The sequence below is a fragment of the Arachis hypogaea genome, chromosome 4 (assembly GCF_003086295.3).
Source record: "Arachis hypogaea cultivar Tifrunner chromosome 4, arahy.Tifrunner.gnm2.J5K5, whole genome shotgun sequence".
Classification (NCBI taxonomy): domain Eukaryota; kingdom Viridiplantae; phylum Streptophyta; class Magnoliopsida; order Fabales; family Fabaceae; genus Arachis; species Arachis hypogaea.
Genome location: NC_092039.1, coordinates 46,865,569 through 46,926,516, shown reverse-complemented (window position 1 = coordinate 46,926,516; position 60,948 = coordinate 46,865,569). Strand labels below are relative to the sequence as shown.

Here is a 60,948-nt window from a genome sequence, read left to right as displayed (position 1 = left end):
GAATCCGGAAGGTCTAAACCTTTTCTGTTGTATTCTGAGTAGGATTCAAGGATTGAATGACTGTGACGAGCTTCAAACTCGCGATTGTGGGGCGTTAGTGACAGATGCAAAAGAATCACTGGATTCTATTCCAACATGATCAAGAACTGACAACTGAATAGCCGTGCTGTGACAGAGCGCGTTGAACATTTTCACTGAGAGGACGAGACTGTAGCCATTGACAACAGTGATGCCCAACATACAGCTTGCCATGGAAAGGAGTAAGAAGGATTGGATGAAGACAATAGGAAAGCAGAGAGACAGAAGGGAGAAAGCATCTCCATACGCTTATCTGAAATTCTCACCAATGAATTACATAAGTATCTCTATCTTTATTTTATGCTTTATTCTTAAATCCTCTATAACCATTTGAATTCGCCTGACTGAGATTTACAAGGTGACCATAGCTTGCTTCATACCAACAATCTCCGTGGGACCGACCCTTACTCGCGTAAGGTTTATTACTTGGACGACCCAGTGCACTTGCTGGTTAGTTGTGCGAAGTTGTGATAAAGAGTTGAGATTGCAATTGAGCGTACCATGTTTATGGCGACATTGATGATCACAATTTCGTGCAGCACGGACCGATCATTCATGTTTCCTCACAGAGTAGTAGAAGACTTGTTGATAAAGGTGAGAGACTTTATCTTTCTAGCAGACTTTGTAGTGTTGGATATGGAGGAAGGAGCCAAGACCTCTATCATCTTAGGAAGGCCATTCTTAGCCACTGCCAGAGCCATTATTGATGTCCAAAAGGGTGAACTTGTCCTTAGACTACATGAGGAGAAAATGATATTCAATGTGTTCAAGGCCATGAGTTACCCACAATACTTATTAGGAGAATGTATGAGGTTGGACTCGGTGGATGCTGTAGTGCAAGAAACTCTTGATCAAAAAAAACTTGAGGGGTTAACAGAAGAAGAGGAAGAAGCATCAAGTGAAGAGGCTACAACAGTTGAAATTCATGTTCAGGGCACACTAGAAGGGAAGGATGAAAGAAAAGAAGCACCCAAACTGGAACTAAAGGAACTGCCGCCCACTCTCAAGTATGCATACTTGGGAGAGAATGAAAGCTATCCATTAATCATAAATTTAGCCCTCAGCCAAGAACGAGAGGAAGAGTTACTTCAAGTCTAACAAAAGCATAAGGATGCCATTGGATGGACACTTGCTGACTTGAAGGGAATCAGTTCAGCCATATACATGCATAAGATACTATTGGAAGAGGATGCCAAACCTTCCATTCAACCCCAAAGGAGGCTGAATTTATAAAGGAAGTTATGAAGGAAGTGGTACAGAAGGAAGTCATGAAGCTGTGGCAGGGAGGAGTAATCTAACCAATCTCGGATAGCCCATGGGTCAGCCCTGTCCAAGTGGTCCCCAAGAAAGGAGGAATCACTGTGGTACCCAATGAAAGGAATGAGCTAATCCCTATAAGAACTGTCACATGATGGAGGATGTGTATTGATTACAGAAAACTCAATGAAGCCACAAGAAAATATCACTTCCCACTTCCCTTCATGGACTAGATGCTGGAAAGACTTGCAGGACACGCATATTATTGTTTTCTAGATGGTTATTCAGGATATAACCAAATAGTGGTTGATCCAAGAGACCAGGAGAAAACATCATTTACTTGCCCAAATGGAGTGTTTGCCTACAGGCATATGCCATTTGGGCTATGTAATGCACCTACAACTTTTCAACGCTGCATGCTTTCCATCTTCTCGGATATGATAGAAAATTTCATTGAAGTTTTCATGGATGACTTTTCAGTATTCAGAGATTCCTTTCCCAATTGCCTAAATCATCTTGCCTTGGCATTAAAAAGATGTCAAGAGACCAATCTAGTCTTGAATTGGGAAAAATGACACTTTATGGTAACAGACGGAATAGTCCTTGGCCATAAAGTTTCTAACCAAGGTATTGAGATAGACAGAGCTAAGGTAGAGCTAATTGAAAAATTACCTCCACCGAGTGATGTCAAGGCAATTAGGAGCTTTTTGGGGGCATGCTGGCTTCTGCATAAGGTTTATTAAAGATTTTTCAAAGATAGCCAAGCCCTTAAGCAATCTCCTTATGTCTGATACACCATTTATCTTTGATGAGAAGTGCATGCTCGCATTTGAAAACTTGAAAAAGAAGCTATCCTCAGCTCCTATCATCACCCCTTCTGATTGGAATTCGCCATTCGAACTGATGTGTGATGCATCTGATTTTGCAGTTGGGGCAATGTTAGGACAGAGAAAAGAAAATTTGGTGCATGTCATATACTATGCCAGCAAGGCCCTGAATTACACTCAACGAAATTATACCACTACCGAAAAGGAGTTGCTGGCAATAGTTTTTGCATTTGACAAATTTAGATCATACCTCATTGGTTCTAAAGTGATTGTTTTCACTGATCACACGGAACTTAAATATCTACTTGCCAAAAAAGAATCAAAACCAAGACTAATCAGATGGATCTTATTGTTGCAGGAATTTAATATTGAGATTAGAGACAAAAAGGGCGTAAAGAACAAGGTAGCAGATCATTTATCCAGAATCCCTTGTGAGAAAGGTGCTACACATGATACAAGTGTGAATGAGTTCTTTCCAGATGAGCAGCTAATGTTGGTTCACAAGGAACCCTAGTTTGCAGATATTGCCAATTTTAAGGCAGCTGGTGACTTGCCTCCTGGATTCAACAAACATCAAAGAAGAAAACTCATCAATGATGCTAAATATTTCATTTGGGATGAGCCTTATCTCTTCAAGAAATGCTCAGATGGAATCCTTAGGAGGTGCATTTCAGAAGAAGAGGGATGAGAGGTCTTGTGGAATTGTCATAGTGCTAGCTATGGAGGTCATTTTGGAGGAGAAAGAATCGCAGCAAAGGTGCTACAATGTGGATTCTTCTGGCCCACTATCTTCAAGGATGCTAAGGAACTGGTGAGGAGCTGCAATGAGTGCCAAAGGACTGGAAATCTGCCCAAGAGAAATGAGATGCCACAACAATATATCTTAGAACTTGAACTGTTCAATGTATGGGGGATCGACTTCATGAGACCATTCCCAACCTCATATTCAAACAAGTATATCTTGGTGGCAGTGGACTATGTATCTAAGTGGGTGGAGGCCGTGGCAACCCTAACAAATGACAACAAGGTGGTCATAAACTTTCTTAGAAAGAATATCTTCACCAGATTTGGAGTTCCACGAGCCCTCATCAGTGACGGAGGGAATCATTTTTGCAATAGACCATTGGAGACCCTACTCTTAAGGTATGGGGTGAAGCATAAGGTTGCCACACCTTATCATCTCCAAACAAGTGAACAAACCGAGATATCCGACAGAGAGTTAAAAAGGATATTGAAAAAGACTGTGGGGGCATCAAGGAAGGACTGGGCGAAAAAAGTGGATGATGCTCTTTGGGCGTACAGGACAACCTTCAAAACACCAATTGGGATGTCCCCATATCAACTGGTATATGGAAAAGCATGCCACCTACCATTAGAGCTGGAGCACAAAGCCTTTTGGGCTATCAAGATACTGAACCTCGACAGCACTACTGCTGGTGAAAAAATAGTCTTACAGCTGCAAGAACTGGAAGAGTTTAGGTCTCAAGCCTATGAAAACACTAAGATCTATAAGGAGAAAGCAAAAAGGAGACATGATCTCAACTTGGCACCAAGAAGTTTCGAAGAAGGACAACATGTACTCCTCTACAACTCCAAACTGAGACTCTTCCATGGAAAACTTAAATCAAGGTAGTCTGGACCCTTTTTGGTCACAAAGGTCTCACCTTATGGGCATATAGAAATCATGGAAGAAAGCTCAAAGAGGACATTTACTGTGAATGGGCAAAGACTCAAACACTACTTGGGCAGCATGGGGGAAGACCCCAAACAGAAGTATAATCTCAACTAGAGAAGCCACCGTCGAGCTAGCGACGCTAAAAAAGTGCTTTGTTGGGAGGCAACCCAACCTGAGGTAGTTTCTTTTCATTATTATCTCAATAAAGGATTCAAGAAGAATTCTCCATATTGTGAGGAGTGGTGCACGAAATTGTGATCACTATAACTGCGCACAACTAACCAGCAAGTGTACTGGGTCGTCCAAGTAATAAACCTTACGCGAGTAAGGGTCGATCCCACAGAGATTGTTGGTATGAAGCAAGCTATGGTCACCTTGTAAATCTTAGTCAGGCAAACTCAAATGGGTATGGTGATAAACGCATAAAACATAAAGATAAAGATAGAGATACTTATGTAATTCATTGGTAGGAATTTCAGATAAGCGTATGAAGATGCCTTCCCTTCCGTCTCTCTGCTTTCCTACTGTCTTCGTCCAATCCTTCTTCTTCCTTTCCATGGCAAGCTTAAGCAAGGGTTTCACCGTTGTCAGTGGCTACCTCCCATCCTCTCAGTGGAAATGTTCAACGCACCCTGTCACGGCACGGCTATCCATCTGTCGGTTCTCGATCAGGCCGGAATAGAATCCAGTGATTCTTTTGCGTCTGTCACTAATGCCCCGCCCTCAGGAGTTTGCACGTCACAGTCATTCAATCATTGAATCCTACTCAGAATACCACAGACAAGGTTAGACCTTCCGGATTCTCTTGAATGTCGCCATCAGTTCTAGCCTATACCACGAAGACTCTGATCTCACGGAATGGCTGGCTCGGTTGTCAGGCGAGCACTCGGTTGTCAGGCGATCAACCATGCATCGTGTATCAGGAATCCAAGAGATATTCACCCAATCGAAGGTAGAACGGAGGTGGTTGTCAGTCACACGTTCATAGGTGAGAATGATGATGAGTGTCACGGATCATCACATTCATCAAGTTGAAGAACAAGTGATATGTTAGAACAAGAACAAGCGGAATTGAATAGAAGAACAATAGTAATTGCATTAATACTCGAGGTACAGCAGAGCTCCACACCTTAATCTATGGTGTGTAGAAACTCCACCGTTGAAAATACATAAGAACAAGAGTGATCATTGGCTTCGGTCCCAGAGAGGGAACCAGAAGAACCAAGATTCCAAATACAATAGCAAAAGGTCCTACTTATAGAAAACTAGTAGCCTAAGGTTTACAGAGATGAGTAAATGACATAAAAATCCACTTCCGGGCCCACTTGGTGTGTGCTTGGGCTGAGCATTGAAGCATTTTCGTGTAGAGACTCTCCTTGGAGTTAAACGCCAGCTTTTATGCCAGTTTGGGCGTTTAACTCCCATTTTGGTGCCAGTTCCGGCGTTTAACGCTGGGATTTCTGAGGGTGACTTTGAATACCGGTTTGGGCCATCAAATCTTGGGCAAAGTATGGACTATCATATATTTCTGGAAAGCCCAGGATGTCTACTTTCCAACGCCGTTGAGAGCGCGCCAATTAAGCTTCTGTAGCTCCAGAAAATCCACTTCGAGTGCAGGGAGGTCAGAATCCAACAGCATCTGCAGTCCTTTTCAGTCTCTGAATCATATTTTTGCTCAGGTCCCTCAATTTCAGCCAGAAAATACCTGAAATCACAGAAAAACACACAAACTCATAGTAAAGTCCAGAAAAGTTAATTTTAACTAAAAACTAATAAAAATATACTAAAAACTAACTAGATCATACTAAAAACATACTAAAAACAATGCCAAAAAGCGTACAAATTATCCGCTCATCAAGGAGCTAAGTTTGGTGTTGCACACCAAAACCTTCCAAGGGTGAATTTGAAACTTTAAGTTTGGTGTTCCACCAAGGACTCCACCTGAAGAGTGCATTGCAACCCTTCATTGATAAAACATCTGCTCTAACAAACGGAGAAACTACTTGACAAAAATGTTTAATCTCTAATGCATAGTTGCTTTTCTAATTCATAATTGTCTCTTAATAAAAGTACATGAGGTTTCTGCATGTATTCAATTTGTTGCATTAGGCAAAGAACTAAGTTTGGTGTTCACACACCAAATTAAGTTCAAAAATTCACAGGCATACATGCATGCTAACCATTTTCCAAGTGCTTGGGGAAACAAGAAACTTCCAATAGTTTTATAGGAAGTCAATCAATCTCAGGAAGGAACCATACATCATCATCCAAGGAAGACATCAAGAGGTTGTATTGAACTATCTCTGAGTATAGTGCTTTAATTGAAAGTATGATTGAATATTATTCTCATGGATATCCATATTCTGCTTGTTCTCTCCTTAGTCACATATAAGTGTGTTGGTCTAAGTCCCTAGCTTTCCAATTTTATCTTTCTTATATGTATTCTTGTCATTTAAGTCAATTAAAAAGAAGATGTTATGAAAAACAAGAGTGGGTTTAGCTTGTGAAGTAATTTCTTAAGTTTATGGTATGGTAACTAATTAGCTAAGTTGGTTCACCAACAAGGTAATCAGGCAATTATATGCTCTAAATCACATGCTTAGAAAACATCCTATTGAGACTAACCAATTAACAAGATCCTAATAAGAAAAAGAGAAAGAATAATAAGAGTATGAAAAGGAAGGAAAAGTTATAAGAAATAAGGCTAGGCACCAAGGGTTTGAATATTGAGGCATGTGTCTGTGGTGTTCCTGTGCAAGGGATATGCTTGGATGAATAAGCTCTTAGGGGTGCCTTATCACTTGGTAACTTGGGTTAACTAATCCGGGATTATCAGCTGAAAGTCCATTATCAAGAGCAACCTTTGCTACAGAGCACTTAGTAACCCAAAGAGGTGCTGGACACCAAGGTCTCAAGAAAGAAAAAAAATAACAAACCATGTGCCTGTGGTGTGTATGTATGGGGGAAAGAGGCTTGAGGGAGTAAGTCCTTATGGGTGTCTTAACACCTAGCACCTTGAACCAACTGGTTCGGGAGTGTTGGCTGAAAGCTTATCTTAAAGAGTCGCCCTCTCACAGAGCACTTAGCCTAAAAAGAATGCAATAAACTCTGGAAAGGAAGGGAAGATCAATAAATAAGAAGTTTCAAAGGATGCAATGAAACAAGTGTTCAAGGGCATGATAAGGGCCTGAACACCAGTGAAGGAATGAACCTAAGTTGCTGTGCATGAAACCCCATAAACCAGAAATTTGACTTCTATAACAATAGATTGTTTATCTTGTTCTTTCATTCATTCTTCCTATGTTTTAGTACTTGCTTAGGGACAAGCAAGCTTTAAGTTTGGTGTTGTGATGCTAGGGCATCTTGGCCAGTTTCACTGACCTTTTCTTTACTGTTTTAGGGTAGTTTCATGAATTTTCTTAGTAAATAAGCAAGTTTTGGATGATAATACACTTACATCTTGATTCAAGCAAACATTGTGAACTTTACATGATTTCATGAGAATTAGGCAGGAATTGAATGATATAATTGATGATGCATGATCTCATGACTTGGAATAGAGCTTTGATGCTCTTTAATTTCTTGATTTCAGGACAAAGGAAGCAAGAAGGAGCCACGTTAATCTAATTAACGTGACCACTAACGTGGAATGGGGACAAGCTTATAGCGTTAATGGAAAAAGTGATTGCCAATAACGCCTTCGAAGCCATCATAGCCCACGTTATTTGCCATGTTAACTACATTAACTTGGTACCTAACGTAGAGGAGGAAGAGGAGCTCCAACGTTAGTGGTAAAAGTGAATGCTACTAACGTTCCACAAAGGCACAATTAAGCCACGATAAGAGTCATGTTAATCTAATTAACGTGACCTCTAATGTGGGAGGAGGAAGCAATCGCCAATGTTAGTGACACTCACCTTTGTCACTAACGTTGGACTATGCCAAGAGTGCCCACGTTAATGGTCACGTTAAGACCACTAACGTGAAGAGTAACGTGGAGCTAAGCATGATAAGCCAACGTTAGTGACACTCACCTTTGTCACTAATGTTGGAGATGGCGATCACCACCACGTTAGTGGCCACGTTAATCCAATTAACGTGAACTCTAACAAGGGAAGGAGGGGCGTTTGGAGCGTTAGTGACAAGGGTAAGCGTCACTAACACTCTCGAAGCTTAGGCATGCCCACGTTAAGGGTCACGTTAGTTATACTAACGTGAACTCTAACGTAGGGAAAGGGGGAAAAAAGCAACGTTATTGGAAAAGGTGAGTGCCAATAACATTTGTGAAGGACCAAGAGGCAACGTTAGTGGTCACGTTAGTGCCACTAACATTGAAGTTAACGTGGATCATTTTGGGTTGGAACATTAATGAAAAAGGTGATCGTCACTAATGTTCTCGGACCCATATTTTCACTTAACGTTAACACCACTAACGTCCTAACTAACGTCCATGCCTAACTCACACTTTTCTGCAAGCAAAGCTGAGCCCACTGAAGATTGTAACTGCTTCAACTCAAGATCAAAGGCCCATATCCAAGACCTGAAGAACTAACTAGAAGATCAAGAAGAGTAGTATATATAGGAGTGTTTTGAACTAGAAGGGGGCTTGGAATTTTTGGAGAACTACACTCTATATATTTACTTTTCTGCATTTTATAGTTTTGTGAAGAATGTACTCTTTTCTACCATTTTCCATTTCCAGAGCTATGAACAGCTAAACCCCCTGTCATTCGGATAGGGAGCTCTGTTGTAATTTGATGGATCAATTATAGTTTTCATTCTTCTTCCTCTTTCTTTTCTCTTGATTTATTAGAAAGCTTTCGATCTTAATTCAATTGGTTAGTTGTCTTGGAAAAGAAACTCTCCATAATTAGATCTCCTCTGAGCCTTGGAAAAGGGATAAGGAGATCATACTAGAAATGCTTTCTCATGTTGGACCAAATTGGGGTTTGGACGGATATAGTGACATGTAATCCTCCCAACACTTTGATTTGGAAATACATGTGGTATAATCAGTGACCATACTTCATCTCTTCCCATGAGCAATTAAATCAAGGAATTGGGCAATTGTTCAAGCTTAGAGAGATTGGGTTGTCAAGGATTTGGGATCCAATCACCTAAGATTGCCAAGGAGATCAATGAATGCATTGATTGAGGAAGAGATGTGAATGAACTTGATCTGGAGAATGCAACATCTCCTAAGCCCAATGAATCCCCCATTTCTGATCTTACCCATTCTCTTTACATTCTGCCATTTATCTTCATGCTTAATTTCCCAAATCCCCATTTAAGATTCTGCCCTATACTTTCTGCATTTTACTTTCCCGCCATTTAATTTTCTGCAACTCTCAACCAAATTTCTGTTTAGGTCAACTAGCACATCTTTCCAACTAAAGTTGCTTGACCAATCAATCCCTGTGGGATTCGACCTCATTCTATTGTCAGTTTTTACTTGACGACAATTTAGTATACTTGCCAAAGGGAAATTTGTTGAGAGACAAGTTTTTGTGCATCACATACACATGAGAAGGGGGCAATTATAGCACAAATTGGTAGTAATGCATGCTAAAGGGGTCAAAAACATAAAAAATCTCATGTAACACTCAACCTTAAGGATTTCTTTAACATCTCAATTCACTCAAACCATTATCGATGGACTCCTCATGAGCAATATGACACCAAAATCAAGCAAAATCAACCATAATATGAACAAATCATAAACCAAACAATCACAAAAGGCACAAAGATGCAAAAGAGCTATATGCAAGAAACTATACACAAAGGAAGATCCAACCTAGCACTTTTCTTTAACGTCCTTATGTTGGACGGTCATGATCTCAAATCTCATCGCCTTCGTGTGCGTCCTCAAGAAGGAACACCTCAACCTCTTTGTTGCTTTTCATTTTCTCTCTATGGTATAACTATAGATGATGACCATTAACTTTGAAGATGTTGGAGCTTAAAGGGTGTCTTAGGTGGAAGACCCCATTTGGCTCTGCTTTCTCCACTCTATAAGGACCTTCCCACCTTGACCTCAACTTTTTGGGCCCCAACCTCAACCTAGAGTTATAATGGAGAACTAACTCACCCGCTCTAAACTCTCTCCTTCTTATGTTTCTATCATGCACTGCTTTCATCTTCTCCTTGTAGAGCCTTGAATTCTCATAGGCATCCAATCGAAGGCACTCAAGCCCACTAACTATAACTTCCTTTCGAATTCAACCCCAAATCCTGTGTTGCATTCTTTTACGACCTAATACACTTTATGTTCTATCTTTACCGGGAGATGACAAGCCTTCCCATAGACCAACCGGAATGGGCTCATGCCAATTGGCGTCTTGTAAGCTGTCTGGTAGGCCCAAAGTGCATCTACGAGCTTAGTACTCTAATCCTTCCTATGAGGCTTCACAACCTTTTCCAATATGTGTTTGATTTCCCGGTTGGAGACATCGGCTTGGCCATTTGTTTGGGGGTGGTATGCCGTGGCCACTTTATGGATGATGCCATACTTCCTCATTACACCTGCTGATGGGGGAAAAACTATTCCACACAAACTCACCGGCAAGTATACCGGGTCGCATCAAGTAGTAAAACTCACAAGAGTGAGGTTGATCCCACGAGGATTGATTGGATTAAGCAACTTTAGTTAGGTGATTAATTTAGTTAAGCTAATATTGATGAATTGAGTGGAAATTGATTGGCAGAATGTTAAAGTGCTAGGAATTGTAACTTGCATAATGTAATTGACCAGAAAGCTAAATAACAAAAAGCAAAATTTATTGGATCCCAATTCCTTGGCAATCCAATCTCTCTAATCACAATCAATCTTGCCAAATCCTTGATCTAATTGTCATGAGAAGAGTTAGAGCACGTTTCTCTCATCCATAAGCCACACTAACTCTCAAGATCTCAATTCCTCCCGAATGGTGTTGATCAAGAGAGTAGTGAAGGATAGAACTTCAGTTCTAATGAAGGTGATTCCCCTTACGAGGCTCACACCCACATTTAATTGAGTTAAACCCCCTTCTTGAGTGAATACTTCACAATCAAAGTAGAAGATACCCAATAGCTACACAATTGAATTTAGAAGAAGAAGAAGTTCATTGATTCATTAGAATTACAATAGAGCTCCTCCCCCTAATGAAATTGGGGTTTAATTCATCATTGCTCTAGTACCAAATAAAAGAAAAGAAAAGTTGTAGAAAAATAAATGACAAAAAAAAGAACAGATCTAAAATTCTCAAGAAAACAGAAAAGAAAATGGTGAAGAAGAAGATATGCAGAAGAGATCAAAAGTCCCCAAAGAAATTAAATTTCCTTCTATTTATACACTTTCTAATTTGGTCATTCAAGTACTTGGAGTGGGCTTTTTGGCCTTTGATGAAACAGATCAGAATGGATCATCAGTTGGTGTGGTTGGGATCTTGCTTTAGGAGAACGCAGCGTTTTCAAAATGAACGCTGCGTTTATTCATCGACGCGTGCTGATGACAAGTCATCATATACCCATTTTTCAAGCTAATTTCACTTGTTTTATTAGTCTTTATGCACTTTCTTGCATCCTAAGTAAGTGATTTGGAATGAAAATGCATAACTTCTTTAAATCAAACAACTACCATTAAATTGATGCTAACTCATGAGGTTTAAGCTAAATTTAATTGATTTTTAATTGATTTATAAGCCTTGTGAATTTAGTGATACTTTGAGTGGTTGTTTTGATTATTTAAAGGTGAAGAAAAGAAGAAAAGAGGAAGCGTGGCTTAAGAAAGCGTGGCCCAAGAGAGAAAAGAGTGTGGCGCATGGAAGGGAGGAAGCAAACATTGCCCTCCACAAGGGCATGCTGCCCTCTAGGAGGGCAACATAAGGAAGCAAGCTTTGAGAGGCAACACTGCCCTGCCCTCCTCAAGGGCAGAGCACAAATTGGTGCCATGGATCAAGGAGAGCAAAAACTCTGCCCTGCCCTCCTCAAGGGCAATATCGGGCTCATCAAAGGAATAAATTCAAAGAAAAAGCTCACCAATGCTTGCCACAAGGATCGAACACGGCACCATGAGGAAGCAAGGAACTAGGCCTTATTTTGGTGCCAAGAAAACCAAGAAAAATAAGTAGCGTGCTGATGAGCGGATAATTTGTACGCTTTTTGGCATTGTTTTTAGTATGTTTTTAGTATGATCTAGTTAGTTTTTAGTATATTTTTATTAGTTTTTAGTTAAAATTCACTTTTCTGGACTTTACTATGAGTTTGTGTGTTTTTCTGTGATTTCAGGTATTTTCTGGCTGAAATTGAGGGACCTGAGCAAAAATCTGATTCAGAGACTGAAAAGGACTGCAGATGCTGTTGGATTCTGACCTCCCTGCACTCGAAGCGGATTTTCTGGAGCTACAGAGGCCCAATTGGCGCGCTCTCAACGGCGTTGGAAAGTAGACATCCTGGGCTTTCCAGCAATATATGATAGTCCATACTTTGCCCAAGATTTGATGGCCCAAACCGGCGTTCAAAGTCACCCTCAGAAATCCCAGCGTTAAACGCTGGAACTGGCACCAAAATGGGAGTTAAACGCCCAAACTGGCATAAAAGCTGGCGTTTAACTCCAAGAGAGGTCTCTGCACGAAAATGCTTCATTGCTCAGCCCAAGCACACACCAAGTGGGCCCGGAAGTGGATTTTTATGTCATTTACTCATTACTGTAAACCTTAGGCTACTAGTTTTCTATAAGTAGGACCTTTTACTGTTGTATTGAGACATCGAGGGGTAGCTATCTTCATTGTTATGCTATCTTAGATCATTGGGAGGCTGGCCTCATGGCCATGCCTAGACCTTGTTCTTATGTATCTTCAACGGTGGAGTTTCTACACACCATAGATTAAGGTGTGGAGCTCTGCTGTACCTCGAGTATTAATGCAATTACTATTGTTCTTCCATTCAATTCCGCTTGTTCTTGTTCTAAGATATCACTTGTTCTTCAACTTGATGAATGTGATGATCCGTGACACTCATCATCATTCTCACCTATGAACGTGTGACTGACAACCACCTCCGTTCTACCTTCGACTAGGTGAATATCTCTTGGATTCCTGATTGCACGATGCATGGTTGATCGCCTGACAACTGAGTGCTCGCCTGACAACCGAGCCAACCATTCCGTGAGATCAGAGTCTTCGTGGTATAGGCTAGAACTGATGGCGGCATTCAAGAGAATCTGGAAGGTCTAACCTTGTCTGTGGTATTCTGAGTAGGATTCGATGATTGAATGACTGTGACGTGCTTCAAACTCCTAGCAGGCGGGGCGTTAGTGACAGACGCAAAAGAATCGCTGGATTCTATTCTGGCCTAACCGAGAACCGACAGATGATTAGCCATGCTGTGACAGAGCATAGGAACATTTTCACTGAGAGGATGGGAGGTAGCCACTGACAACGGTGAAACCCTTGCATAAGCTTGCCATGGAAAGGAGTAAGAAGGATTGGATGAAGACAGTAGGAAAGCAGAGAGACGGAAGGGAAGGCATCTTCATGCGCTTATCTGAAGTTCCTACCAATGAATTACATAAGTACCTCTATCTTTATCTTTATGTTTTTATGCGTTCATCACCATATCCATTTGAGTTTGCCTGACTAAGATTTACAAGATGACCATAGCTTGCTTCATACCAACAATCTCTGTGGGATCGACCCTTACTCGCGTAAGGTTTATTACTTGGACGACCCAGTACACTTGCTGGTTAGTTGTGCGAAGTTGTGTTTATGCCATGGTATTGAACACCAAGTTTTTGGATTCATTACCGGGGATTATTTGAGTTGTGAAAAGTACTGATCACAATTTCGTGCACCAAGTTTTTGGCGCCGTTGCCGGGGATTGTTGAGTTTGGACAACTGACGGTTCATCTTGTTGCTTAGATTAGGTATTTTTTCTTCAGAGTTCTTAGGAATGAATTCTAGTGTTTCAAGGTGATGTTCTTATCATCACCAAAGCTGATTGATCTTCATCAATTTAGCTCTTGAATGCAATGTTCTGCTGAAGCTTGGCTGACCATGTCTAATTCCTTTAGACTGAAGCTTTAGACTAACATTGCATGATTCCTGGGATTCTCATTAAGAATTTTGATATCTTTTTCCACTTAATTTTCGAAAAACACAAAAAAAATCAAAAAAATCATAAAATCCAAAAATTTCTTGTTTGAGTCTAGTGTCTCATGTTAAGTTTGGTGTCAATTGCATGCATCCATTCATGTGTTCTTAAGGATCTTCAAATAATTCTTGATGATTTCTTACTCTGATCTTTGAATTCTCTTGACTTGAGTGTTTTATGTGTCTCATATGCATTCTCATTAGTGTCAGTAGTATACAAACTGCTAAGTTTGGTGTCTTGCATGCATAGTTATTTGATTCTTGTTGCATTTTGATTTTTCCTTATTATTAAAAATCCAAAAATATTTTCTTATTTGTGTCTTCTCAAGTCAATACTACAGAGAAATTAAAGATTCAGAACATACAGCAGAGGAATTACACAGAAAAGCTGGGCGTTCAAAACGCCCAGTGAAGAAGGACAGACTGGCGTTTAAACGCCAGCCAGGGTACCTGGTTGGGCGTTTAACGCCCAAAAGGGTATAATTTTGGGCGTTAAACGCCAGAATGTGCACCATTCTGGGCGTTTAACGCCAGGATGGCACAAGAGGGAAGATTCTGTTTTTCAATGCAATTTTTTTTCAGGTTTTCAAAGTTTTTCAAAATCAAATCTTTTTCAAATCATATCTTTTCAATCATGTGTTTTCAAAATCAATTTCTTTCCATTTTCAAAGATACTTACTATCAATTAATGATTTGATTCAACACTTCAAGCATGTTGCCTTTTCTGTTGAGGAAGGTTTAATGTTTGAATCATATCTTTTCTTGTTAGTTAAGTTTTTAATTTTCAAAATCAAATCTTTTTTTTTAAATGTTTTTCAAATCATATCTTCTCAATCACATGTTTTTAAAAAACTAATCATATTTTCTTAACCACATCTTTTTCAAAATAGTTTTCAATCAAATCTTTTTGATTTCTAATTTTAAAATCTTTTTCAAAAATCACTTGATTTCTTTTCCACTTTCATTTTCGAAAATCAAGTAGTGTTTTCAAAAATGTTTTCAAAATCTTTTACTTAATTTTCGAAAATTGCTTCCCTTCTTCTCACATCCTTCTATTTATGGACTAACACTATCCCTTAATGCAAAATTCGAACTCCATCTTCTTTGATAAGTTCGAATTTTCTACTTCTGTCTTCTACTCTTCTTTTCCTCTGACACTTTAAGGAATCTCTATACTGTGACATAGAGGATTCCACATTTTCTTGTTCTCTTCTCTTTCATATGAGCAGGAGCAAAGACAAAGGCATTCTTGTTGAGACTGATCCTGAACCTGAAAGGACCTTGAAGAGAAAGCTAAGAGAAGCCAAAGCACAACTCTCTTTAGAGGACCTGACCGAATTCTTCAAAGAAGAAGAACACATGGCAGCCGAAAACAACAATGCCAACAATGCAAGGAAGGTGCTGGGTGACTTTACTGCACCTACTCCCGATTTCTATGGGAGAAGCATCTCTATCCCTGCCATTGGAGCAAACAACTTTGAGCTTAAGCCTCAATTAGTTTCTATAATGCAACAGAATTGCAAGTTCCATGGACTTCCATTGGAAGATCTTCATCAGTTCTTAGCTAAGTTCTTGCAAATCTATGACACTGTCAAGACTAATGGGGTTGACCCTGAGGTCTACAGACTTATGCTATTCCCTTTTGCTGTAAGAGACAAAGCTAGAACATGGTTGGACTCTCAACCTAAAGAAAGCCTGGACTCTTGGGAAAAGCTAGTCAATGCCTTCTTGGCAAAGTTCTTTCCACCTCAAAAATTGAGTAAGCTTAGAGTGGAAGTCCAAACCTTCAGACAGAAGGAAGGAGAATCCCTCTATGAAGCTTGGGAAAGATACAAACAATTAATCAGAAAGTGTCCTTCTGATATGCTTTCTGAATGGAGCATCATAGGTATTTTCTATGATGATCTCTCTGAACTATCCAAGATGTCTTTGGATAGCTCTGCAGGAGGATCTCTTCATCTGAAGAAGACGCCTACTGAAGCTCAAGAACTGATTGAAATGGTTGCAAATAACCAATTCATGTACACTTCTGAAAGAAATCCTGTGAACAATGGGACTAGTCAGAAGAAAGGAATTCTTGAGATTGACACTCTAAATGCCATATTGGCTCAGAATAAAATATTGACTCAACAAGTCAATATGATTTCTCAAAGTCTGTCTGGAATGCAAAATGCACCAAGCAGTACTAAGGAGGCTTCATCTGAGGAAGAAGCTTATGATCCTGAGAACCCTTCAATGGAAGAGGTGAATTACATGGGAGAACCCTATGGAAACACCTATAATCCTTCATGGAGAAATCATCCAAATTTTTCATGGAAGGATCAACAGAGACCCCAACAAGGTTTCAACAACAATAATGGTGGAAGAAACATGTTTAGCAATAGTAAGCCTTTTCCATCATCTTCTCAGCAACAGACAGAGAGTTCTAAGCAGAATAACTCTGACTTAGCAACCATGGTCTCTGATCTGATCAAAACCACTCAAAGTTTCATGACTGAAACAAGATCCTCCATTAGAAATTTGGAGGCACAAGTGGGTCAGCTGAGCAAGAAAATTACTAAACTCCCTCCTAGTACTCTCCCAAGCAATACAGAAGAAAATTCAAAAGGAGAGTGCAAGGCCATCAACATGGCCGAATTTTGGGAGGAAGGAGAGGCAGTGAATGCCACTGAGGAAGGCCTCACTGGGCGTCCACTGGCCTCCAATGAGTTCCCCAATGAGGAACCATGGGAATCTGAGGCTCAAACTGAGACCATAGAGATTCCATTGGACTCACTTCTGCCATTCATGAGCTCTGATGAGTATTCTTCCTCTGAAGAGGATGAGTATGTCACTGAAGAGCAAGTTGCTAAATACCTTGGAGCAATCATGAAGCTAAATGACAAGTTATTTGGAAATGAGACTTGGGAGGATGAATTCCCTTTGCTCACCAAAGAACTGGATGACTTGTCTAGGCAGAAACGGCCTCAAAAGAGACAGGATCCTGGGAAGTTTTCAATACCTTGTACCATAGGCACCATGACCTTCAAGAAGGCCTTGTGTGACTTAGGGTCAAGTGTAAACCTCATGCCTCTCTCTGTAATGGAGAAGTTAGGGATCTCTGAGGTACAAGCTGTAAAAATCTCACTAGAGATGGCAGACAACTCAAGAAAACAAGCCCATGGACTTGTAGAGAATGTTCTGGTTAAAGTTGAAGACCATTACATCCCTACTGATTTCATAGTCCTAGAGACTGGGAAGTGCATGGATGAATCCATCATCCTTGGCAGACCCTTCCTAGCCACAGCAAGGGCTGTGATTGATGTTGATAGAGGAGAGTTGATCATTCAAGTGAATGAATAATCCTTGGTGTTTAAGGCCCAAGGATATCCCTCTGTCATCATGGAGAGGAAGCATGAAGAGCTTCTCTCAAAACAGAGCCAAACAGAGCCCCACAGTCAAACCCTAAGTTTGGAGTTGGGAGGCCACAACCAAACTCTAAGTTTGGTGTTGAACCCCCACATTCAAACTCTAAGTTTGGTGTTGGGAGGTTCCAGCATAGCTCTGAGCATTTCTGAGGCTCCATAAGAGTCCTCTGTCAAGCTAATGACATTAAAGAAGCGCTTGTTGGGAGGCAACCCAATGTTTTTAATTAACTATCTTCTTTTGTTATTTTATATTTTTTGTAGGTTGATGATCATAAGAAGTCACAAAATCAATGAAAAAAGCGAAAACAGAATGAAAAACAGGAAGAAAAACAGCACACCCTGGAGGACGCACCTACTGGCGTTTAAACGCCAGTGAGGTTAGCTGTTGGGCGTTTAACGCCCAGTCTGGCACCATTCTGGGCGTTTAACGCCAGAAAGGGGCACCAGACTGGCGTTAAACGCCAGAAAAGGGCAAGAAGCTGGCGTTAAACGCCAGAAATGGGCACCAGCCCGGCGTTTAACGCCAGAATTGGCACAAATCGAGATTTTGCTTGCCATTTGGTGCAGGGATGACTTTTCCTTGACACCTCAGGATCTGTGGACCCCACAGGACCCCCACCTACCCCACCACTCTCTCTCTTCTTCACCCATTCACCAATCACCTCCACACCTCTTCCCCAAAAACCCTTCACCTATCAAATCCCATCTTTCTCTTCACCACTCACATCCATCCTTTATAAAACCCCACCTACCTCACCATTCAAATTCAAACCACTTTCCCACCCAAACCAACCCTCAAATGACCGAACCCTACCCTTCCCCCTCTCCTATATAAACCCTCCTTCACTCCTTCCTTTCCACACAACCTAAACACCATTTCTCCCCCCTTTGGCCAAACACAAAGCCATTCCCTTTCTCCTCATTTCTTCTTTTTCTCCTCTCTTCTTTCTTCTTTTGCTCGAGGACGAGCAAACATTTTAAGTTTGGTGTGGTAAAAGCATTGCTTTTTGTTTTTCCATAACCATTTATGGCATCCAAGGCCGGAGAAACCTCTAGAAAGAGGAAAGGGAAGGCAAAAACTTCCACCTCCGAGTCATGGGAGATGGAGAGATTCATCTCAAGGGTGCATCAAGACCACTTCTATGAAGTTGTGGCCTTGAAGAAGGTGATCCCCGAGGTCCCTTTTTCACTCAAAAAGAGTGAATATCCGGAGATCCGACATGAGATCCGAAGAAGAGGTTGGGAAGTTCTTACCAACCCCATTCAACAAGTCGGAATCTTAATGGTTCAAGAGTTCTATGCCAATGCATGGATCACCAAGAACCATGACCAAAGTGTGAACCCGGATCCAAAGAATTATCTTACTATGGTTCGGGGGAAATACTTGGATTTTAGTCCGGAAAGTGTAAGGTTGGCATTCAATTTGCCCATGATGCAAGGAGATGAACACCCTTACACTAGAAGGGTCAACTTTGATCAAAGGTTGGACCAAGTCCTCACAATCATATGTGAAGAGGGCGCCCAATGGAAGAGAGATTCAAGAGGGAAGCCGGTTCAATTGAGAAGGCATGACCTCAAACCCGTGGCTAGAGGATGGTTGGAGTTTATCCAACGCTCAATCATTCCCACTAGCAACCGGTCCGAAGTTACCATAGACCGGGCTATCATGATTCATAGCATCATGATTGGAGAAGGAATAGAAGTTCATGAGGTTATAGCTCAAGAGCTCTATAAGGTGGTGGACAAGTCCTCTACCTTGGCAAGGTTAGCCTTCCCTCATCTCATTTGTCACCTCTGTTATTCAGTTGGAGTTGACATAGAGGGAGACATCCCTATTGATGAGGACAAGCCCATCACTAAGAAGAGGATGGAGCACACAAGAGACCCCACTCATCATGAGATCCCTGAGATACCTCAAGGGATGCACTTTCCTCTACAAAACTATTGGGAGCAACTAAACACCTCCCTAGGAGAATTGAGTTCCAACATGGGACAACTAAGGGTGGAGCACCAAGAACACTCCATCATCCTCCATGAAATTAGAGAAGATCAAAAAATCATGAAAGAGGAGCAAAAAAGACAAGGAAGAGACATTGAGGAGCTCAAGCACTCCATAGGGTCTTCAAGAGGAAGAAAGAGCCGCCATCACTAAGGTGGACCCGTTCCTTGATTTCCTTGTTCTTTATTCTTCTGTTTTTCGAATTTCATGCTTATGTTTATCTATGTTTGTGTCTTGTGATCATTAGTGTCTTAGTGTCTATGCCTTAAAGTTATGAGTGTCCTATGAATCCATCACCTCTCTTAAATAAAAACGTGCTTAATTGAATAAGAAAAAGAATTGCATGAATTTTGAATTTTATAACAGTTTAATTATTTTGATGTGGTGGCATTACTTTTGTCTTCTGAATGTATGCTTAAACAGTGCATATGTATCTTGAATTTGTGGTTCATGAATGTTGGCTCTTGAAAGAATGATGAAAAAGGAGACATGTTACTGAGGATCTGAAAAATCATAAAAATGATTCTTGAAGCAAGAAAAAGCAATGAAAAAAAAATCGAAAAAAAATAGAGAAAAGGGGAGAAAAAGAAAGAAAAAGAAATAAAGTTGTGATCCAAGGCAAAAAGAGTGTGCTTAAGAACCCTGGACACCTCTAATTGGGGACTCTAGTAAAGCTGAGTCACAATCTGAAAAGGTTCACCCAATTATGTGTCTGTGGCATGTATGTATCCGGTGGTAATACTGGAAGACAGAGTGCTTTGGGCCACAGCCAAGACTCAATAAGTAGCTTTGTTCAAGAATCATCATACTCTACTAGGAGAATCAATAACACTATCTGGATTCTAAGTTCCTAAAGAAGCCAATCATTCAAAGGATAGAGTGAGATGCCAAAACTATTCAGAGGCAAAAAGCTAAAAGCCCCGCTCATCTAATTAATACTGATCTTCATAGATGTTTTTGGAATTCATTGCATATTCTCTTCTTTTTATCTTAGTTGATTTTCAGTTGCTTGAGGACAAGCAACAATTTAAGTTTGGTGTTGTGATGAGCGGATAATTTGTACGCTTTTTGGCATTGTTTTTAGTATGTTTTTAGTATGATCTAGTTAGTTTTTAGTATATTTTTATTAGTTTTTAGTTAAAATTCACTTTTCTGGACTTTACTATGAGTTTGTGTGTTTTTCTGTGATTTCATGTATTTTCTGGCTGAAATTGAGGGACCTGAGCAAAAATCTGATTCAGAGACTGAAAAGGACTGCAGATGCTGTTGGATTCTGACCTCCCTGCACTCGAAGCAAATGTTCTGGAGCTACAGAAGCCCAATTGGCGCGCTCTCAACGGCGTTTGAAAGTAGACATCCTGGGCTTTCCAGCAATATATGATAGTCCATACTTTGCACAAGATTTGATGGCCCAAACCGGCGTTCAAAGTCACCCTCAGAAACCCCAGCGTTAAACGCTGGAACTGGCACCAAAATGGGAGTTAAACGCCCAAACTGGCATAAAAGCTGGCATTTAACTCCAAGAGAGGTCTCTGCACGAAAATGCTTCATTGCTCAGCCCAAGCACACACCAAGTGGGCCTGGAAGTGGATTTTTATGTCATTTACTCATTACTGTAAACCTTAGGCTACTAGTTTTCTATAAGTAGGACCTTTTACTGTTGTATTGAGACATCGAGGGGTAGCTATCTTCATTGTTATGCTATCTTAGATCATTGGGAGGCTGGCCTCATGGCCATGCCTAGACCTTGTTCTTATGTATTTTCAACGGTGGAGTTTCTACACACCATAGATTAAGGTGTGGAGCTCTGCTGTACCTCGAGTATTAATGCAATTACTATTGTTCTTCCATTCAATTCCGCTTGTTCTTGTTCTAAGATATCACTTGTTCTTCAACTTGATGAATGTGATGATCCGTGACACTCATCATCATTCTCACCTATGAACGTGTGACTGACAACCACCTCCGTTCTACCTTCGACTGGGTGAATATCTCTTGGATTCCTGATTGCACGATGCATGGTTGATCGCCTGACAACTGAGTGCTCGCCTGACAACCGAGCCAACCATTCCGTGAGATCAGAGTCTTCGTGGTATAGGCTAGAACTGATGGCAGCATTCAAGAGAATCCGGAAGGTCTAACCTTGTCTGTGGTATTCTGAGTAGGATTCGATGATTGAATGACTGTGACGTGCTTCAAACTCCTAGCAGGCGGGGCGTTAGTGACAGACGCAAAAGAATCGCTGGATTCTATTCCGGCCTGACCGAGAACCGACAGATGATTAGCCATGCTGTGACAGAGCGTAGGAACATTTTCACTGAGAGGATGGGAGGTAGCCACTGACAACGGTGAAACCCTTGCATAAGCTTGCCATGGAAAGGAGTAAGAAGGATTGGATGAAGACAGTAGGAAAGCAGAGAGACGGAAGGGAAGGCATCTTCATGCGCTTATCTGAAGTTCCTACCAATGAATTACATAAGTACCTCTATCTTTATCTTTATGTTTTTATGCGTTCATCACCATATCCATTTGAGTTTGCCTGACTAAGATTTACAAGATGACCATAGCTTGCTTCATACCAACAATCTCTGTGGGATCGACCCTTACTCGCGTAAGGTTTATTACTTGGACGACCCAGTACACTTGCTGGTTAGTTGTGCGAAGTTGTGTTTATGCCATGGTATTGAACACCAAGTTTTTGGATTCATTACCGGGGATTATTTGAGTTGTGAAAAGTACTGATCACAATTTTGTGCACCACGTGCGCACTGCCCAAGTTTCGAATGCGGGGCTTCACTTTTGGAAACACTGCCCTGCCCTCCGCGATGGCAGGGCAGCATTTTGTGGTGCACGGCCAGCGCACCAGATTGGCGCACCAAGGGAGCTTCGGCACCAACATCACGCACGCACGGGCAGAATCTGGCGCACCAAAAATTTCTGCCCTGCCCTCCACAAGGGCAGGGCAGCACCCTGCAGCACCAACACGCACCACACGCACGCACCAAGGACGCACGCACCATTTTCTGCCCTACCCTCCACAAGGGCAGGGCTGCCTCCTGGAAGCAAATTTTCTTGGGCTGAAAATTGGATTAAAAATCCAATTTAATTCAATTCTTCACCAAATCAAAAGCCCATCCAAATCCCAAGATCCAAGAATAGAAAGTGTATAAATAGGAGATAGTTTGATGTAAAAAAAAAACCTTTCTTTGGAGCTTTGAATCTTTACATTTAATTTTGAACTTTTGAACTTTCTCTGGGAGACTTCACTAAATTTCAGAGAATTGGGGAGGAGAATTGATCTCTCTTCTTCCTCGTTCTTGCTTGAGCATTTTTACTTTTCTTGTTTGAGTTTTGGGTGTGAAGAATTGAGAAAATTCTGTCTCAATCTCCATTTAAAATCTCTTTAATTCCTCTTCTGCCTAATTGAGTTCAATTTCATTTCCTTTAAATCCTGATAGCTACAAGCTACTGCTCTTTCCATTTTCTCTCAGAGATAAAGCTACCCAATGGTTGGAGTCTTTCCCAAGAGACAACATCAATAATTGGGATGATTTGGTAACCAAGTTTCTGGCCAAATTCTACCCACCTCAAAGGATCATTAGGTTGAAGACTGAGGTACAAACATTCACGCAAATGGAGGCTGAACCCATATATGAGGCATGGGAGAGATACAAAGCTCTAATCAGGAAGTGTCCTCCTGAAATGTTCACTGAGTGGGATAAGTTGCAGAATTTTTATGAAGGCTTAACATTGAAATCCCAGGAAGCATTGGATCACTCAGATGGAGGCTCTTTGCAACTCATGAAAACTGTAGAGAAAGCCCAGAATCTTATTGATATGGTGGCCAACAACCAATAGTTCTTTGCTCACCAAAGGCAACGCCAACCATCACAGAGGAAGGGAGTGTTAGAATTGGAAGGAGTGGATTCAATCCTAGCTCAGAACAAAATGATGCAGTAGCAAATTCAACAACAGTTTGAGCAAATGGCAAAAAGGATTGATAGCCTTCAAGTTGCAGCAGCTAATACAAGCCAACCATCAACCACATGGGGGTAAAATGAAGAAACTCAAGAGGAGCAACAGCAAGAGCAAGTCCAGTATATGCATAGCCAAAGTTCTGGGTCAAATGAGCTCTATGGTGACACTTACAACCCCTCTTGGAAGAATCACCCAAATCTCAGGTGGGGGGACAATCACAATCAAACCCAGCAGTCATGGCAAAGGAACTCCACTCAAAACAACTGGAAAAACACAAACCACAACAACCAAGCCTCTAACCAAAACACATACAGAAAACCACAAAACAACTACCCCAACTCCAACCATCACCCATCCAATACCCAATCCACTAACCAAAATACCTACCCTCAACCCTCAACATCCCATAATCAACCGATCTCACAAGACTCCCAGAGGATCACTAATCTGGAGATGCTCATGGAAAAGTGGATAAAGCAACAAGAGATGACAACAAGGAACTAGGAAGCCTCATTGAAGAACATGGAGAGGCAAATTGGACAAATCTCTAAACAGATCACCATTGAAAGACCATCAAGCTCTCTACCAAGTGACACCATTCCTAATCCAAGAGAGGAATGCAAAGCGATACAACTAAGGAGTGGAAAGATCCTGGTGAAAAATGAAGAAGCAACCAAAAAGCCAAGAGAAGGCGACGAGAAACAAGCTGAAGGAGAAAAAGCCAATGATGAAGATGCAACAGCAAGCAAGCAGCCTCAGAATCAACCTCAAGAAAAAGAAAACAGACCACAAAATCTGAAGAAAGAAAAGAAGACCATGGAAGAACCAAACCCAAGACAACATCAAGTGGAGAAGAGCTTGACACCTCCACTGCCTTATCCCCAAAGATTCCACAAAGAGACTAAGGACCAACACTTTTCTAAATTTCTTGAGACTTTCAAGAAGTTAGAGATCAACATTTCCTTGGCTGAGGCATTGGAACAAATGCCCTTGTATGCCAAATTCTTAAAAGAACTCATCAACAAGAAAAGGAGTTGGAATGAGAAAGAGACTGTGCTGCTCACTGAAGAATGCAGTGCACTAATCAGGAAGGGGCTCCCTCCCAAACTTGAAGATCCAGGAAGTTTCTTCCTACCTTGCACCATTGGAAATCTATTCATCGACAAGGGGATGTGTGACTTAGGAGCAAGCATAAATCTAATTCCATCCTCTTTAGTAAAGAAGCTTGGCATAGGAAAAATGAAGCCAACACAAATGTCCTTAGAACTGGTGGATCAATCAGTGGTACATCCCAAAGGAGTGATTAAAAACCTTTTAGTTAAGGTCGACAAGTTCATTTTTCCTACAGACTTTGTGATCCTGGATTCAGCAGAAAAAGAGAATGACTCCATAATACTTGGTCGACCATTTTTAGCCACTGCTAGAGCCATCATAGATGTAGGGGAGGGAGAACTAACCCTCAGGATGTATGAGGAAAGCATCACCCTGAAGGTGTTCCCAGAACCACAAACTGATGAAGAGACAAGCAAAACAAGTAGTGACTGTTTTCCAGGGCAAACAACCATCAACACAGTAGAACAGAAGGATGAGCAGGTGCAAGGAGGAGAAGGAATTCAAAAAGAAGCTGGGATAATAAACAATAAGGGAAATGTCACAACTAAAGCCACTGTTAAGGAAGAAAGACTGACAAGGAAAAGGAAGGAAAACAAGAAGAAAGTTTACAAAGGGTGGAAGAACAAAAAAATCCCAACTGAAGGATTTTCCAAAGGTGACAAGGTGCAATTAGTATATCAACAGTTGGGAGCAGAAGACCACTACACTGTTAACCAAGTACTCTCTCTCGAGCACATTGAAATAGAGCATCAAGGCACACAAAGGAGGCTGACAGTGAGAGGGGACAAGCTCCGACATTCCAACCATCAACCACCCTAAGGGTGGATCAATGTCAAGCTAATGACAATAAAGAAGCGCTTGTTGGGAGACAACCCAACCTGAGGTAGTTTTTTTTCTTCATAGCTTTTTCAATAAAAATGTTAAATAATTGTATGCATTGTAAGGAGCTAAGTTTGGTGTTGCACACCAAAATAATTTAAGGGAGAATGAAAGATTCTAAGTTTGGTGTTCCACCAAAAATCTCATTTAAAAACACATTCTCACCTCTTGCATAATGCTAGCTCCAAGCAATCAAACAAATTATCCAAATATTTAACTGCTTTCTAGCTTTAATTCCATAACCTTTAGCAAGGACACAAGGTTTCACATATGGTTAACTTGTTGCATTAGAGGCAGTGGCAAGCAATTAAGTTTGGTGTCTCCAACACCAAAATAAATCCAAGAGCCACACTCAATTTATGCATACTAACCATGCAATTAAGGGCTTGAGAAGCAAGCAACTTTGAGAATTATGCAGGACATGAGTCAACAATTGAAGAAATTGTGCATCTTAACTCAAAGAAAACACAACAGAAGGAAGAATCAAAGGACTGCAACTTCAAAGGTTGTATCTAAATTTAATCCTTGCTGCTGTGAATTGTTTTGAACATGGAAACCATTATATATCCTGCTAAAGTGTTTATCTAGTGCAAGTGAAGTTGTTTGATTAAGTATGATAAATCTGCATATTGCTTGGCATCCATCACCTAGCTGAATTTTGTTTCGTTTCCCATAAGCTTGAATAAAAGAGAATTGTTTGAATTGGAAAGTAAATATCCAATGTTGCATAAGTTGAGAATGGAAGTTAATGGTGGTATATGTGTTTGATTAAATGCATAACTCATGAAATAATTGCTGCATAGTATCATTTTCATTAAAGTGTAAGCTACTTGCTGTTATAAAGGTTCTTATCAATAAAGAAAAAGCCCTTGAAAACTAAAATAAAGAAAAGGAAAAAGAAAAAGCCAATGTGGCAAGAAAAACAAAGAATAAAGGCTGGACACCAATAGCTTGGACCCTAGGACACATGCCTGTGGTGTTCTTGTACTAGGATATGCTTGGATAAGTAAATTCTGAGGGGTATTTCAAAACCCGGTCACTTAGATCAATTGATTTGGGATGGCCAATTGAAAGTCCACAATAAAGAGCAACCTAGATACAGAACATCTAGTTATCCAAAGAGATGCTGGGCATCAATGATCCTAGGAGGAAATAGTGAGCCATGTGTCTGTGGTGGAAAGATGTTGAGTAAAAATAAAGCCAAAGGCTACTACTGCAACATTAGACACCAAGCCTCCAAAAGAATAATAAGCTTGTTAAGCAACATGAGAAAAGAAAAGCAAGGGAGCAAAGAAAGAATAGACCTTATAACAGCAAGTTTAGTAAGCCTTTGAGAAAAATGTATTTTATGTAACAGCAACAATAACTGAGTTATCATTGTCTGCATAAAAACTCCATGAATCAAGTTCTGCTATATGCCTAATAAGGATATGTTTGCTATTCTTGTTCATTTCAGTTTTTCTTAGTTTTGATGCTTGCTTGGGGACAAGCAAGATTTAAGTTTGGTGTTGTGATGACAAGTCATCATATACCCATTTTTCAAGCTAATTTCACTTGTTTTATTAGTCTTTATGCACTTTCTTGCATCCTAAGTAAGTGATTTGGAATGAAAATGCATAACTTCTTTAAATCAAACCACCACCATTAAATTGATGCTAACTCATGAGGTTTAAGCTAAATTTAATTGATTTTTAATTGATTTATAAGCCTTGTGAATTTAGTGATACTTTGAGTGGTTGTTTTGATTATTTAAAGGTGAAGAAAAGAAGAAAAGAGGAAGCGTGGCTTAAGAAAGCGTGGACCAAGAGAGAAAAAAGCGTGGCACATGGAAGGGAGGAAGCAAACATTGCCCTCCACAAGGGCACACTGCCCTCTAGGAGGGCAACATAAGGAAGCAAGCTTTGAGAGGCAACACTGCCCTGCCCTCCTCAAGGGCAGAGCACAAATTGGTGCCATGGATCAAGGAGAGCAAAAACTCTACCCTGCCCTCCTCAAGGGCAATATCGGGCTCATCAAAGGAATAAATTCAAAGAAAAAGCTCACCAATGCTTGCCACAAGGATCGAACACGACACCATGAGGAAGCAAGGAACTAGGCCTTATTTTGGTGCCAAGAAAACCAAGAAAAATAAGTAGCGTGTGCACTGCCCAAGTTTCGAACGCGGGGCTTCACTTTTGGAAAAACTGCCCTGCCCTCCGCGAGGGCAGGGCAGCATTTTGTGGTGCACGGCCAGCGCACCAGATTGGCGCACCAAGGGAGCTTCGGCAGCAACATCATGCACGCACGGGCAGAATCTGGCGCACCAAAAATTTTTGCCCTGCCTCCACAAGGGAAGGGCAGCACCCTGCAGCACCAACACGCACCACACGCACGCACCAAGGACGCACGCACCATTTTTTGCCCTGCCCTCCACAAGCGCAGGGCAGCCTCCTGGAAGCAAATTTTCTTGGGCTGAAAATTGGATTAAAAATCCAATTTAATTCAATTCTTCACCAAATCAAAAGCCCATCCAAATTCCAAGATTCAAGAATAGAAAGTGTATAAATAGGAGATAGTTTGATGTAAAAAAAATACCTTTCTTTGGAGCTTTGAATCTTTACTTTTATTTTTGAACTTTTGAAATTTCTCTGGGAGACTTCACTAAATTTCAGAGAACTGGGGAGGAGAATTGATCTCTCTTCTTCCTCGTTCTTTCTTGAGCATTTTTACTTTTCTTGTTTGAGTTTTGGGTGTGAAGAATTGAGGAAATTCTGTCTCAATCTCCATTCAAAATCTCTTTAATTCCTCTTCTGCCTAATTGAGTTCAATTTCATTTCCTTTACTGCTTCTTCTTTAAATTCTGGTTAATTGCTTTGTGAACTTGGATCTGGGAAGGCAATTGAGATCTAGACTTTGCTATCTAGTCTCTTGAGTCCTGAGATCCCATTTTCCTTTTGGTTCTTATGTGAACCCCTGCTGCAATTTAATTTCATTTCCTGTTTGAATTCTATTTACTCCCAATTCATCTTCTGCTTTATTAATTGTTGCAATTCGCTTTCCCTTGCTGAAATTCTGAATTCCCAATCCTCAACCCCCTTTTTCTATTCAAGCAATTTATATTTCTTGCACTTTAAGTTACTGCGATTTATATTTCTTGCACTTTAAGTTTCAGTCATTTAATTTCTTGTTCTTTAAGATTCAGCATCTTTTACTTTCAGTTCTCTTTAATTTCTGCAATCCATCCCTCTCCCTTTACATTTCCTGCTATTTACTTACTGTTGGCTACAAAATCACTCAACCAATACTTGATTCGCTTGACTAAATCAACCACTAAACTAAAATTGCCCAATCCTTCAATCCCTGTGGGATCGACCTCACTCCCGTGAGTATTACTACTTGATGCGACCCGGTGCACTTGCCGGTGAGTTTTGTGTTGGATCGTTTTCCACACATCACGTGCGCGTCCATTGTATTGTTGCACCATCGATGCGTACGCGTACTGCATGCATGTGCATCAATACGATCTTCAGCTTCAACCATGCTTGTGCGTACCATGCGTGTGTATGCGTCCTTTGTCAGCATTCATTGATTGAACGCTACGTTCGCGCCATGAACGCTCCTCACGCGTGCGCGTCCTTTGCGCGTGTGCGTGGTTGGTAAAATGTCACTTCTGCATTCCAGCGTCATGTACGCATTCGTGCCATCCACTACTTTTGTCTAATCGATGCATCCGCGGCAGGCACGCGTGCACGTTTGTGACCAATTCAACTTCCAACTCTGAAAGTATCGTAGGCGTTCATTTAAAGTGAAAGTAGCGTTCGTTGTTGGTGAACATTGATCCTCCATCCACGCGTGCGCGCCATGCACGCGTAAGCGTTGATTGCCAACATTGTCATCCCACGCCTAAGCGCCTTGTACGCATACGTGATGAGTGAATTCTTTGATGGTCTAGAATTTTCTCAAATGAATGAAATCTTCATTGCAAGTATAGTTCTAAACCAACAAATAATCCTCCCAATAAAAAATTTGGTTGTCACATGTACAAACCCCAAATAAGAATTAACCGGAGTATTTGGACTCTGGGTCATCTCACAAGGATTGCAATGAAGTGAATCATTATTGGCTATGAAGGGACAAAAGGGGTATGATTGATAAAGGGGCAAGAAATTAAATGACAAGAAGAGTAAATCAAGCAAGTAACTAAAGAAGGCAAGTTATAAAAAGAGACATTCATGGCAAAGATTGAGATCATTGGCCTTCTATCCTAGTCATACAATGATTAATTCATCTTATTTAGTCAACTCCGACATTGGAAGAAAGTCAAACGAGATTAATCAATCATATCACAATAATAAATGGTGCACGAAATTGTGATCATCAATGGCGCCATCAACATGGTACACTCAATTGCAATCTCAACTCTTTATCACAACTTCGCACAACTAACCAGCAAGTGCACTGGGTCGTCCAAGTAATAAACCTTACGCGAGTAAGGGTCGATCCCACGGAGATTGTTGGTATGAAGCAAGCTATGGTCATCTTGTAAATCTCAGTCAGGCATATTCAAATGGTTATGGAGGATTAATGATTAAAAGATAAATAAAACATAAAATAAAGAAAGAGATACTTATGTAATTCATTGGTGAGAATTTCAGATAAGCATATGGAGATGCTTTCTCCCTTCCATCTCTCTGCTTTCCTATTGTCTTCATCCAATCCTTCTTACTCCTTTCCATGGCAAGTTGTATGTTGGGCATCACCGTTGTCAATGGCTACAGTCCCGTCCTTTCAGTGAAAATATTCAACGCGCTCTGTCACAGCACGGCTATTCATCTGTCGGTTCTCGATCATGTCGGAATAGAATCCAGTGATTCTTTTGCGTCTGTCACTAACGCCCCACAATTGCGAGTTTGAAGCTCGTCACAGTCATTCAATCCTTGAATCCTACTCAGAATACCACAGACAAGGTTTAGACCTTCCGGATTCTCAAGAATGCCGCCATCAATTCTAGCTTATACCACTAAGATTCTGATTAAGGAACCCAAGAGATATCCACTCAATCTAAGGTAGAACGGAGGTGGTTGTCAGGCACACGTTTATAGGTGAGAATGATGATGAGTGTGACGGATCATCACATTCATCAAGTTGAGGAACAAGTGATATCTTAGAACAAGAATAAGCTGAATTGAATAGAAGAACAATAGTAATTACATTAATACTCGAGGTACAGCAGAACTCCACACCTTAATCTATGGTGTGTAGAAACTCCACCGTTGAAAATACGTAAGTGATAATGGTGATCATTGGCTTCGGCCCCAGAGAGCGAACCAGAAGAACCAAGATGAAAATACAATAGTAAAAGGTCCTATTTATAGAGAACTAGTAGCTTAGGGATTACAAAAATGAGCAAATGACGTAAAAATCCAATTCTGGGCCCACTTGGTGTGTGCTTGACTGAGCATTGAAGCATTTTTGTGTAGAGACTTTTCTTGGAGTTAAATGCCAGCTTTTGTGCCAGTTTGGGCGTTAACTCCCACTTCTGTGCCAGTTCCGGCGTTAAACGCTGGGCAGTCTTGAGCTGATTTGGAACGCCGGTTTGGGCCATTAAATCTCGGGTAAAGTATGAACTATTATATATTGCGGGAAAGAACAGGATGTCTACTTTCCAACGCAATTGAGAGCGCGCCAATTGGGCTTCTGTAGCTCCAGAAAATCCACTTCGAGTGCAAGGAGGTCAGAATCTAACAGCATCTACAGTCCTTTTTCAGCCTCTGAATCAGATTTTTGCTCAGGTCCCTCAATTTCAGCCAGAAAATACCTGAAATCACAGAAAAACACACAAACTCATAGTAAAGTCCAGAAAAGTGAATTTTAAATAAAAACTAATAAAAATATAATAAAAACTAACTAAAATATACTAAAAATATACTAAAAACAATGCCAAAAAGCGTATAAATTATCCGCTCATCAATAAACAAGAATTTATCTTATTACGTCATCTCCAACATTGGAAGAAGATATAGATTATATTCCATGAGAGAAAGTCTAACAAGACTAGTTAATCTCAAATCAAAAGTCCTAATCAACATACTAATTGGATTAGCAAAAGATTAGAGTCATTGAAAATGATATTAACAAATAACTCTAGTTCACTAACATAAGTTGGGTTTTCATGACTCAAGATTGCCTAATCACTCTTTCCAAGCCAAGAATGCTCAAAATCTACTCTAACATCCAACCAAACATTTTGTCAAACACTTGGAAGGCATAAAAGGAAAGCATAATAAATGACAAGAAATAGTAAAATCTATCAACTACAAATTGTAAGGAGACAAGATCAACAACTCAAATTAACAATTAAAAGAACATCAAACATAAATTTCATAAAAGAGATCCAAATCCATAAAGAGTTCAACATCACAAAAGAGAACAAAAAGGGAAATTAACAAGAAAACTAAGAGAGTCAAGTAGTAGGAACAAGAAATTATGAAGGAAACAAGATGAAAACATGAAAATTGACCTAGATCTAAGATGGAGATTAACCTAACCTAATTCTAGAGAGAAGAGGGAGCTTCTCTCTCTAGAAACTAACCTACATGATGCCAAAACTATAAACAATTGCTCCCCGTTTACTTGGCTTCAATTTTGCATGAAATACACTTAGAAACAAGTTGGAATTGGGCTTGGGCTGCTTAGAAATCACTGGGGCGATTTCACTTTAGTGGGCCACGAGCAGCATCGGCGCGCACGTGTACATGGCACATGCGCGCCCCTTAGAGCGAAGCAACAGATGGCAATTTTATATCATTTTGAAGCCCTGGATGTTAGCTTTCCGACTCAACTAAAACTGCCTCATTTGGACCTCTGTAGCTCAAGTTATGGTCGATTGAGTGCGAAGAGGTTAGGCTTGACAGCTTTATGGTTCCTTCATTTCTTCATGAGTTCTCCCACTTTGCATGCTTTTTCTTCATTCCTTCAATCCAATCTTTGCCTTCTAAACCTGAAACCACTTAACAAACATATCAAGGCATCCAATGGAATTGAAGTGAGTTAAAATTAGCTATTTTAAGGCCTAAAAAGCATATTTTCACACTTAAGTACAATTCAAGGGAGTAAATTACAAAACCATGCTATTTCATTGAATAAATATGGGAAAAGGTAGTAAAATCCCCTAAAATAAGCACAAGATAAACCACGAAATCGTGATTTATCAGTACGCATCACTTGTGAACGTAGCGTTCAGTCAAATGAATGTAGCGTTCTCCTGCACTTTGTTTCTTCTTTTCATTTTTTTCACCTGTCATCAACCAAACATGCCATCAAAGTCTCACAAAAAATCACAAGGTTTTTCATCATTTATAATAATCAAATAAATTGTGCATAAATCTCTTGATTTTGTATAAAGTTAACAATGTTTGGTTGAGTTAAGATAATCATGAAATTCTACTCCAATCACTTATTGTGCAAGAAAGTGCATAAAACCTAATAAAGGCAAGTAAAAATTCTAGTAAAACTAGCATAAGATGACTTGTCATCACAACACCAAACTTAAACCTTGCTTGTCCCCAAGCAAACATTAAAGTAAGAAAAAGGCATCAAAACAGATAAGTATATATGTGTCCTTATTAGTAAGTGAGTGAATGTGGATCATGGGGTTTTATGGAGATAGAATGCAGTCTAGTTATTTTCAACTTCTAGATATGAAATGTCTCGCTCAATGCTAACTAGAGTTACTGATGTGAACCTTATTTTTATTAATCCTCGTTAGAGTTTTCTTTTCTTCATTTTGCTTCAGAAACTTATTTTTCAATTGTTGCTCAGTGTCATGTGTTGTGGCAGCTTTTTAGCTTAATTTTCAATCAACAAATCTTCACTATAGACACTTAGCACACAATTCCTCTTAAGAACATTGATGCCTAACACCTCTTTGGGTTACTAAATGTCTTGCAATTAGGTTGCTCTTGATAATGGATTTTTGGTTGATAATCCCGGGTTGGTTAGCCTAAGTTACCAGTTGTTGAGACACCCCTTAGAACCTAATCACCCAAGCAGATCCTAATGCAAAGACACCATAGGCATATGTCTTAAGGTCCAAGCTATTGGTGTCTAGCCTCATTATTTGTTTCTTTCTTTTTTGTTGTCAATTCTAGCCTGTTCTTTCTTTCTTTCTTACTTTCTTCTCTTCCAAGGATAATTATTCATCAAAGATTCACAGCAGCACTTAAGTTAACACTAAAAAAAAGGCATTCTTTATCCTGCAGCTTTATTCTTGAACTTGCTAATCTAGTCAAGCACATACCACCACTGTTCCCTATTATAGTTCCTACCACATTGGACTTTTACTTTCTGTTTCAAACACTTCTCTTATTTATGCAGAAGGGGATACAAGTCATAAATTTAAGTAGGATGGGAATTAATCGGTCACCCAGACTAGCACATTCCAATTGAAAGACAGTAATCAAACAGAATGCAATCAAATTAAACTAGTATTAGTGAGAAGGATACATCTAGACTTCTAATTTTGAATACTTCAAATTAGTGGGAATTAAGTGACAATACAACCTCTTGGTGGCCTTTTCTGGCTCTCCCTTCGTCATCATCATTCACAGCCTTTGTATCTTTCTTAGTGTCATTGGATAATATTGCATAGTCCCTCCTAGAGATTGATTGAATTCCTGCAAAATTTTTGTAAGTTGCTTGTTCCCCAAGTACTTGAAAAATGGTTAATCATGCATGATTGTTTGTAGGCTTTTGAACTTACTTTGGTGTGTGAACACCAAACTTAGTTCCTTGCAACTGTCTGTGACGCATCAGATGAACCCTTGTGCTTTTATTAAAGAAAACAAATTATAACCAGAAAGTACTCAATGGTTAAGTAGTTTCCCTGAATGTTTAGAGCTAGTGACCATTTATGCAGAGGGTTGGAATGGGGTTTTAATGAACTATTTGGTGGGACACCAAACTTAGCTCTCGACATTCTCCCTCAAATTAATTTGGTGTGCAACACCAAACTTAGCTCCTTGTAATGCAGATAAACATACTTAACTCTTTTATTGAATTAGTAGGAAAAAAGAACTACCTTTGGTTGGGTTTCCTACCAACTCGTGAATGCTTTCTTCTTTGTTCCAAGATCCTCCCAGGTAGTGCTTGGCTCTGTGACCATTTGCTGTGAATGTGTCCTTTGTGGCTTCATTCAGAAGTTCAAGGCTCCCATAAGGAAGAACTTTTGTTACCAAGTAACGACCAGTCCATTTGGACTTGAGTTTGCCAGGAAACACCTTGAGCCTAGAATTATATAAGAGAACTTATTGTCCTGGTTTGAACTCCCTTTTTAAGATTTTTTGTCATGCCACTTTTTAGCTCTCTCCTTGTATATCTTTGCATTCTCATAAGCTTCCAACCTGAATTCATTCATCTCATTGAGTTGCAATAGCCTTTTCTCTCCTGCTGCTTGAGAATCAAGGTTGAGGAGCTTAGTGGCCCAGTAAGCTTTATGTTCTAGCTCCACAGGAAGGTGACATGCTTTCCCATAGATTAGTTGAAAGGGTGACTTCCCAATTGGAGTTTTGAAAGCAGTTCTATAGCTCCACAGGAAGGTGACATGCTTTTCTTGTGGATGCTCTTCCATAACTTATTTTTCCTTCCTTGAAGTTTGTAGCTCTTTCTCCTTTTTCTTGGATTCCTCTTGGTCCTTCTTGTCCTCTTCTACTTGCTTCTTGTCAGCACCTTTGTCATTCTCCAAAGTCTTTCCACTCCTTAATTGGATTACTTTGCATTTTTCTTTGGGATTGGGAATGGTATCACTTGGGAAAGCATTGGTTGGTCTCTCAGCTGTTTACTTTGACAATCGGCCAATTTGTCTTTCCAAGTTCCTCAATGAAGCTTCATGATTCTTATTAGCTAATTCTTGGTGTTTTATCATTTTCTCCATCATCATCTCCAAATTGGAGATTCTTTGAGATTCTTGGGGTGGTTGTGGTTGAATGTGGGATGTTGAGGGTGGACGAAAGTTATTTTGGTTAGCTGAGGGGCTATTGGGTGGATCGAAGTTGGATGCAGGGTGGTTATTTTGTGGTTTTCTGTATTGGTTTTGGTTAGTGTTTAGATGGTTTTGATGGTTTATGTTTCTGAAATTATTTTGGTTTGAGTTTCTCTGCCAAGATTGCTGGTTTTAGTTCTCTCCCCATCTTAAATTACGGTGGTTCCTCCAAGATGAGTTGTAGGTGTCTCCATGGAAATCATTTGGTCTAGCTCCCTGATTATGCATGTATTGCACTTGCTCAGGCTGCTGCTCCTCATAGCTCTCTTCTTGTTGTCTCCACACCACTGGTGGTTGATTTGTGGTGCTTACTGCTGCAAGTTGTAGCCCATCCACCCTCTTTGACATCATTTTAATTTGTTGTTAAAGTTGCTGATGCATAATCTTACTTTGAGCCAAGATTGTATCAACTCCTTCAAGCTCAAACACGCCTCTCTTTGGGGCAGCTTGCCTTCCAAAGGAGTAAAAGTACTCATTGTTGGCCACTATGTCTATAAAATCATGTGCCTCTTGAGCAATTTTCATCATTTGCAAGGATCCTCCTGAAGAATAATCCAATGCTTTCCTTGAACTTAAAGACAAGCCTTCATAGAAATTCTGGAGCTCAACCCGCTCACTGAACATTCCTTCTGGACATCTGCTAATCAAAGCTTTATACCTCTCCCAAGCTTCATATAATGATTCACCTTCTTGCTGTCTGAAGGTTTACACATTAGTTTTCAGCTTAATGACTCTTTGAGGTGGGTAGAATTTGGACAAAAATTTGCTAACCAAATCATCCCAATTGGTGATGCTTTCTATAGGGAAGGTTTCAAGCCAATGTGTGGATTTATCTCTCGGTGATAATGGGAATAAAAATATCTTGTAGATGTCAGGGTGGACTCCATTGGTTTTGACAGTGTCACAAATCCTTAAGAACACAGAGAGATGTTGGTTTGGATCTTCAGCAGCACTTCCTCCATAATGACAATAATTCTGGACCAGGGTGATCAATTGAGGTTTGAGTTCGAAGTTATTTGTGGACATTGGGGGTTAAGATACTGCTCCCACAATTCCTTGGGTTGGGGATAGTGTAGGAGGCTAAAACTCTTCTCTGAGGTTGGCCATTGTTGTTGGCCACATCCTCTGGTGGATTAGGAAGGTTACTGACGATCGAATTTTCTATCAGTAAAGAAATTGACAAATATAATCACGTTGTTAGTATAGCTTCTAAACCAACAGAAAATCCTTTTGTACAAACATTTGGTTGTCACAAGTAACAAACCCCTAAATAAATTCATAACCGAAGTATTTAAACCTCGGGTCGTCTTCTCAAGGAATTGCAGGGAGGTGTTCTTATTATTGGTTATGAGTTTGTGTAAATTGGGGTTTTGGATTAAGAAATAAGAAGAGTGAATTGCAGAGAAAATAAAATAATAACAATAAAAAGCCTTGACTAGGAGAAGATTAATCGAAAGTTCTATCCTTGTTGGAATTTTCTCAAGATTAATTAATAATTAGTAGTTGTTTCTACTTAGTTAATCCTCAACGAATGAAGGAAAGTCAAGTTAAAAGTCAACTTCTATTCACAAGTTCTAATCCTTTCCCTTGGGAAGAATTAGAGTTAGTTACTAACAAGCCAACCAACAACGAACCAATTACAATTGAACTCTTGAGTATCCCAACTCAAGGGTCTCCTAATATTAATCAACTACAAAGCCAAGTTGGGAACCTACTCTACTAACATGAATGCCATTACACCATATCATAACATAAATTGAAGAAAGCCATCATAAATATGAAATATCTCAAATTGCATTTAAATAGAGAATAAAATCTGATGACATGTCATCATATACCTATTTTTCTATGCTTTTTCATACAAGAAATTGATGATTAGTGCTTAAATATTGCATTCTTTTATACTTAATTGGAAGATTTCCTTGATCTTTTAATTTTATAAATCTTGTAGGAAATAAGAAGAAAAAGAAGCAAAGAAGCACAAAAAAAGGAGAAAAAAAGAGCTTTGGGGTACACTTTGGAGCTTTAGGCCACGCTTTTAAAAGCGTGGCCCATGACCAAATCAAAGGAGGAAGCAACCAGCACACACACTGCCCTGCTCTTGCCAAGGGCAGGGCAGAATCATGATGAAACAAAGTGAGGTTGGAGCAAATTTTCGCTAAGTTAAAATCTGGCCGCTCACAACATGACCATGCCTCCTTCAAAGGGCTATAACTTGAGCTACAGACGTCCAATTGATGTGCTTCCAGTTGCGTTGGAAAGCTGACATTTAGAGCTTTCCAATGATATATAGCAATCCATATTTGGCGTACAATTGTGGCAGGAACGGAAGGCATCTTTAAGGGCCACAAATAAGCAAAAATAAACCAAGGAAAAGAAGTAGCGTGTGCATCCACCGATTTTCGAACACGGAGCTTCACTTTTGGAAACATTGCCCTGCCCTCCGCAAGGGCAGGGCAGCATTTTGGTGATGCACACACGCGCACCATTCTGGCGCACCAAGGGAAGGCTCGGCAGCACCAGCAGCACGCACAGGCATCACTCGGCAGCACCAGCAGCACGCACAGGCATCATTCTGGCGCACCAAAAAGTTCTGCCCTGCCCTCCGCGAGGGCAGGGCAGCATCCTGCAGCACCAACACGCACCACACGCACGCACGAGGGCCACACACACCATTTTCTGCCCTGTCCTCCACAAGGGCAGGGCAGCCTCCTGGGAGCAACATGGGCCAAAATTCAACCAAAATTTCATTTAAATTAAATTCCTCTCCAAATTGAATCAAGGCCAACCAAACCCATTTCTCCTCAAATCCAAAGCAAGCAAAGCCCACATCATCACTCAAAGGCACATGGATCAATTAAATTAGGATTTTCATTTTTGTAATTTGTTTTAATTTCATTTTCATTTTTTATTTTGTAAAGCCTATATAAAGGCATCAATTAGAGCTCGGAAAGGAGGCTAGCTCCACTAGGGAGTATTAGGATTTGAGAGCTCTCTCTCTTAGTTTTCATTGCTGTTTTGAAATTTTGGATTGAGGTTGGAGGAATTCTGTTTCAATCTTTAATCTGAAATCCATCTTTGTTCATCTTCTGCATAATTTCTAAGAATTGAAAGTTGAATCTGCGTTCTCATTTACTGCTTCCATCTTTCTTTCTTCTTCAATCTACTTTCTACTTTGATCAAGGAAGGAATTGAGATCTAGACTTGTTTTCTAGTCTCATTGATTCCCTGAGATCTTGTCTCTTTAAATTTCACAATTGAGCTGAGTTACATTCTGTGTTGCTTCTTCAAGCAATTTTCCATTTCTGTTTAAATCTGCTGCACTTATTTCATCTTTTAATTCTCTGCTTGATTGCTCTTTACATTTTCTTGTTGAATTTTAAATTTCCTGCACCCAATCCCCTTTACATTTAATGCAATTTACTTTTCGTGCAATTTAAGTTTCAGCTCTTTTACTTTCTTATTCTTTAAGTTTCCTGCAATTTTATTTTCTGCATCTTTTAAATTCCTTGCAATTTACTTTCTGTTGATTAACTTCACACAATTCACTCAATGTTAGCTTGACTAAACTAATCACCCACTAAAGTTGCTTGATCCATCAATCCCTGTGGGATCAACCTCACTCTTGTGAGTTATTACTACTTGTTGCGACCCGGTATACTTGCCGGTTGGATCTATGTGTTTGGAAAATTCGTTTTCCATAAAATCACCATCAAAATCTAACATGAAGAGTATAAGAGAATTGAGTAAAGGAACTTTGAACCTGTGATGAAGAAGAAATAAATGCTAAATCTTTTAAGAGGAATCATAATCCTAAGAGAGCGGAGAGAGCCTCTCTCTCTAAATCTACATCTAAATTATGAAAAATGAATTATGAGTCATCTCTGGATTTTTTAATGAATAGATGGATTTTTCCACTTTATAGCCTCTAATCTGTGTTTTCTGGGCTTGGATTTGGACTGAAAAAGGTCCAGAAATCGCTGGGGGCGAAATCTGCCACGTTGATTTTTGTCACTGCGACGCGTCCGTGTGGAGCACGCGTTCGCGTCGCCTAGCTGTATGGCTACTATAGGAAATTATATATCAAATCGAAGCCCCAGATGTTAGCTTTCCAATGCAACTGGAACCACATCATTTGAACCTTTGTAGCTCATGTTATGACCATTTGAATGTGAAGAGGTCTGATTGGACAGCTTAGCAATTTCTTCAAGTTCTTGTATTCCTTCCACTTTTGCATGCTTCCTTTCCATCCCCTAAGTCATTCCTACCCTATAATCTCTGAAATCACATAACACACATATCACGGCATCGAATGATAATAAGAGAGGTTTAAACATAGCAAAATTAAGACCAAAGAAGCATGTTTTCAATCATAGCACAAAATCAAGAAGGAGAATGTAAACCCATACATTTTGTATGAACAAGTGTATGAAAGATTGATAAAATCCACTCAATTAAGCACAAGATAAACCATAAAATAGTGGTTTATCAGTTACCCTCCAACTCTTGATCTTCTTCTTCTGATTCTTCTCCAATAACTACCTTCCCTCTTGCTTCTCTTCTCAATCTCAAAAATGTTCTCTCTGGTTCAGAATCAAAAGAGGTGGTTTCACCCCTTCTCCCACCTAGTATACAAACACAAATAAACAAAAACACAAACGCAGGATACTATGTTGCTAGAGTAAGGTTATGGTTAATAGAAACAAAACTCAAATAGTTAGTGTGCTTCGCAAAAATAAAGGAAAATGCTTAATCTTGATTATCACTTTACTTAATCATTGTTAATCTAAATCAATCCCCGGCAACGGCACCAAAAACTTGATGGGAGAAAAATGATTCCACGCAAACTCACCGGCAAGTATACCGGGTGCATCAAGTAGTAAAACTTACAAGAGTGAGGTCGATCCCACGAGAATTGATTGGATTAAGAAACTTTAGTTAGGTAATGAATTTAGTTAAGCTAATATTGATGAATTGAGTGAAAATTGATTGGCTGAATGTTAAAGTGATAGGAAATGTAACTTGCAGAATGTAATTGACCGAAAAGTAAAAAGCAGAAAGCTAAATTGACTGAAACTTAAAGTGCAAGAAATTAAAGAGAACTGAATCTTAAGTTGCAAGAAATATAAATTGACTAAATCTTAAAGTGCAGGAATTAAAAGTTCCAAAATATTAAATAGAAAGGATACTTAAATTGCATGAATAATAAAGGGATTTGGGTTTTGGGAATCTAAACAGATCTAGACAATATAAATTGTAGCAAGTGCAGAGAAATCACAGTGAAAGAAATTCAAAGAAAATGATTCATCAGGGATTGGAGATACTATAATCCTTCATGAATCAATTGAGTGTCAACTCCTTCCTCAATCATGTTCATAGATCTACGGATGATTGAAATTGATTGGATCCTAATTCCTTGGCAATCCAATCTGTCTAATCATAATCAATCTTGCTAATTCCTTGATCTAATTGTCATGAGAAGAGTTAGAGCACATTTCTCTGGTCCATAAGCCACACTAACTCTCAAGATCTCAATTCCCCCCGAATGGTGTTGATCAAGAGAGTAGTGAAGGGTTGAACTTCAGTTCTAATGAAGGTGATTCCCCTTGCGAAGCTCACACCCACATTCAATTGAGTTAAACCCCTTCCGGAGTGAATAATTCACAATCAAAGTAGAAGATACCCAATAGCAACACAATTGAATTTAGAAGAAGAAGAAGTTCATTGATTCTTTGGAATTATAATAGAGCTCCTCTCCGTAATGAAATTGGGGTTTAGTTCATCATTGCTCTAGTAACAAAACAAAAAAAAAGAAAAGTTGCAGAAAAATAAATGACAAAAAAGAGAACAGATCTTAAATTCTCAAGAAAACTGAAAAGAAAAGGATGAAGAAGAAGATATATCGAAGAGATCAAAAGTCCCCATGAAATTAAATTTCCTTCTATTTACACACTTTCTAATTTGGTTATTCAAGTGCTTGGAGTGGGCTTTTTGGCCTTTGATGAAATAGATTAGAGTGGATCCTCAGTTGGTGTGGTTAGAAGTTTGCTTCAGGAGAACGCAGCATTTTCAAAGTGAACACTGCGTTCACTCACCGATGTGTGCGCGTCCTATGTACTTCGCGTCCCTTGCATTGTTGCTCCATCGACGGGTACGCGTACTGCATGCGTGCGTGTCGATACGATCTTCAGCTTCAACCATGCTTGCGCGTACCATTCGTGCATACGCGTCCTTTGGCAGCGTTCATTGATTGAACACTACGTTCGCACCATGAACGCTCCTCACGCGTGCGCGTCCTGTGCGCGTGTGCGTGGTTGGTAAAATGTCACTTCTGCATTCCAATGTCATGTACGCGTTTGCACCAACCACCACTTTTGTCAAATCGATGCATCCACGTCATGCACGCGTGCGCGTCGGTGACCAATTTTAACTTCCAACTCTGAAAGTATCGCAGGCGTTCATTCAAAGTGAATGTAGTGTTCGTTGCTAAGTGATTCTCGGGCATCTTGGCCAGTTTCACTAACCTTTTTTACATATTTTAGGTAGTTTCATGCATTTTCTTAGGTAATAAGCAAGTTTTTGGGTAAATATGCACTTACATCTTCATTCAACCGAATGTTGTGAACTTTACATGATTTCATTAGTATAATGCATGAATTGAATGGCAATTTAGATGATGCAAAATCTCATAATCTAGAACAAAGCTTTGATGCACTTTGTTTATTTGATTTCAGGCCAAATGAAGCAGAGAAGAGCCACGTTAGTAGCTACGTTAGAATCACTAACGTGGTCATTAACGTGGAAAGGGAGCAAGCTTGCAACGTTAGTGATAAAGTTAACACCACTAACGTCTTCGAAGGCCATCTTAACCTACGTTAGTTGCCACGTTAGTTGTACTAACGTGGGGACTAACACGGAAGAAAGAAGAAAATCCATCGTTAGTGGTTAAGTTAACACCACTAACGCCACAAAGGCCATAAACACCCACATTAAGTGTCATGTTAACGCCACTAACGTGAGCGTTAACGCGGAGCAAAAGGGATCGCCAACGTTAGTGACACTAACTTTGTCACTAACGTTGGATAAGGCCAAGTTTAGCCACGTTAGTGGCCATGTTAATGCCACTAATGTAGGTGGTAATGTGGAGCAAGAAGTATAAAGAGCCAACATTAGTGACACTAACTTTGTCACTAACGTTGGAAATGGCCAATATGCCCACGTTAGTGGCCATGTTAATGCCATTAACGTCAGCACTAACATAGAAGGGAAAGAGTCTTGTAACGTTAGTGACAAAGTTAGTGTCACTAACGTCTTCGTGTCATGGTATGCCCACGTTGATGGCCACGTTAGTACCACTAACGTGGACCATTAACGTGGGAGAAAACAAGATTGTAGTGTTATTGGCAAAGTTAGCACCAATAACACTATCAAAGGTTGGGAAAGCCTACGTTAGTGGTCACATTAGTGTCATTAACGTTTGAGTTAACGTAGCTCAAATGGGTTGGGACGTTAGTGACAAAGTTAGTGTCACTAACGTCTTCGAACTAGGATTTATACTTAACGTTAACACCACTAACGCCTTGACTAATGCGAACCATGTGATGACATGTCATCATATACCTATTTTTCTATGCTTTTTCATACAAGAAATTGATGAATTGTGCTTAAATATTGAATGCTTTTGTATTAAATGGTATATTTCCTTGATCTTTTAATTTTATAAATCTTGTAGGAAATAAGAAGAAAAAGAAGCAAAGAAGCACAAAAAAAGGAGAAAAAAAGAGCTTTGGGGCACACTTTGAAGTTGGAGCACACTTTGGAGCCTTAGGCCACGCTTTTAAAAGCGTGGCCCATGACAAAATTAAAAGAGAATAGGCAATCAGCACACACTGCCCTGCTCTTGCCAAGGGCAGGGCAGAATCGTGATGCAAAGTGAGGTTGGAAGCAAGAATTTTCGCTAAGTTAAAATCTGGCCGCTCATAGCATGACCATGCCTACTTCAAAGGGCTATAACTTGAGCTATAGACGTCCGATTGATGTGCTTCCAGTTGCATTGGAAAGCTGACATTCAGAGCTTTCCAACGACATATAGCAATCCATATTTGGCGTACAATTGAGGCATGAGTGAAAGGCATCTTTAAGAGCCAAAAATAAGCGAAAATAAACCAAAGTGCTTCAACCAAGGCTCGAAGCTGGAGCCTCACTCCAAAGCAAAGTAGCGCTTAATTTTCTGCGCTGCCCTCTTGGAGAGCAGGGCAATGTCGTCCTCTTCTTGAAGAAAATCCAAGAAAAATCAACTCCAAGTGCCACCCATGGATTTCGAACCAAGCACCTAAGGGGAAGTGGGGAGCGCTACACACAAGGGAGCTTGCGCGCATCACTTTGACACGGCCCAGGGAAGCATGGCACGCACCATGACAACATTGCCCTGCCCTCCACAAGGGCAGGGCAGCATCCTGAATGCCTATCCCACACTTGGCACGCACAATTTCCCTGCTCTGCCCTCCACAAGGGCAGGGCAGCCTCCTGGGAGCAACATGGGCCAAAATTCAACCAAAATTTCATTTAAATTCAATTCCTCTCCAAATTGAATCAAGGCCAACCAAACCCAAAATTTCATTTAAATTCAATTTTATTTTTGTAATTTGTTTTAATTTCATTTTCATTTTTCATTTTGTAAAGCGTATATAAAGGCATCAATAGGACCTGAATTAGGGAGGAAAGCTCCACTAGGGAGCATTAGGATTTGAGAGTTCTCTCCTTTAGTTTTTTTTTCTATCTTAAATATGGGATTGAGAGTGAAGGAATTCTGTTTCCCTTTTGGTCTAAGATTTCTCTTGTTATTCTTCTGCAAAATTTCAGTGAATTAAGGATTTGAACCAAAACTCTCTTTGTTGCTTTCATCTTCTTTCCTTCTGCAATTGTTCTTGGTTGGATCAAGGAAGGAATTGAGATCTAGACTTGTTTTCTAGTCTCTTTGATTTCCTGAGATCTTCAATCTCATTTGGCAATTAAACTGAATTTAATTTCTGTTTGCTTCTTCAAGCAATTCTGCTTTCTGTTTAAGATTTGTTGCAAGTTACTCTTCTGCTTGATTGCTCCTTACATTCTCTTGTTGAATTTTAATTCCCAGCACCCATGTCCTTTTACTTTTCATGCAATTTAATTCTTATGCAATTGTTCCAAGTTCTGCTTGCTGCTTGCTTTAATCTCCTTGTTCCCATTCCCCTTTATATTTATTGCAATTTACATTTCTTGTCATTTAAGTTTCTGCAATTTACATTGCTTGCTCTTTAAGCTTCCTGCCTATTTACATTCTGTAATTTAAGTTCACTGCTATTTACATTCTGCTGCAACAATTCTCACTCACCAATGTTAGCTTGACTAAACTAATCACCCACTAAAGTTGCTTGATCCATCAATCCCTGTGGGATCGACCTCACTCTTGTGAGTTATTACTACTTGATGCGACCCGGTACACTTGCCGGTGAGTTATGTGTGTTGGAAATTCGTTTTTCCGCAAAAACACCATCAAGTTTTTGGCGCCGTTGCCGGAGATTGATTAGATCAACAATGATTAAGTGGGTGAAAAGTCTAGATCAAGCATTTTTTTTTGTTTTTGTTCTCTGTTTTAAAGTGAAACTAAGGTGTTTGAGTTTTTGCCTCACTAAGAAATTCTCATCTCTGATATGAGTAATTTCAATTTTTCTTGGTGTTGTGTTTTCCAAAATTTAAATGGAGTTCAACTCATCTTATGATCAAACAATTTTATGGGATATTACCCACCATCACCAATCTCTAATGGTGGTTGGGAATATCACCAAGAAATCACAGATTCTGACCACTCCAATCCATGGAGATTTGCTTCACAGACACAAGATGAGCAAGAAAACCATATGGGATATTTTCTTCCACCACAAAATGATGCTAGTCATGATTCTAATGGTGGCTGGGAAGGAAATTCTAATGCTCCATATGATATTCATCCAAATATATCATCACTTGACCATGCTTCAACAGAAATCCTCTATCAAAATTCACCACCCACACAAACTTCCATGAACCAAAGCCTCTCAAAGCTTGAGACCATGTTTGAAAAATATGAGAGGGAGGCACAGATATCCTGGAACGAGCAAGAGAATTCATTCAAAAACATGAAAATAATGTTAGCTCAATTGGTGAGTGCAACAAAGAAAGAGGAAGGGCAAGATGAGGAAGCCTCTGTGTCAAGTAAAATTTCAATGAAAAAAGAGGTGGTGGAAATATTTGAACCTGAAACTGCACTTGAGATGACAAGAGAACCTGAACACTCACAACCTCCTCAAACTCCCCTGGACCAAAAAGTCTCAACAATTGAATATGAAATTAAAAGATATGAATAGGAGATGAAGAAATGTTGGGAAGATCAACAAACCTCCTCAATGAAAAAGCTATTAAGTCAAATGTTGAGTGCAAGAGAGGAAGTGGAAGAGCAAGAAAGTGAGGAAGACACTAAAGAGAAGTCAAACTCAAGTGAAGCAGAGAAGTACATAGAAGAAAAGCTCATGGAACCACCAATGCAAAAGGCCCTGGATGAATACAAAACTCCAATAATCACACAGCAACCAAGTCTTGAATTCAAAGAAGTGAAGGCAACTAACAAGAGCACCAATTCTGTCCCTAATCCAGCAAGAAAGATCAATCAAGCCATTTGCAAAAGGAAGCTTGATGAGGAAAGGCCAAGGCAAGGGACAGTAGCTAAATCTTCTCCCCCTTTGAGGTCATTCCTCTTAACAAATTGGAAGAAGAGGAAGAAAGTAAAGAACAGGTAGACAGTAGGTACATTTCTTCTCCATGCTTTGTTTAAATTTCAATAAATTGGCATATGATTACATTCTAAGTTTGGTGTTGCCTTGCAACAAATTATTTTTAATCTTTTTGGATGATTGCATCAAATCAAAAATGAAAGTGACACACCAAGATTCTAAGTTTGGTGTGCCACTTATTTTCTATGCAACTCATCCAGCAACATCACTTGTCTGCATAATCATATTGCCTTTACATTGTTATTTTTCTTTGTTTTGACAATTCGTTTGCATTCTCTTTGTTTTAGTCACCTCTTTATTTTTAAGTTTTCTTTTATCAACTGTTTTTGTTAATACAGCATCAAGAGATCCTCATTCATGACAAATTTTTGGCTTGGTGATTGTATTCAAATAACAGTTTCTTTTGTTTAGTTTTATTTCAAATAAAATTGACATATGGTTGCATTCTAAGTTTGGTGTTGCTATGCAACAAAATTTGGTTCAATGTTTACTAAATACTTGCATCAATTCCAAGTGAGAGTGTCACACTAAGTTTGGTGTGCCACTTATTTCTTTTATGCAATGTATCATGCACACCATCCTATGTTTGCAATCACAATGTTTCTGTTTCTCTGTGCCTTGATGGTTACTCTTAATCTTGCTTGCCTAAACACATATGCTACTGACATCCTTTTGTGTGAGACATTCATGATCCATTTTAGACCCCACCACCATTGTTCTAATTGTTGCTTGAGGAAGAGCAAGCATTCTGATTTGGTATGGGAAGGAGAAGAATGGGAGAAAAATGACAACAATAGAGAAGATGGACTACAAGGTTGTAAAGTTCCTTTTCCTCTCATTTATTTCCAGCATTTTAAATTGCATGATTGTCTTTATATTTTCTGTATACATGTGTGGTATGACTAAGCATAGCTTGAATTTGATTTGAAATATGTTGTTGTGACATTATGACTACCAACTTGAGTTTTGTGAATTCAAAAGCAAAAAAACCATCATGATCATAAAAAACAAGGAATTAAAGAAGAATTTAGCATGTGCATACAAGTATTGGAAAGCTAGTGTGATTGATTGTTGCTCAATTGCATTGGATTTTATTTAATTGAAGTTTTTCATCTAGTATATTTTGTGAAATCTTTTGAAATCATGAAAACCTTGAAGAAGCAAATACAATTAAAGCAAGAAAAGAAAAAGGGAAAGAATGAGAAAGCTGAAGGCTCTGAGTACCAATGGCAATTTATTTGCTAAGTGCTTGTGGTGTTTATGTATCAAGCCAAATGCTTGAAAACAAAACACTTAGAATTCAAGGCTAGGCTCAAGTGCAAAAGCACTCCCTCAAAGCTCAAGGCTCTGAGCATCAATGATTAGAGAGTTAAGAAAAGAAACAAATGAGCTTAATGAAGTCCTCTAATTAAATGCTTGTGGTGCTTATGTATCAAGTGGTAATACTTGAAAACAAAGCATTTAGAAGTCGTAGCTTTGTTATCAACTCATGGGGCAAAGCACCCAAAAGGAGAAGCTAAAAAAAAAAATCAAATGCTTGTTTCAAGGAAAAATTATAAAGAAAAGATTTCATAAATTGAGCTAGATAGAAGCATCAATCATGTACATTTCTTTTGTGATTGTAGCATGCTTAGAAAACTAGCTTACCATGAACATTGAGTTGCTATTCTTCTTACCTTGGATTGTCAATCTTTATTGCATGATTCTTTTCTTGCTTGGGGACAAGCAAGGTTTAAGTTTGGTGTTGTGATGACATGTCATCATATACCTATTTTTCTATGCTTTTTCATACAAGAAATTGATGAATTGTGCTTAAATATTGAATGCTTTTGTGATTAAATGGTATATTTTCTTGATCTTTTAATTTTATAAATCTTGTAGGAAATAAGAAGAAAAAGAAGCAAAGAAGCACAAAAAAAGGAGAAAAAAAGAGCTTTGGGGCACACTTTGAAGTTGGAGCACACTTTGGAGCCTTAGGCCACGCTTTTAAAAGCGTGGCCCATGACCAAATTAAAGGAGAATAGGCAATCAGCACACACTGCCCTGCTCTTGCCAAGGGCAGGGAAGAATCGTGACCATGCCTACTTCAAAGGGCTATAACTTGAGGTTGGAAGCAAGAATTTTCGCTAAGTTAAAATCTGGCCGCTCACAGCATGACCATGCCTACTTCAAAGGGCTATAACTTGAGCTACAGACGTCCGATTGATGTGCTTTCAGTTGTGTTGGAAAGCTGACATTCAGAGCTTTCCAACGATATATAGTAATCCATATTTGGCGTACAATTGAGGCATGAGTGAAAGGCATCTTTAAGGGCCAAAAATAAGCAAAAATAAACCAAAGTGCTTCAACCAAGGCTCGAAGCTGGAGCCTCACTCCAAAGCAAAGTAGCGCTTAATTTTCTGCTCTGCCCTCTTGGAGAGCAGGGCAATGTCGTGCTCTTCTTGAAGAAAATCCAAGAAAAATCAACTCCAAGTGCCACCCATGGGTTTCGAACCAAGCACCTAAGGGGAAGTGGGGGAGCGCTACACACAAGGGAGCTTGCGCGCATCACTTTGACACGGCCCAGGGAAGCATGGCACGCACCATGACAACATTGCCCTGCCCTCCACAAGGGCAGGGCAGCATCCTGAATGCCTATCCCACACTTGGCACGCACAATTTCCCTGCTCTGCCCTCCACAAGGGCAGGGCAGCCTCCTGGGAGCAACATGGGCCAAAATTCAACCAAAATTTCATTTAAATTCAATTCCTCTCCAAATTGAATCAAGGCCAACCAAACCCAAAATTTCATTTAAATTCAATTTTATTTTTGTAATTTGTTTTAATTTCATTTTCATTTTTCATTTTGTAAAGCGTATATAAAGGCATCAATAGGAGCTGAATTAGGGAGGAAAGCTCCACTAGGGAGCATTAGGATTTGAGAGTTCTCTCTTTTAGTTTTTTTTTTCTATCTTAAATCTGGAATTGAGAGTGAAGGAATTCTGTTTCCCTCTTGGTCTAAGATTTCTCTTGTTATTCTTCTGCAAAATTTCAGTGAATTAAGGATTTGAACCAAAACTCTCTTTGCTGCTTTCATCTTCTTTCCTTCTGCAATTGTTCTTGGTTGGATCAAGGAAGGAATTGAGATCTAGACTTGTTTTCTAGTCTCTTTGATTTCCTGAGATCTTCAATCTCATTTGGCAATTAAACTGAATTTAATTTCTGTTTGCTTCTTCAAGCAATTCTGCTTTCTGTTTAAGATTTGTTGCAAGTTACTCTTCTGCTTGATTGCTCCTTACATTCTCTTGTTGAATTTTAATTCCCAGCACCCATGTCCTTTTACTTTTCATGCAATTTAATTCTTATGCAATTGTTCCAAGTTCTGCTTGCTGCTTGCTTTAATCTCCTTGTTCCCATTCCCCTTTATATTTACTACAATTTACATTTCTTGTCATTTAAGTTTCTGCAATTTACATTGCTTGCTCTTTAAGCTTCCTGCCTATTTACATTCTGTAATTTAAGTTCACTGCTATTTACATTCTGTTGCAACAATTCTCACTCACCAATGTTAGCTTGACTAAACTAATCACCCACTAAAGTTGCTTGATCCATCAATCCCTGTGGGATCGACCTCACTCTTGTGAGTTATTACTACTTGATGTGACCCGGAACACTTGCCGGTGAGTTATGTGTGTTGGAAATTCGGTTTTCGACAAAAACACCATCACCATGCTTGACTCAACTTCTTTCTGCAAACAAAGCTAAGCCCACAGAAGACTGTAACTACTTCAACTAAAGATTAAAGGCCAAGATCCAAGACTTGCAGAGCTAATAGAAGATCATAGGAGTAGTATATATAATAGTAGTTTTGAACTAGAAAATGGGATGGGGATCTGGAGGATTCAAAAGTTGTAAACACTCTGTATATTTACTTTCTCTACAATTTAGTTTATTTTACAATGCACTTTTCATTTTTGCTTTCCATTTCCAGAGCTATGAACAACTAAACCCCTTTTCATTGGGTTAGGGAGCTCTGATGTAAGTTGATGGATCAATTGTAGTTTTCATTCTTCTTCTTCTTTCTTTTCTCTTGATTTTACTAGAAAGCTTTTGATCTTCATCCAATTGGGTAGTTGTCTTGGAAAAGAGGAATGAGGAGATCATGCTAGAAATGCTTTCTCATGCTAGACCGGATTGGGATTTGGATGGATATAGTGACATATAATCCTACCAACACTTTGATTCGGAAATGCATGTGGTCTAATCAGCGACCATATTTCATCTCTTTCCATGAGCAATTAAATCAAGGAATTGGGCAATTGTTCAAGCTTAGAGAGATTGGGTTGCCAAATAATTGGGATCCGATCACCTAAGATTGCCAAGGAGATCAATGAATGCATTGATTGAGGAAGAGATGAAAATGAACTTGATCTTACCACTTCTCTTTAAGTTCTACTATTTACTTTGATGTTTATCTCCCCAATCCTATTTTAAGATTCTACAATTTACTTTTCTGCAAATTTATATTCCACAATTTACTTTCAGCACTTACATTCCCAGTCATTTATCTTTCCCGCCATTTAATTTTCTGCAACTCTCAACTCAACTTTGCTTAGCTCAACTAGAACATTTCTCTAATTAAAGTTGCTCGACCAATCAATCTCTGTGGTATTCAACCTCACTTTATTGTGAGTTTTTACTTGACGACCATTCGGTATACTTGCCGGGGGAAATTTGTAGCGATACATGTTTTCGTGCATCAAGTTTATGGTGCTGTAGCCAGGAATTGATTTTGTGTTGACAATGATTAAATTAAAGGATAACTAGATTGAGCAATTTTCTTTTCTTTTGTTAGTTAGTTTTTGTTTCAGTTTGCTTAGTGCTATTTTCTGCAATTTAAGTGGTTTTTCCTTATCCGCTAACTATTTGTGATATTGCCTCACTAAGAATCCCTCATTTATTACAATGGAGATTCCAATTTATTTTGGTGATTATTGTTTGAGACAGAGCTTTTTGCAGGAAAGAAAGGAGCATCCATCACATTTTAGTCAATCAAATTTCATGGGAAACTCTCCACCACCACATAATGATTCACATTATTACGCTCATGGTGGGTGGGAGTATCAAGAACATGAAATGGGGTACTTTCCAGAGCCATAAAATGGTCCATATTTTGGTGAAACTGATCAATACTCAAGTGGTGGTTGGAAAGATCAAAATCAAAGAGATTTCACTCATTCATACACAATTCATCAAGAGCCATCACCTCTCAATTATCCAACCTCACCTCCAAGTTTTACATGCCTAAATTCTTCATCACTTGAGTATACCTCATGATGAGCGGATAATTTATACGCTTTTTGGCATTATTTTTAGGTAGTTTTTAGTAAGATCTAGCTACTTTTTGGGATGTTTTTATTAGTTTTTATGCAAAATTCACATCTCTGGACTTTACTATGAGTTTGTGTGTTTTTCTGTGATTTCAGGTATTTTCTGTCTGAAATTGAAGGACCTGAGCAAAAATCTGATTCAGAGGCTGACAAAGGACTGCTGATGCTGTTGGATTGTGACCTCCCTGCACTCGAAGTGGATTTTCTGGAACTACAAAACTTCAAATAGCTCTTTCTCAATTGCGTTGGAAAGTAGACATCCAGGGCTTTCCAGCAATATATAATAGTCCATACTTTCCCCGTGTTTTGACGATGCAAACTGGCGTTCAAACGCCCCTTATCTACCCTATATTCTGAAGTCAAAACGCCAGAGCTGGCATAAAAATTGGAGTTAAACGCCCAAACTGGCATAAAAGTTGGCATTTAACTCTAAGAGAAGTCTCTACACATGTAAAAGCTCAATGCTCAGCCCAAGCACACACCAAGTGGGTCCGGAAGTGGATTTCTGCACCATTTACCTATTTCTGTAAACCCTAGTAGCTAGTTTAATTATAAATAGGACATCTTACTATTGTATTTTCATCTTTGGAATTTGACATCTTTGGAATGTTTTCCTTAGACATTGAGGGCTGGCCTCACGGCCATGCCTACCTTCATCACTTATGTATTTTCAACGGTGGAGTTTCTACACACCATAGATTAAGGTGTGGAGCTCTGCTGTTCCTCGAGTATTAATGCAATTACTATTGTTCTTCTATTCAATTCATGCTTATTCTTGTTCTAAGATACTCACTCACACTTCAACATGATGAATGTGATGATCCGTGACACTCATCATCATTCTCACCTATGAACGCGTGACTGACAACCACTTTCGTTCTACTTAAGATTGAGCGTGTATCTTTTAGCCTCCATTCCGAAAGATCGGAGTCTTCGTGGTATAAGCTATAATTATTAGCAGCCATTCCTGAGATCCGGAAAGTCTAAACCTTGTCTGTGGTATTTCGAGTAGGATCTGGGAAGGGATGACTGTGATGAGCTTCAAACTCGCGAGTGTTGGGCGTAGTGACAGACACAAAAGGATCACGCGATTCTATTCCAACATGATCGAGAACCGACAGATGATTAGCCATGCGGTGACAGCGCATTTGGACCATTTTCACTGAGAGGACGGGAGGTAGCCATTGACGCCGGTGAAACCCAAACACACAGCTTGCCATGGAAAGGAGTATGAAGGATTGGATGAAGGCAGTAGGAAAGTAGAGATTCAAAAGGAGCAAAACATCTCCATACACTCATCTGAAATTTTCACCAATGAATTACATAAGTATCTCTATCTTTACTTTGTGTTTTATTTATCTTTTTAATTATTAAAACTCTATCACCCATTTGAATCCGCCTGACTGAGATTTACAAGGTGACCATAGCTTGCTTCAAGCTGACAATCTCTGTGGGATCGACCCTTACTCAGGTAAGGTATTACTTGGACGACCTAGTGCATTTGCTGGTTAGTTGTGCGAAGTTGTGAAAAAGAGTTAAGATTGCAATTGTGTGTACCAAGTTGTTGGCGCCATTGCGTATCACAATTTTGTGCACCACCTTAGCATAAACTTCCATCCCAAATCCATATAATTCATTTCACCATCCACAAAATTCAATGGATTACCCACAAGAGTCATACCACTTTCAGAACACACAACCACAAAACAACCAATTCCATTCACAAGCCAACCCCAACCAACCATCACAAACTACCCAACCTCCTTTAGATGGACTTTCTAGGATGGAACTCATCATTGAAGAACTCAAAAAAAGTAAAGAATATGATAGACTTGCTAGGATAGAACTTGTTCATACCCTGGGTCAAGCTGTCCGACCCGGGATGCTTAGCGACAAGCTGACCGACCTCTTCAGGCCAAATGCCCGACCTCTTCTCAAAGAGCTCGGCCAAAATGCCCGACCTCTTCTCAAAGAGCTCGGCCAAATGCCCGACCTCTTCTCAAAGAGCTCGGCCAACTCGCCAAAGGAGCCCAAAGCAGGCCCAAACGAAGGAACACAGCCCAACCTAAAGGCAGCTAAAGCCCAGAAAGATAATGGCGGTTCCCTTGAAGATAAGATGACCTCACTTAAAGATAAGGTAAAGATAAGATAAGATAACTAACTTATCTTATCCACAAGAGGCCACATCTCACCATTATAAATACACTAGAGCACCCAGGTATAACTCATATTCTAATTCTACTCAATATCTGCTTGGACCCATGCTAACTTAAGCATCGGAGTGTCATTGCAGGTACAACCACCAACCACTCCACATATCAAGCTCGGGTCCCTGACCCCCACCTCGGGCCTCACCAAGACGTCCGAGCTACTCGTTTCAGGTAACCCCTGGAACATTGGCGCCGTTGCCGGGGACCCTGGAAGTCATCCCCACACCATGGCGGACGACCATGACAACGACCATGATCCAGATCTAAAAGATAGAATGCCGCACAAGAATGCAGACACTACACCAAAAGATACTCCGCAACCTAACAAAAACAACGATTCACCAACTGTGGGATCCATGAAGGCACTTCAAGATCGCTTAAAGCAACTCGAAAAAGAGGCGGAGCATCAACAAGAAGCTGAGAGGATTTACAAAGAGAGGTAAGGCGACGTCGAGAGCTAGAGGACAAGCTCCTAAAGCTTGAGGCTGATCTCAAAGCCAAAACCATTCAACCCAGTCACGATGACGACTCCCACAAGGACAAAGATCCCTTCACCAAGGAGATCATGAAAGCTAAAAGTCCCAAAGGACTTCAAAGCTCCCGACATGATTCCGTACGACGGCACCTCTGATCCAAGCCATCATCTTAGCAATTTCAGAAGCAGGATGTATCTCACAGAGGCCTCAGATGCAATCTGTTATTCTCCATTCAGAAGGACAAAGCCAATCACGCCCCAAGTCTATTAGGAATCAAGCAAGGAGATCGGAAAAGTCTCCGCAGCTACATGGAAAGATTCAACAAAGCATGCCTTGACATACAAAGTCTTCCAACAGAAGCGGCCATCATAGGACTCATCAATGGCCTAAGAGAAGGACCTTTCAGCCACTCAATATCCAAGAAGCACCCAACATCTCTGAACGAGATACAGGAACGGGCAGAAAAGTACATCAACATGGAGGAAAACTCTCGACTAGGAGAGACCTCAAAAACCGAATTCTCCTAACCCACCACGGGAAAAGGATAAAAAGTCCAAGAAAAGAGAAGATCAACCCGGTAAGAAGCCTAAAAAATACCACAATTACACCATTCTTCGGGTGTCTCTCGTAGATGTTTACCGAGAAATATGCTACATAGAAAAGATCCCACCACCTCGCCCAATCAAAAGCAAAAAGGAGAAAGAGGTCGGACGAGTTGAAGGTCCACCTCACAACAAAGAGGTCGGACGAGTTGAAGGTCCACCTCACACCGAAGAGGTCGGATAAGTTGAAAGTCCACCTCACACCAAAGAGGTCGGGCGAGTTAAGGTCCACCTCACACCAAAGAGGTCGGACAAGTTTAAGGTCCACCTCACACCAAAGAGGTCGGACAAGTTGAAGGTCCACCTCAGACCAAAGAGGTCGGACGAATTAAAGGTCTACCTCAGACCAAAGAGGTCGGGCAAAGGTCCACCTCAGACCAAAGAGGTCGGGCAAAAGTCCACCTCACACCAAAGAGGTTGGACAAAGGTCCACCTCACGCCAAAGAGGTCGGACAAGTTGAAGGAAGAGGTTGGACGAGTTAAATGTCCACCTCACAACAAAGAAGTCGGACGAGTTAAAAGTCCACCTCACAACAAAGAGGTCGGACAAGTTGAAGGTCCACCTCACACCAAAGAGGTCGGACGAGTTGAAGGCCCACCTCAGACCGAAGAGGTCGGACAAAGGTCCACCTCACATCAAAGAGGCCGAACAAAGTTGAACGTCTACCTCACACAAAAGAAGTCGGACAACTTGAAGGAAGAGGTCGGACGAGTTAAACGTCCACCTCACACCGAAGAAGTCGGACGAGCTGAACTTCCGTCTCACACCCCTGAGAGACATGTTCATATGATAAATGGAGGATTCGCAGGAGGAAGGATCTCTAAATCATCTTGCAAAAGACACCTCAAAGAGGTATCTTAAGGAAGGAAGAGAGGTTTGGAAAGGACAATGGAATGCGAACAAGCCTTCCGAGATTTCAAAAATTCTTGGGACAACCACCCATTCTCACCAGACCTTGGGAAAGTGAAGAACTCATATTATACCTCACAGTGGGAAGTCGGGCAATAGCCTCAGCACTAGTCAGAGAAGACGAAAGTGGGAAACAACCAATTTACTTCATCAGCAAAGCTCTACAAGGGGCCGAACTAAACTATCAAAAGATAGAAAAAGTTCGCCTACTCCCTCGTACTCACCTCTCAACAAACTCCACCCATACTTTCAAGCTCACACTATCAGAGTTCGGACCAACCAGCCATAAAAGGCATCCTACAGAAAACAAACTTAGCTGGAAGAATCCTATAGAGGATAGCTCGGATAATTCGGGGGACCCTGGACAAAACCATAGAACATCTCGGACAATCCAGGGGACCCTGGACAAAAACAGAAAACGGCTCGGACAAATCGGGGAAAATGAAGTCCGATACATAGAATGCCCGAGCTGATCTACTTTCATAACCAGGTAGCACCAACAGCTCGGACAATTCGGGGACTATGAAGTCCGACACATACCTCGGGAGCAGAATGCCCGAGCTGATGCATTTTCAAAACTAGCCAACCAAGGGGCAATAACAAAAGCTTCATCCAGGCTACATTACAAGACCACAACAAATCGATCTCAAAGGCAGTATAAGGAATGTACTCAGGGTCAGCCACAGTAACACGCATTAAAACTATGAAATCCAGCTAATCAGACATGCTGTCCGAGATCTTAGTAGACATCTCAAAGACATAGGACGACTATGGGATTACTACCAAACACCTCAAGCAAATCAGGAAACAACTCGGACAATAACAGCAAAACATCAAGTGACAGACATGGTAGTAAAAGGGAAATCCCAGGACTCACACGAAAGTTCAGGGGCACCCTTGGGAGGCAATAATCCCAGTGGAGGTCGAAGAGGGATCGCCCAAAGTGATCCACTACAGTGAAGAGGCCAACTCCCAACTTCAAAAGGAAGAACTCGACCTACTTCCAGAAACCCGAGAAAGAGCTCGGATCAAGGAAGAGGCGTTAAAGCGTCAAATGGCCTCAAAGATACAATCGGAAGGTAATCTAGCAACAACAATCTCATCCTAATCCGAAATGACATCGGAACAAGTCGACCGGGAGAAGAGAAGCTAGCAGCCAAAAGACCATACCAAGTTGTTTAGAAGAATTGGGAAAGGTTGCTACAAAGTGTCCAACCTCGAAGGGCAAGAGCTACCAAGGTCATGGCATGCTTGCAATCTAAAAAGGGCGCCAGGCCGAGATCCAAAAAGATTTCCCGACCTAGAAAGGTAAGTACTAACATGTACACACTCTTATCTTCATTTTATTGTTTAAAAGATTGCAGATTCCCTAAAAAGTTTCCTACCAAGACGCCCGACTACGGCAGGTCGGCAAGGTGAACACCAAATTCACCGCCCGATCATGACAAAGTCGGCAAAGATGAAAACCAAATTCATCGTCCGATTACTTTAACTTAGAAGGGCCCGACATGACAGAGACGGCCCAAAATGAAAAGTTATAAAAGTAATCCCTGAAAGAGACCTGACAAAGGTCCAAGAAAGAGGGTTACGAAATAACTTAGAAGAGATCGACATAAAGAAGTCGGTCTCCTACAAACGGACAAGTTATAAAAGTAATCCCTGAAAGAGATCTGACAAAGGTCCAAGAAAGAGGATTACAAAAATAACTTGGAGAAGGGACTGACGTAAAGAAGTCGTCCCATAAACAAAAAAGTTATAAAAAGTAATCCCTGAAAGAGACCTGACAGAGGTCCAATAAAGAGGATTACTAGAAATAACTTAGAAGCGACCGACATGAAGAAGTCGGCCCAAAGCTACAGCTTGGAACAACAAGAAAAAGTCGGACCAACAAAAGCTACAGCTTGGACCGACAAGAAGAAGTCGGACCAACGAAAACCACAGCTTGGACCGACAAGAAGAAGTTGGACCAACGAAAGCTACAGCTCGTCGACACGATTGGACCAACGAAAAGCGTGCGCTAAAAGGGACATAGCTTTGCCCAAAAAGCCACGGCTCCATGACAAAGGCTATCAAAATTGTTCAGACCAACTAAAAAGGTTCTACCAAAGAACACTAAAAAGTCGTCGGACAAGTTAGCCCCAAGGACCACCTCAACCAAGCAGAAAGTGGACAAAACCGGCAGTGATCAAAAGAGGTCGGACAACAAAATACCGACACTCTACAAAGATCCACAAAGGGGACAAAGACATCTCGCAATGGCCAGAGGAATGCCAGGAATGCTTTGCTAAAAGGTACGAAGTCTTGAAAAAAGACACTACTTAAAAGGCAAAAGCACAAATCAAAACGGCGCTAAAAAGTCATCCAAACAGACTATAAAAAGTTTCCCATCAGGAACTATACCTAAAAAGTTGTTGGATTATGACTAAAAAGCCCGAACAGTGAAAGACAAAACAAGTCGGAAGAAGGCTGAAAAGACCTCTCAACAAAAACTAAAAAAGGCAATGCCAAACTCGCACAAGATAAAACTACTCAAGATCGACCAAAGTCAGGATGCTTGAGTACGACTTCCCCCAAAGAGAGCACGATCTCACGGAAAGATCGAACTCAAGCAGGGGCAAAGTTGTACAGGTCGACGTCAGCTAAAAAGAGGCGCAAGTACGATCTCAAAAGAGAACAAGCTAAAAAGTTAGGAAACAACTTAAGACTCAAATGTGCTTAGCCGAAAGGGATACAACCCCACTCAAAGAAGGCACAATCTCAAACAGGGCTACGAACATCATCCGAGACTAAAAAAGGTTCTACATAAAGAACACTAAAAAAAATCATTGGACAAATCACTAAAAGTCCGGATATCAAGCCGCAAGGACAACTTCGCCAAAACAGAGGGTTGTCAACACAAACTTAAAGCAAGGCGTGATCCAGAAGGCAAGGGTAGAAAACCCACGCTACCACTCAAAAGAGGTTGGACTGTGAAGCACCAAACCTCTAGAAAATCTACAAAGATTGCAAAGCAATGAAGAAACAAGCCAGACAGATGCTTGAGCACGACTTCCAAAGAGATCGACGCTCTGAAAAGCATGATCTCATGGAAAGATCGAACTCAAGCAGGGGCACTGTTCATACCCTGGGTCAAGCTGTCCGACCCGGGATGCTTAGCGACAAGCTGACCGACCTCTTCAGGCCAAATGCCCGACCTCTTCTCAAAGAGCTCGGCCAAAATGCCCGACCTCTTCTCAAAGAGCTCGGCCAAAATGCCCGACCTCTTCTCAAAGAGCTCGGCCAAATGCCCGACCTCTTCTCAAAGAGCTCGGCCAACTCGCCAAAGGAGCCCAAAGCAGGCCCAAACGAAGGAACACAGCCCAACCTAAAGGCAGCTAAAGCCCAGAAAGATAATGGCGGTTCCCTTGAAGATAAGATGACCTCACTTAAAGATAAGGTAAAGATAAGATAAGATAACTAACTTATCTTATCCACAAGAGGCCACATCTCACCATTATAAATACACTGGAGCACCCAGGTATAACTCATATTCTAATTCTACTCAATATCTGCTTGGACCCATGCTAACTTAAGCATCGGAGTGTCATTGCAGGTACAACCACCAACCACTCCACATATCAAGCTCGGGTCCCTGACCCCCACCTCGGGCCTCACCAAGACGTCCGAGCTACTCGTTTCAGGTAACCCCCGGAACAGAACTCATCCTTGAAGAAATGATAAAAACAAACAAAGAGGAGAAAAGAGTAAAAAGGGAGCATGAAGAAATATTAAGACAGATAGCACAATCCTATTCTGAAGAACAATTCATTGAAGAGCTGAGATCTCAAAGAGAGGCCACTTCACCCCCTCTAGGAATAGAGGAGTTCATTCTATGGTCAAGAAAAAGGGTGGAATCAGAAGAACAAGAAAAAGAGGCATCCATATCAAGTGAAATTCCTATAAAGAAGGAGGAGGTTGTGAGAGTAAATAAGCCTAAGGCTCCATACCCACAGAGGCTACTAAGGGTGAAAAAGGAACATGCAAAATCATGCATTAGAAAGGAAGGAAATTGATGGTGTTTTTGTGGAAAAACGAATTTCGAACACACAAATCCAACCGGCAAGTATACAGGGTCGCATCAAGTAGTAATAACTCACAAGAGTGAGGTCGATCCCACAGGGATTCATGGATCAAGCAACTTTAGTGGGTGATTAGTTTAGTCAAGCTAACATTGAGTGAATTGTGTGAAGTGTAGCCAACAGAAAGTAAATGGCAGAAATCTTAAAGATGCAGAAAGTAAATTGGCAAGTAACTTAAAGAGCAAGAAATGTAAATTGCAAGAATCTTAAATGACAAGAAATGTAAATTGCATTAAATGTAAAGGAGAGTGGGTGCTGGAAATTAAAGGAAGCAATAAATTAAGCAACTGAAAATTTAAATTGCAGGAAGAATAAAAGGATTTTGGGAGCTGGGATTCAAGAAATCAAACAAGAAATTGTAAATGGCAATCAAACAGAGAAGTAAAAGATGTAGTAACTTGCAACCGATCTCAAACAGAAAGCATAATTGCTTGAAGAAGCAAATAGAAATTAAATTCAACTCAATTGGAAAATCAAAATGAAGATCTCAGGAAATCAAAGAGACTAGAAAACAAGTCTAGATCTCAATTCCTTCCTTGATCAAAGTAGAAAATAATCAGCAGAAGAGAAGTAAATCAAGCAGCAAGTGAAATGTAAATCCAATTCTCAATTATGCAGAAGAACAAAGCAAAGATGTTGCAGATGGAGAATGAAAATAGAATTCCTTCCAATCTCCACCCAAGCTTCAAAACAGAAATGAAAACTCAAAGAGAGAGCTATCTACTACTACTACTCCCTAATGGAGCAGGCCTCTATTAGAGCCTTTATATAGGCTTTACAAAATGAAAAATGAAAATGAAATTAAAAACAAATTACAAAAATAAAAATCCTAATTTAATTGATCCATGTGCCTTTGAGTGATGATGTGGGCTTTGCTTGCTTTGGATTTGAGGAGAAATGGGTTTGGTTGGCCTTGATTCAATTTGGTGAGGAATTGAATTAAATTGAATTTTGGTTGATTTTGGCCCATATGTTGCTCCCAAGAGGCTGCCTTGCCCTTGTGGAGGGCAGAGCAAGGAAGCCTTGTGTAAGGATCCAACTAGCGTGCCAAATTTTGGGAGGGGCATCAGGATGCTGCCCTGCCCTTGTGGAGGGCAGGGC

General features: G+C 40.2%; 1 non-coding gene across 1 annotated transcript; it reads right to left on the bottom strand.

The window, feature by feature from the left end:
* Positions 1–15,725: 15,725 nt before the first annotated feature.
* Positions 15,726–15,833, bottom strand: LOC112799320 (small nucleolar RNA R71). The gene has a single exon (XR_003200895.1). It is a non-coding gene; the product is annotated as a small nucleolar RNA R71 (small nucleolar RNA).
* Positions 15,834–60,948: the final 45,115 nt, after the last annotated feature.